Source organism: Pinus tabuliformis, chromosome 9, assembly GCF_031772625.1.
Source record: "Pinus tabuliformis cultivar Carrire ecotype Pingquan chromosome 9, CPIR1, whole genome shotgun sequence".
Classification (NCBI taxonomy): Eukaryota; Viridiplantae; Streptophyta; class Pinopsida; order Pinales; family Pinaceae; genus Pinus; species Pinus tabuliformis.
The window spans coordinates 1,788,417,632-1,788,489,720 of record NC_142307.1 but is presented as its reverse complement, the minus strand read 5'-3'; the positions used below and the strand labels follow the sequence as shown (position 1 = coordinate 1,788,489,720).

The window sequence follows — 72,089 nt, the reverse complement described above, 5'->3', positions numbered from 1 at the left end:
ATTATTTGGTCTAGATTGTGGGATGATATGTGATATGTGCCCATATTCAATGTCTTATGGTCAACGTTTCGAACCTTCCCATCTGAGGTTCATCATCCCGATAATGAATGCTTGTCCTGATGATGTACAGGTGGAAGGGTTTGTAACGTTAACTATAAACATGGCAAATATTGTAGATCATCCCAAAACTCGGCATAATGATTGTCACTGTGAGACTGACTAATAATATGTCTGTCAAATGATTTATCTGTTTTTATGCCCTATAATAGTGTCCACAATCATTTTAATTTATATGCTTCAACCGACATATATGTAAAGAAGTCAGAGTTCTGATAGCATATGATTGTTGTTCAAAGGGTGTTTATTTTGCCTGAAGTTCAGATTAGTGTTGTTGAGATTTAATGTAAATTTAATTTTAATTTTGTTTATCTTGTGACCAAAATAGCTTGTTTGCTGGTCAATTTTTGTTGTTTTATAAACTTAAGGACGGAGCTTGAACTCAAGCCAGCTAGCCTTCGAACTGCATTTGCTATGCAAGTGCAAAGTAGATCAACGTTGCTTCAGTCAATCTCGGGTTAAGTTTATAAATTGAACAATCAATTTGTAGTCATTTTCGGTAATGCTGACTGCTTTAACCTTAATTTTGATTTTGCTGGAAAAATATTACAGTTATATGGAGTTTATTAAAATGTCATTTTGACTTACTCTTTTCAGTAAACATTATTTTTCTCTCTAGTTAAGTTTTGTTTATGGAGCAAAATAATGTCTAGTGATCCATATAATTTTAATTAATTAGAGAATAGCCACAGCATCTTTAATTAAATAAAATTATATATTTTGTTTGATAAGATCACATAAAGATTATTTAGACATTAAATTGTAATTAATTACACTGAATATAATAAATTTTATCCCACAGGAATCTTTATTATATTTATGTAATTAATTAGGATAAAATTTCATAACCTACCCACAGGAGTTATGAATTAATAAGTTTTATCATAAAGTTTTATTGAATCTGTTTGAATTAAAAATTTAGCCCACAAGCAATTTTTATGTCATTTGATTCAATTCTTTTTTAGCATGATTTACACTGAATATAATGAATTTTATCCCACAGAAATCTTTATTATATTTATGTAATTAATTAGGATAAAATTTCATAACCTATCCACAGGAGCTATGAATTAATAAGTTTTATCATAAAGTTTTATTGAATCTGTTTGAATTAAAAAATTTAGCCCACATGCAATTTTTATGTCATTTGATTCAATTCTTTTTAGCATGATTTACATTGGTAAAACATGAAAGTTTATTAAGCCTCAATTTTAACATAAGCATGTGATTCTTTATTTTGATGCAGTAGTACAACCTGCAAATTTCTCTGAAATTCATTGTGACATTCCCAAACTTAAGGGAGATAACTACAAGATTTGGAAGGAGAGGATTCTCCTTCATCTAGGGTGGATGGACATAGATTATGCTATCAGGAAAGATGAACCATCGGCACTCACTAATACCAGCACTGCAGCGGACATCACGCTTTATGAACAATGGGAACGATCAAATCGTCTAAGCATGATGTTCATTAAGACCAAAATTTCAGCTGGTATTCGAGGTTCCGTTGATCAGCATGATAAGGTCCGAGACTTGTTGAAGGCCATTGATGAACAATTCGTCTCTTCAGACAAAGCACTAACAAGCACCATAATCATGAAGTTCTCATACCTAAGGCTCACCAGTGTGAAAGGTGTGCGCGAGCACATCATGCAGATGAGGGACACTGTGGCTCAATTGAAGAAACTCGAGGTTGAAATATCGGAGTCCTTCTTAGTGCACTACATCCTGAACACCCTTCCACACCAATATGGACCTCTCAAAATCTCATACAACACACATAAGGATAAATGGTAAATTAATGAACTCATGACCATGTGTGTTCAAGAGGAAGAGAGACTGGTGATGGAACTGGGAGAGAGTGCAATGCTGGCAACGCGTGGAAAGGGCAAATCTCAAGCCAATCGGAAAGGGAAAGGTAAAGTACCTCCCCAAGCCGATATCAAGAAGGTTTCCAATTTTTTTTTCTGTAAGAAGAAGGGACACATGAAGAAGGAATGCGCCAAATTTCAGAAATGGCTTGCAGACAAAGGGTTTGCAAAACCTAAGGAAGCCAGTGGGAAGTGAGCAAAGCATCTTATCAGGAAACAAGAGGGGCTCGCATGTGGAAGCTATAGGAACATGTTATTTAACTTTAAGTAGTGGCTTTGTTTTGGAGTTAGAAAAGACTTTTTATGTTTCAAGTTTTTCTAGAAACTTGATCTCAGTTTCAAGGCTTGTACCTTTTTGGATATTCCTTAAACTTTTCAGAAAAATCTTTCAGTCCATTCTATAAATCTGATTATGTTGGGAATGGTATTTCGTCTAATGGTCTTTACTGCATTAATTTACAAAACAATGTCACATATGATTCAATGCATGTTCACATTGGCACTAAAAGATGATGGTTATTAACACTTCTTCATTAATAACACATCTTCATTGATTCCCCTCTAGTGATGGTGAGCAATTGGTTTGCAAGCTCAAGAAGTCATTATATGGTTTAAAACAAGCATCCCGCCAATGGTATTTGAAATTCCATAATGTAATTTCTTCTTTTGGTTTTGTAGAAAACATTATGGATCAATGTATATACCTGAAGGTTAGTGGGAGTAAAATTTGTTTTCTTGTTTTATATGTGGATGATCTTTTGCTAGCAACCAATGATAAGGGTTTGCTACATGAGGTGAAACAATTCCTCTCTAAAATTTTTGATATGAAGGATATGGGTGAGGCATCTTATGTCATTGGCATTAAGATCCATAGAGACAGATTTCGAGGCATCTTGGGTCTGTCCCAGGAAACCTATATTAATAAAATTTTAGAGAGATTTCGGATGAAGGATTGTTCACCAAGTGTAGCTCCCATTGTGAAGGGTGATAGGTTCAATTTGAACCAATGCCCGAAGAACAACCTTGAAAGGGAACAAATGAAGAACATTCCATATGCTTCTGCTGTCGGAAGCCTAATGTATGCTCAAGTCTGCACAAGACCTGAGATTGCATTTGTGTAGGAATGTTGGGACGATATCATAGTGATCCAAGTTAAGACCACTGGAGAGCTGCAAAGAAAGCAATGAGGTACCTTCAAGGAACCAAAGACTACATGCTTATGTATAGACGGACGGACAACTTGGAAGTAATTGGCTACTCAGATTCTGACTTTGCTGGATGTGTTGGTTCACGTAAATCAACATCAGGTTACATATTTATGTTGGCCGGTGGAGCTGTATCATGGAGTGCCAAGCAGACCTTGATTGCCACTTCCACTATGGAAGCCGAGTTCGTCTCCTGTTTTGAGGCTAATTTACATGATTATGGCTTAGGAATTTCATTTCTGGGCTTAGAATTATGGATTCTATATCTAAGCCATTGAGAATATATTGTGATAATTTAGCTGCTGTTTTTATGGCTAAAAACAATAAAAGTGGGAGTCGAAATAAACACATCGACATTAAGTATTTAGCTATAAGGGAACGTGTTAAAGAAAAGAAAGTGGTCATTAAGCACGTCAGCACTGAGTTAATGATCGCTGATCCTTTGACTAAAGGCATGCCACCGTTTAAATTCAAGGATCATGTATTGAATATGGGACTTGGTTCCATTATGTAGTTTTTCATTGTATGGACAATGTTATTTTAATGAAATTCTTAATTATTGTGATGTTTTTTCTCATATTTATGTGCACCTTAAGTTGATTTGAGAAAATTCATTTAAGAAGGACCAAGAATAAACATAAGGTTTATTCATTAAGAAATTGTTGCCACATAAATTATAATAAGAATAAATGCATAGTAATACATGGAAGATAATACTCGTCATTAGAGGACTTATCGCCATGATTCATGTATCTATTACTTAATACAGATTATCAATGGTTTTTAAGTTGAGACATTAAGTTTGGAAGTATGGACCAAGTGGGAGAATGTTAGCTCCATTAATTTTGCACAAATTGCTGCCTACAATTATGGAGTTGCAGTCTTTCCTTAATTTATGGAAACCAACTGCAGTAGTTTCCTTAAGTTAAGAAAAGGCAACTGCAATTACTAATTTTGTAATTAGGAGCTACTAAAGTGGTCCATCACTTTGATTCGAGTTCTCTGCTTTGATTTGTGGACATCTAACACATAGCTATGAGAAGCTTGATGGAAGCTTAGCTATATGTTCATCTGTTTGGTCCCCAAGCTCATCTCTCAACCCCCTTCAGTTTTACACCATCTAGCTGAGATAGAAGAGCTTGAAAGTGCCTTCAGAGTTATTGTGTTCTTTTTCTTTTGCTTGGATTGTAGCTGGAGTGCTGAAGAAGAAGCAAGTAAGTGGACTGTGGCCTTCATCAAAACATCACCAATGGCTGGAGGTAACTCGTATCCCTGGGTATTAAGATTTAATAATTCTTTGAGTTTATTCCGCATGCAGAATCGTTGATGAAACTGTAGAAAATTCTAACAAGACAATCGAAGAAAAACGTGAGGTTAAAAAAATCCCAAAGTGCACTACTTACGACTTGTCATTGAGGTGCAAAGCATTTAAGGATGTGAACCTTTTCTGCCGGCCATGCAACCAGAGAGGGAATCCACTACAATATGATTCCCAGTTACGAGAGAATATTTCACCCATTTCAGAAATATACAATAAGAATTTGACTATAATAAGAGTAGCCGAAATTTAGACTGGCAAGAGGTTGCCTAGCAAATGGACGACAAGGATTGACAGCCTCACAGTGTCCCCTATAAATTAAATTAATAACCAATGAGAAAAGATTTGTTTATTTCATTGACAGCTGAGCAGAGCAATGCTATTCAACGGATAGAGGCAACGAGGAAAGATTTTTCATTACATTGACAGCTGAGCAGGATAGTGGTATTCGTTAGATAGTTGTCTTTAGCAGATATAGACAATAGTTCTTCATTTTTATTTTTTTGAATATGATCATTTTAATTAATTGTTTTCAGAGACCCTTTTTAATTCAATATAATAGAGAGATGGTAAATAATTTAATATAATGGAAATATTTTATATAATCAAAATAAAAATAAATATAATAAAATAACAATAAAAATCAAAATAAAATTGATTCATGATATTAATTTATCTTAAATATAATTTACTTAAAAAAAATTAAACTAACAAAAATTTATTAAACTAGAAAAAAGCAAATATTATCATGCTAAAATATTTTTTAAGAATGAAAAGAAATTTAATCTCTCTCAAAAATAGAACCAAAATTAAAATGAATTTAAATTATTATATTAATATAAAGTATATTTAAATATTATTTAAAAAAATTTATAATGTAAAAATATTAATTTTTATTATTAATTTAATTTTTCTATTTAATATACATATATATTTCAACATCAACTAAATTTAAAAATAAAAAATTTAACCATCTTTGAAAAATAAATAAATCATATTCTATTATTTTATTATCGAAATACCATATACCCAGTAGATTTTCATCTCGCGGCTGTTAGTTCATAGCTAAAATAATTAGCTTTTGTTTTCATTAAGTTGAAGTAAATGTATACATTTCTATTTTTAATAAGTTGATGTGGAATTATACAATTTTAAAATGTATGTGACTGTTTAACTTTATTATTTAAAAACTGATATGGTGATAGAATAATACAAAGAAAGAGTATATATATAATATTATTTTAAAATTAGTTTTTGCAATTTTAATTTTAATTTTCTAAACTATTTTATATAAAATTGATGTTTAACTTTATTATTTAAAAACTAAAATGGTGATAGAATAATACAAAAAAAGAATATATATATATATATATATATATATATATATAATTTGTTTTTTTGTACTTTTAATTATAATCTTTTAAATTATTTTATATAAAATTGATAAATATATTAAAGATATATAATGTATTTTTAACATTTTAAATTTTTTAACAAGTTTTATGTTTATAACATTAATATTTATGTTTGTATTTAATATATATTTAAAATATTTAGTGTTTTTCTTAAATTTGGAAAAAGGATATCTGCCTACTCCTAGATAATAAATAATATTTTATATAATATTTATTAATAATATTTTATATAATGGTGTCTTTAATTCGATCATTGTAGGTCCTCAATCCTCGGACCTATGGGTTATGGTCCCATGATCCTTGACTCTTACCTGCATCAAATGAGACTCTTCATTTATAGTGGGTGTCTTTAATTCGATCACTGTAGGTCCTCAATCCTCGGACCTATGGGTTATGGTCTCATGATCCTTGACTCTTACCTGCATTAAATGAGACTCTTCATTTATGGTGGCAGTTATGAGGTTTGATCCTTGGTCTCCCATAGATTAGGCCTCACAGTTACCGATTCACCATGTGGTTAAAAAAAAAAATGAGACTCTTCATCATTTAACCCCAACTCAATTTTTTTTCTCTACTCATCACCACTTACAAGTTCTCTTTCACAACAACTCACCACAGGACGTCGGGGTCTGGTTTCGCCTTTCTTCATGACTGGTCCCAATTTGAGTAGGGCCCGACATAGTGCGAGGCTCAACTGTCTACTACGTCCCAAAGTCAGAGGTCGAGCTGGCCAGAGCTCTCTTCCTACACTTGCAGTGTATTGTGGCCCAAGCACACATACTTCGACTCCCTTTTTCTACGCTAATCAACACTTAGGCTCAACTCCGGCGCTGTCTTCTGCGCTTTTAACCACCAATGTTTTCTCTCTCGTGCAGATTAGGGTTGTTACATTGACCACCAAATAGAACAAAAACATATAAACCAAAATTTGTACTCGAATATAAACAAGGAAAAAAAACGTACGTAGGTTACACAAACACACGATATGTATTCCAAATTTAGGTTTGATGCATACAACAACCCCTTGGGGCTTGATGACCTCGACTTGATTTCACATTGGATTGGCCACCCCAGCTGAGATTTCGCAAAAGGCTTATAACATGAAATAAAGAAAGAAACCCTAATCAGGAAGAAGAGTATTGTCCCCGCGAGCTCACACATTCTAGAGGTTTACAAGATTTATTTAAAAATACAGTAAAAATGAGGAAATCATGTCCTATGTCCTCATCTACCATTGTTTCTTTTTGGAAGCATCCAAAATCAATTTCAGTTTTGGAGTTGGGACAATGCTCCTGCATCAAACTCAAACTCATGTTGAAAAATCAGGGGCAACTAGAGTAGACGATTTCTCTTTTTTTAATATTGCCTGTGATGTTTTTTTTTTCTTAACTTGTTTAGTTTCTTCTTTCACTTGATTATTACTAGTATTCTTTTCATCAGAAAACCACCAAATCATAATAACTAATAAGAAAAAAGAAATAAGATATAGGTGATCAACGAAAGCCAAAACCTCTCCAACTGAGAGAAAAACCACAAGAATTATTCTCTTCTTATATATCTTCAATTGGTTAATTCCAAGACCTATAACCCTTGACCAACACCCTCCAAGACCATCTCAAACCCCTATTCCAACCCCTCTTGCAATAACTTTTGCAATTTTGGCTTCCAGCAACTTCTTCTACAATTTAGACCTTCCCAGTAGATTCTTCTGGATCTTTGACTTGTCCAACAAATTCTTCTACAGAAACCCAACCCTTCCCCTTGTGAGAGATAGTGCTATATTCTTGCTCCTTTCTTCTTTGCTTGGGTATGTTTTTTCTCCTAGGGAGATCGACCTGCAAAAATGCTCTTTTTGGTGACCCAATTTGACTTCTGCAACTCATCTTTTACTACACCAATAGGAGCCCTAATTCCTTCGCACGTGTGGAGAGAAGTAGCCCAAAAAGAATCCAAAAATATCCTCCTTTTCTTCCTTCATCCTCCTCTACTTAACACTTTTTCTCTTCCCTGTGATAAAACTTCACTGAGTGAAGCGTGTATTCAAAATGAAGTCAAAGTCTTCTTTATATAAGCTCCTTTTCCATGTTTTTAAGCAACTAGTAACTATCTTTAGGCGGACTTATTGATTGTGTAGGCTGACTTTTTCATTGCAATATGATGAGGTCTTGGACGGTATTTTGAATCTAGTATTGACTCAAATAATTTTCTTTTCAATATGTAGCATGCCCAATAAGGGTCCTTCATACATGGCAATGACTCAATTGACTTGTCGACTCAATAACAGGCCCTAGACGCATTCAATGGGTGCTTGACCTAAATATAAATTTCACTTGAGCATGAAACCCATGCCTCAAGAACAAAAATAATAAATTTATTTTTCTCATTACATCAAATATATAAAATCGTGATCACATATGTCATTATGAAGACCGAACCTAGTTACATATTTCAACACTCCCTCCTAACTAGGGAGGCATTCATAATCCATACAACGTACTTGGACATTCTCAATTTGAAGAATTCTCATAAGAAGAGTCAGATTGGTAACCCATCTATTTAGCATCATATCATCCAACATTGTCACATAGCAAGGCCTTGGCTAATAACTCTCTCTCTCCACAATGCACAGTATTGGTGAGACCAATGCTAGGGAGACCACTGACTTATATACACCATCATCATTGTATCTCAAGCTACATACCCCACTCAAGTGTTCACAGAGTATGTCCTTCCAGGACTATTCTTATCTTGGATTCCTAGTCCTTAAATAATATCAATCCTTTTTTACTACTCTTGTCTTGTATTCCCTACCTCATCCTCAAAGATTATTAGGTGCCAAATGCTTACCCAATCCTCCACTCTTTATTCCTAAAGTGAAGACAAGATGACTTGTCTATCTCTCCCTTTCAAATAGGGAGGATATACCCATTTTCACAAAGGAATGTGCCCATTCCTATAAAAGGAATGGACCCAAGCTCCCTCTTAATCATGGATAGTCCAAGCTCCCCCTTAACAAGGGACTTGTGTTGAACAACATTATGATCTAGTTCGAGATCATGGGACTATCAATTGCTTGTGGGGTTCATTCTTTCGATGTCATGAAGTTCATCTTGAACATTATGGAGCCTTTATCATTTGTAGGGAATCGAACATCCATCACTTTCCACATCGGTCATGTCATCCTTCTCTTAGTTGTAAAGTGATCCTCTAGTCCCCATCTAGCTTTTTCCTTATACAACTACCTCATTCAAATCATGTTTCCTTTCGTATCTTTCATTCAACCACATGAATGCTAGTTGAATGTGAAATCTAAAACCCTCTTTCGGTTGCCCTTTATCAAAACATCTAGATGTTATTCAAAAATAAACTAATGAATATCAAATCGTAGTTACATTTTGTGATGGCCCTTCATCATGACATATTGCTTGCCTACAACATCCTGCACATTCATAAACATATCTCCAAGGCTTCATATGTCAAGAGTCTCCTTTCTTTGTAGACCTCATCATGTTATTTCTTCTCTATGGAAATGTCATGATCAATTTTTCTAGTCACCGGATGTTGATTGCCTTTTCTTGCATGACCATAATTGCATCTTTCATGGTATCTTCTTTCTTTATTTCATATTTATTTTGGGGAACATTTCATCTATGGTTCCTTCATTTTGATTGTCAAAAACCTCATATTAGGGAAACTTTTAAGGATGGAAAGTTATCTTGAAGTTTAAAAACAATGGAAAATCTCACGAGTCCCTAATATGCAAAATATAAAATATTTTTTGATATGTTTATAAAATTATTCAAATTTATAATGATTTTATATATAGTTTCAATATAATGTTGGCAATTTTTAAGGTAAAATAATTTTATATTGTAAAATTTGGGCAAATCATCTTTATAAAAAATGGAAATTGGTGAATCATTTTTGTGGGAAAATCATATAAAAATAGCCCACCTACGAATATTAGCCCCTAAAATTTTCCATGCCTCATATTCCATATGAGAACATATTATGTTGATTTCATCTTGTTAATATGTGAACCATGTTTTCATGTATCTTTCCAACAAAATAGATCATTGATCATGCTCTCAAGGTAGAGAATTTACCCATGCTATCTACAACTACATGATGACATGACTTAAGCTATCAAATATATACATACATACCTCTTTTCTCCTTTTAGTCATCTAGACTTCCTTTGCCAGGTTCCTTTCCTTGATTGTGAGTACTTCAATCATCTTATGCTGTTGCAATCCTTTGTGACCATACTGTCATCCTTCTAAACAATGTATGCCATATAAGGTGGAATGATCAACGATAGATTTTCTTCTTCCAAGTAGAGGTGAACCTTCTAAAGAATATTCGAACAAAGTATCTAGATTATCCTGATTCTGTAGAAGCTTCTTTCTCATGGTGATGACGTGTGATAAATTTCTTATATTATGCTAGAGGACATTATTTCAACCATATGTAAAACACATGATTTCAATGAGGTTACCATGAGCTACTTCCTTTCTATCATAATGAATACTACAACCATGTAGACTTCAACTATCTTTAAAGCTTCTACAATGATTCCATGAGCTCTTTTCTCCTTCAATTGTATGCTTCTAATATGATGTCATCTTCTAATATGATGCATCCTACCATACTTACAATGTTTCTTAACCTGACAGAAATATTTAGCCATGGTATAGGTCTTGTCGCCTCCTATTTTTCCTTGTTATGGACCTGAGAGACCTTAGTAGTGAAGATCTATCCCTTGCTTCTTGGATGTATTCTCATTAGGTTCCTCTACTTCTTCGGTGATATGGACTTCTTCCCTTCCTCTTTTATTGTTGTTCTTCTTGATTTTTAGGACAATCTCTCTTGTAGTGCCCACACTCATGACAACCATAGCATTGAATCTTCAACATATTCTTCTTGTTCCTTTTCTGGAGACCAAACTTTCCAAACTTTCCTTTCTTTTTTTGCATGGTAGGAAATGATTGGACTTTCTTATTTGATCCTTTATCATTTTGTCCTTCAATCTAGTTTCTTCAATTTTACACAATGACCAATTGTCACTGAATGGGGTGGATTCCTTCTTTCGAAATATACTAGATGTGATATTTCCCCATTGTTCTAGAAGTTCATTGAGTACTATGGTGGTCACTTCTTTGTTGGAAATTATGAGGCTATTCCATCTTCCTTTGATATGTTCATTTTGTATAGCTCATTCCTTAAATATATTTCTTCTCCTTTAGTACTTACGAAGAACACTTATATTAACTTGTCATATATTTATTTTAGTGTCTCCAACTTTGATACATAAGGTATGATGGGATCCTTGATGGATTCTATGAGAATCCTTTGAGCCCTTAGTTCCCCTTTCACATACTTTGCAAGAGCTTGATCTTCTTCCTTTGGAGGTGTTAGGGTCCTATAAGTTATAGCATCAAATGATGATTGAATGTTTTCTTTTAGTATTTCAAATTGTAAATAATATTGCATATTGCAAATGATTTCCAAAACAAAGATATATAAATAAAAAAATAAACGAAAATAGGGTATATATATATACAAAATAGAAAAAGAAAAAGAAAGAGAAATGATAAATGAACCCCACAAAAAAGAAAAAATGTGAAAAATGATGCCAGTTGAAATAACACTGATAGTACAATTTTTTGAAGAATAAATTCATGAAATTGTGTGCAACTTATTCAAAATGCCACAATACTTCCTTTTATTTGAAACATACTATTTTATCATGTTCAAGCAATTTTCAATTTCTGTCAATTAGATTAGAATGAATAAATTAGCCAAACAATGTAATCTTGGCTAAGATTAGATTAGGTTGATCAGATGAATGGATTAATCCAACTGTGTAATCTGGATTAATGTAATGGTTAGATTAGTTTTCAATAGGTGGTTAGTCCTTTAAATGGCTAAGTAAATGGGGGTTTGCACTCCTAAATTCACCGCAATTTCTTCTAATTTAGTGAGTTTAGGGGGAAATTAAACTTATTATAAAAATGGTTAACACTTGGTGTTGTTTGTCCAAAGTTTGGACCTTATTGTAAAAATATGCGCTCAATGCGACATTGAGTTGCTGGCATTAAACCTCGCATTATTCCCTGCTCCCGATCACACAACCTTTTTCATCTGATGGCTCTGAGGCCATTTCATCCCCCATAACCATGTTTCCCTTTATCAGTGAGAGGAGGTCCAAAAAACAGTTTCCTCCCTGTTGGTCTCACCCCGACGTGTCATCACCGCAAAATTTTGCACTCCCCCTTCAGAAACTGCTTACCAGTTCAACCTCCCTCTGAAAGTGAATTTTCTTCTTCCTGCCATAACCCACATTCCCGGTTATGTCACCGTCCAGTTTTGTTCCACCTCCAATCCCCTACTACCACGTATATCCTTCCTACCAACAGTCCCGTGCCCTCGTCCACCTATCACATGCCACCACGTCAACCGATAATTACCCTTTTCTATTGTTGTTTTCCTCCCGTTGCGATTCGTCTTGTTCCTACGTAAATGTCCATCCCAAATTTACCATTTAAGCCAACAGTCCCACTCTTCTGCGAAACTATAAATCCTCATTCCCACCCTCAATTATACTATTTCCTCACTCTCCTACTCCCACAGTGTTATCAATCCTCTGTTTCTGCTTGCCCATCCATTGCTGACAGAACAATTGTCTGCAAATATTTTTCCAGCAAAATTAACTGTCATCCCCTGCACAATCCATAGTTATCCTATGAAATTCAGTCCTATTGTCACGATGGCCCCAAAAGCTAAAACTGATGCCACTGTGATAAATCCCATGATCTCTCCCTCTATGGATTTAGAACACATTCCCTTAGCCGATAGAGATTATAAAATCTCCAAAGGACAGTTTGAATTCGACCTCCTCAAAATACACTATTGGTTTCGTGATACCTATCTAGACCAGCCTAATGAGATTGGCGTTTGCCAATCTAGACTACCCTTGTTCGTCTATCCCCAATACTACTATTTCCCTGAATTCTTCCTCAAGTGCCATGCCTCTTATCTCTCAAGTAAGAGAGCTATCATCTTCCCTAATGGTGAAATCCTTTTCAACATTACCCTTGAAAATATAAATAAATTGTTTTAGGTCTCACAGAGTGAAGCCTTGACTCCCCTTTCCATTAAGGCTATTAAAAAATCTTATGAAAAACTCATTTCTCCCCAAAGAGCCATGATTTTCAAGGTCTTCTTGCCAGAATATTCTCAACTTCGCAAGAAGAACCCCCCTTATCCCTCTTCTATTTTCCCTCAAAGAACTAGACAGATCATTTCTGCCTTGTCCTGCATACTTGGATACTTATTAGATGAATGGGTAGATGAACCTATTTTAGGATTTCTATCCACCCTTTCCACAAAAGAAGGATTGTCAACCATCTTTGACTATGGTCACTTTCTTGCAGATGTAATACATGAACGATTCCTTCATTTTTTAACTGAAGGAATGTTTAGGTACTCTTGCATTCTTATGCAAATGTTTATTTTATTCCATACAGATAGGTTTCCATTTACAATTCAGAAACTCAATCATTAGGGTGAACCTCAGTCCATAATCTGCTGGACTTGAATTATCAGAAAGAAATCACAAGAGTACATGCTCAAAGATTTTATTGATCATTTTGTGTATCCAACAACTTGTTTACTGAGTGGCCAATAGATTCCAAGGATTAGTGAGGACTTTTAAAATGTGTTTCATCTTAGCGAGTAGGTGAAGACAAGAGATTGGTATTTATACCGGTCATTTAAAAAGATCAAGATTTACAGCTCCAAGCTACCACCCTACAAACTACCAAACTACCTTCCAATGAAGTTTTTCCCTTGATTTAGGAAAATAATCCAATCAAACAACATTCACTTTGTGTCAACTAAGAAGAAGTCCCAATTCAGAATCAAAACACAGATAAGGCCATTCATCTGTAATAGCAGGGCAGCAAGGGAGGAAGCAAACCTCCTACTGAAACAAATAAATTTTCCCCTTAGCTTCACATGGCCCTATTACCACTTTGGGGTAATTTCTAAGCGAAGGTTGGAATAGAAGACAATCCCCTATGTGCATACCTAGAGGCTAGAGATTGAGAAGTACATGAATCAATAAGATTGGGTAGAGAACACATTACAGGAGGCTGAAGAGTAGGTATTGTCCAGAACTACCTTAGAGACTCATATCCCTAGAGAAAAGTCTAAGAAAAGACCAAGAGAGGTGGACTCCCCTTCAATTACAGAACTCTTAGCCAAGGAATTCAAGATCCATTCAATGAAAACAACGAAAAGCTCCAAGGTAGATTTCCCACCATTGGAGGAAACACAAGGTACTATTATACTCTCTGACCTACATACTTTGAAGTTTGGCAGCATCACTGATTCTCCATCATCCTCAACCACCAAAGAGAATCCAGCTACAACACCTCGTAAACCAGAGTAATCTACATAACAGAGGTAGATGAGCATATTCTAGAGGTATGAAGAAATTAAACATAGGAATGAAGCCCTCCATGATAACATTTATGCTAAATTCAGGAAAAAATCTCCATCGATTCAACATAGGCTCATTTTGGCCTATCACACAGAAAAAGGGAGAATGCATATGGAATTCTTATAGGAATGAGTTCGTCAACCTAAATAATTAGTTGATTTTAAGAATACTATATTTGAGTTTGAGGAAAAGGATGTCCATCCTTTGGATCAGAAAGACATGCACAGGTGAATAGGAGAAATGGTTCATTCAACCTTCACATAGATTTCCCTTACTTCTTCTGAACTGCAACTGTCTTTGAACAATTTTCAATCACAACTCAAACTTGAGAAAGTTTCCTCTTTGGCCAAAGAAAACATAATTAAATATTTATAGGAAATGGTGATCAAAGCAGGTTTTGATCAAGCTAATCCAAAGGCTATGAAGGAGATTTTTAATAAGAAGAATGATGACATAGAATCCCCGAAGAAGAAATTGAAACTACTTGCCACTGAAGATCCCTAGGCAAAGGAATTAGGAGAAACAGAAATACAGAAAGAAGAAATGTTGAGGCTCTTGGTGGAACATAGTGCACAGATAAAGGAAATGGAAGCAAATATGGACAAGTTGATCAAAGATAAAGAATAAATTTCTCAACTTTCGATGGTTCCTCTTGACGTAGTCCATATTGCATCACTACTTCAAACATGAATTCCTACAACACCTCTTTCTTCTTCAACTGCAGATGATTCAATTAAATTGGTTCAATCAATGGAAAATATGTCGGTACAGGGAGAAGAAATTAAAAAACTGAGAGAAGATGTAAAATTCCTACAGGAGTAGAGCAATAGATATGAGAATTATCTCATGACGAAGATGCAGAAATCCTAGACTCTTTCCCATAAATTGCAGCAGATGGAAAAGGAGACTGCCATGGGTAATACCCTAGCCAAGGTTAAGGAGAAAATTTGGAAAAGGATAGAGGAAGCCATGGTAGAAATTTGGCCATCTATACAAATTATTTTTGAGCAGAAGAAATTGATTGAGAGATCTAGTGAAGCTATTGAACAAATTAAGGTGCAGTTGGGTGATAAACCCAATGAAGCTAGAAAGCTCATCAAGTTCCTCAATTCCAAAAACAAGCAAGAACTGGAGGAACTAGAGATTGAGGAAAGAACTGAAACCATACTAGAGGTCAAAAAGGCGTTGACCAAGAGAAATTTTATCAGGAAGCTGGAAGAAAAGTGTCAAGTTATGGACATTGATGTATAGAGTTTCTTCAACATTATGGAAGCACAAGGTCAGATTACAGTAAAAAATTGCTAGCCAAGCCTAAAGACGGTTCTAAACATGCAGGAGAAAGAATCAACATGATAGGCAAAGAATTTTTAGAAGCCTTAGAATATGATTCAGACATCCAGTATGAAATCAAGCATATCTTTATTTCCAAACCAGATTTTTCCAAATACACAGTAGTGGATAAGGTCTACAGGAAGTTACATAAGACATTTATCCCCATTGAATAACATTGGGATGAATTATGTGAGTTACTGGAGTAAGAATATGACTTGGTTTTACAACTCAGCATCAACATCGTAGCAGGATTCGTAAGGCGACATATGCAGCCATTCCACATATCAAGTTCCAACACTTCAGACAGTTCCAATTTTCCTAAATTTTTGTGACAGTTAGATAGATTCAGTTTAGGAATTCCTAAATACATCCTAGTCAATTTTGACAGGATATTTTGTAAATAACTTATAAATACTTCTCTTTTTGAAGTATCAAGGGCTAATTTTTGCATTCCAGAAAGCTATTGTACTATTTTCATTTGATGGATTGATCAGTAATAAAAAGGACATTCTTCACAGGATACATGTGTTGGACGATTTGGTGAAGTGTTTCTCTCACTGTTTCTGTGTTAATTCTTTGTTTCCATGCTTATGTTTTCTTAAATCTCAATTATTTTACATAAAGTTGATGAACATAATTCATTGAAAAATAACTCTGATTCTGGTTGTGGATAATTTAAATGTTTTCTTCTGATATCATGTTAAATAATTCTTAATTTCTCTTTAACTTCAATTGAACCTATATCTTTTCTTTTATTTCACCTCATTTAAACATAAATGATCTAGTTGGTTCAACTACCTTGCCTTGTGAAACTCCTTTGAAAATCTGAGATAGATCCACGTTAAGTTGTAGACTCCATAGCCCAATGGAAGTTTTCGAAATTTAATCCACCAATATATTTTTAAATAAAACTCCAAAATCTCATAACTAGCCTAAGCACAATAAAGTTAAATTTCATAGGGAGATCCCTCTCTGCAGCTAGTAGGGCTAGATCTGAGCTTCCAAAGTGGTTTTGTGGTTACCTTTATTATTTCATTTTGCAACCTTGGAAAATTACAGAGTTCTAATAGGAGGCTTAGTGATTGTACCCTTAACATGTTCAACGACTTTTCTTTCTATGAGAATCAAATATGTCCTCTTCTTCCATGCAAGAAATTTTGATGACCCAACCAATTTGTTGTTTCCTTGCAAAATGAAGTCATTATGATGGTAGCTTTATTCATAAATAGAAAGGTACTCACTTTTCAAGTGAATATGGTCCTTGATGACAATGTATTCAACTTGATTCATTCTTTTATTTAGATGATGATGTTGATAATAGAAGATGTCTTCCTTCAAAAGTGATTCTTCAAAGGGAGGGAGATCACCTTGATTCTTTGATGATGATCACTATGCTTCTTCTTGTTTCCCCGAATGTATAGACTTCAAGTTGCTTCAATGAGTTTAATTTGAGGTAGGGTTCTCTAGATATTTTGTTTGCGATGATGATGTGATCTTTTCAAGATTACTTCAAGTATATAACCCTTCTTTGGATGAGCTAGGGTTTCGAGGCCTTCTTCCTTTGAGATGTGATGATCCTTTAAATGATTGATCCTTATTGATGTTTGATTATCTTTATGATATTCTAGTGCTTCGGCCCTTGACTTTCCTTCTTTAAATTTCCTTTCCTTGTCTTGTCACCTTATCTCTGATACCAAGTTGAGAAATCTAGGGGAAACCAGAGTAGATGATTTCTCTTCTTTTGATAATTACTTGTGATGTAATTTTTTCTTAATTTTATTAGTTTCCTCTTTCATTGGATTATTATTAATATTCTCTTCTTCAAACAGCTACCAAAACATAAATATAAATAAGAGAAAGGACCCAAGATAGAAGTGATCAGTTAGTGCCAAAACCTCTCCAACTAAGAGGACAACCCATAAGGATTATTCTCTTCTTATATACTTTCAATTGATGAATTCCAAGACCTATAACTCTGGACGAATACCCTCCAATAACAAGTCAAACCTTTCTTCCAACATCTTCTACAATTTTGACTTCAAACAACCTCTTCTGCAATTTTGACCTTCCCAATAGATTCTTCTGGATCTTCGACCTATCCAACAAATTATTCTGCAGAAACCATAACCCTTAAAATTGTTAGAGATAATGGTATATTATTTCTCCTTTATTCTTTTCTTTTGTAGATTCTCTCTCCTAGAGAACTCAGCTTGCAAAAATTCTCTTCTTGGTGACCTAATTTGACTTCTGCAACTCAAATTTTACTGCATCAAGTGGATCTCTAATTCCTTCACATTTGTGGAGATAATTAGCCCAAAAATAATCCAGAAATATCATCCTTCCTTTCTATCCTCATCCTCCTCTACTTCACACTTTTTCTCTTCCTTGTGATCGAACTTGAGTGAGTGAAGTGTGTCTTCGAAGTGAGGTTAAAGTATTCTTTATATAGGTTTCTTGTCCATTTTTTAGGTCGACTTGTAGCTGTCTCTAGGAAGACTTTTTGCTTGTATTTATCTTTAGGCCAATAGGTAGCTATCTGTCAATTCTGACCAGCCGACTGGCTCCCACCTGAGTCGAAGGTCGGGCTGATTAAAGCTCTCTTCCTACACTTGCTTTTATTGTGGCCCAACCACATATATCCTGACTCCCTTCTTCTACACTAACCAAAACATCAATTCAGTTCCAATGCTATCTTCTATGCATTCAACCACAAACATTCTCTCTCCCTCGCTGATTGGGATCATTCCATTGACTACAAAACACATCCACAACATAAAAACCAAAATTCATACCAAAACGTAAACAAAGAAAAATAACATGTGAATGTTACACAAACACATGAGATGTATTCAAAACTTAGGCCTGAAACATATAATGCCTCCTTGGCGATTGATGGCCTCTCGGCTTGATTTCACATTAGATTGTCCTCCCCTACCTGAAAATTCACATGAGGCTTATAATAGGAAAAAGAATAAAATTGTAATCACTAAGAATAGTATTGTCCCCACCAACTCATTCCTTCTATAGCCTTACAAAATTTATTAAAAATTACAATAAAAAAGGAAATTGTGTCATCTATCCTTAGCTACCACGATGCCCTTCTAGAAGAATCCATATTCAATTTCAGTTTTGGGGGTGGATTCGATGCTCCTACATCAATATTTTTTATTCATATTCACATAATTAGGTAAACATGGATAACCATGATTAATGTTGAAGCATAGTTAACCATTATAAAACATGATCAATCACAACTAAAGATAACATACCATAGATAACCATGATTTAACTTATTGTGATACATGCAATAAATATTAACTATACATAAGAGTGTTATTTGTCTTCAAATACCAAGTCAACCAACATGACGTATCACCATTAGTACCATTGCTATAGTGTTATGGATTGATTACGAAACCTTCCATCTTATTGTTTGGTGTCTATGGTAATGTATTGCTTGACATTAGTATAATTATGATATAGTTTTATATGTTTTATTTATAATATAATACATAAACTTTTATAATTTATTCCTATATAAATATAATGATATATTGTCAATTTGAGTAAATCATGGTCTTCCAGAACTAGCAATAGTTTAATGTATGAAAGCAAGGTTAATGTTAATTAATTTGTTTGAATTTGATGAACTATAAAACTTTATGAAATGTTGTCAATCATAGTGAAGCATAGTAATTTATTATCAATTATATACAATCTTCATGACCTTAGCATAACAACCCTTTCAAAAATTACAATAATATTCTATAGTTTTAAAACATTCATATAACCATAGTGTCATGATGGTATGACGTAGACAGCCATTTTTAACCATTCAAAGAGGAGATAATAATAAAGAACATTTGATAGACTACATGAGTATAAATTTGTCTAGGAAACCCTTCTATTATGATCAATATGAAAAACTTTCTCTTTCCTTAGCAAATATAGTGGAAAAACTATGTCACTATATTCTTATACACACTAGAAAATCTGTTGCAACTGCAAACTAGATGTGCTAATTGCTAAGTCATTGTATGATGAATGGTAAGTTGCTAGATGAACTATATTACTTCAAGAATTTAATGTTTATTTATCATTCCCATGGATGAATAGGTCCCTTATACTTGCATATTTCATCTTAGAATTACTGCTAAAAACCAAGGACCAGCCACTTGACAATAGTTTCCTAGATGAACATCTTTCCATTATCTCATCTTATGATCCTTGGTATGGTGACATTCAAGTCTATCTTCAAACTCAAAAAAAAAAATATTCTCATCTCGCATGTGATGACTCTCAATAAATTCACTACCATTCCCATTAGTGTCTCCTCATCAAGGATGTGCTATATAGGTTAAATGTTAATACAATTTTACATTGATGCATCATATTGCAAGAGGATAAACAAGATGTAAATTATAACCATAACGAATCACGTGGGAGGCATATATCAATATAAAAACAATCCAAATGGTCCTCTGCATCAATTATTTTTGGCCCACACCCTTCCATGACTGCATTCAAGTAGTTAAGTGATGTACAAAATGATATATGTACATCAAAATCTCTCCTACTCCTTTGCATTTTTTCAATGCAAAACACACCTTTTGTATGTGGTGAATTGAATCCGTGAATTCATATATATCTTCTAGTAATGATCATAAGAACATAATGGTAACTATCGACTACGCTACTATTCGCCAATGTCATGCCCATTTTCACCAACATTATCAACATTGTGGTATGTTATTTCCCGAAGAATATCATCACATGATTTAGTGTCCCCAAGGAACTTGTGTTCATCCATAATAAACACTTTAAAACAAATTCAAGAGATATCGACACCACTCAATTTTACTCATGTGTTTGCATCATCATAATACCGTCAATCCAACACACAAGTTGAACCTATCAACGAAGTCCTTAAGACAATATTTTATTTTATGGTGAGCAAACACAAAAATAGTTCACACCACATGCTTTTATTAGCCTTATGGGCATATATAATGCTATCCAAAACCTCAATTATGTTTAGACACTTTCAATTTGTGCATAGGGTTGAATTCATCCTCCTTATAGCTTCTTCCTATTAATATTTCCCTCAGGAAAATGCCTTGTGACATTAGAAAACATCAATGAAGAATGGCATGCCTCTCTCAAGCAAAATGAGGCCATCAAAATGTGACCCAAGGTCACTTTTAGCTGCAACATAAATTCTCATTCATTCAATGAAAGTTACCTCATCCTTTGATATGATTTCATCAACGAGGGTTTGGGTCTCGAGAATTTGTAAACCTTGAGGAAGGGTCCTTACATTTCAAACATTGTCTCATGAAAGATGGATACAATTTTAGTAGGTCTTGATGGAATGTGTCTCAAATACATTGTCAAGAAGAGGCAATTAAAAACTAATCAACCATGAGGTGTTGTGTCACCACCAAATGATTTCTATTCCACATGTTTTTCTTGCACTTGTTGATAAATTTCGTTGTATCATCTTTCCGATCTCCACCCTTTCTTTGCTTGACAGATGGATCAACCATTAATATGCTTGACTAGTTTTGTTTATGGAACTGGTTGATGGCATCAAAATATGACCTTCATGGCTTCGGCCATTTGTTCTCTCGATCAATCCATGATACCTATAAAAAAAATCTACATTGGGTAAACCATGAATAACAAACCCAAACTTTATGTTGTTGTAATAAGATTATTGGTTGATTCCCTCCACTTAGGCATTCAACACCTCAATTTATTCCTCGATTCTCAATTACTCATGGACAAATCAATCATTCCTTTTAGGTTTGTGACCATTACCAAATAAAAAATTTTAGGTTTAGATAGCCACCTCTTGAGAAAATACTTGTGATTAAGGTTGTTATCATGTAATTTATATAAAGTAGCATTTATAGATATCCCAAAAAATCAAAACTATGTCATCAACCATATTGAATACAATATTATAAATTGGCAAGAAGCATAATAATATCATTAAGCCAAGATCCATCCATATGCATGCGGAATTATAAATGATAAAACATGCAAAACATCATCATGCATCAAATTACATGCATCATCCTCATCATAGGTAGCTAAGAAAATCACATAGACATATATAGAGATCATAATCACATCATAGGGGCGACTGATGGAGAAAGTATATTTTTTTATAGGTCATGATATATATAGGTTACAAAACTACAACAAAATTTCATCCATCGCTTAGGTCCTATTACAAGTGCACACTGTACATCCTCATACTTTACTCTTATCGGATACAAAAAATACATACATCATGTAAAATAGAACCCTATACATGAAAGTGGTAATTCACGATCCCCATAATGAACCCCTCACCATCGTCAAAGAATCCAAATGACCTACACACTCCCACACCAAAATTAGGATCATTTCCATTGCTTCTAATATTTCCTTCCTTATTGGGGGCCTCCACTGCTAATGTGGGTCAACACATCATACATTATATCCCCCCCCACATTTCCCAATCAATGTCTAGGAATTCCTATAGTACATTAACCATCTATTGTTACATATTCATGCCATTCCTCCATGGCATTATATTCCCCCAAATATGTCGAACCTCCTCATCTATGGTGTCCTCACCATCCTCTTCTTTATGGACCTGGGTAGGTCCCTCCCCTAGATCCTAGTGGCCTATATACCATGGGAGCAGTGCTCTCTTTAGTTTTCCCTTAGAAAGGTCCACTTGATTGAAATATGTATCTACTTTATCCCATTCCCATTAGCATGACCTACCTAGCACAACTATCCCTTCACGACCATGCATCCCCATTCCTATAATCACAAATCACACAATATGTTAGATATTCATCACATGTGTATACTCAATTCAGTAAAAAAACACTAATAAAAATAAATAAATATCACATAACATTCCTTAACATCCATAGAATTCTCCTAGTGTTGAAATCATCTCTTGGTCATGCCAGGAATCCATATTGACATAGGGTAACTCCAATATGATATGAGACATTGATTTCCACTAACGCTCTATTTTAGCTATTCAGAAGTCCTTAACCTCATTGCCACCCTCTCTAATAAAATTCCTCAATACTACCTAACCCTCAGCTAGGTGGGACATGTCACATCAACCTAAATCTGTGGTCAAATTAGAACCATTCACTCCAAGAAAATATACATAATACAGTCCCAAATTTCAACTCACATAGTCATCTCTCAGCACAATGTGTCATCTAGCTCACCAATGATACATGGACTAGGTGCACTCAATCATAAAAATTTCCCCTCAACCATATTCTCCAAGGCATCCATCTCATGCCCTTTACTTTGGTGGGTAGTTTTCAAACCATACACTCACATGATTAGTGTGATTGTAGGATATATGACGATGTCTTTGATGTGATTTATAGAAATGGTGTTCCCCCTATAATTCTCTCATAACAATAATTATATGGCTAATTCTTCCACGATGAAGCTTTAGTGAATTAGATCAATAAGGTGCTCCTTCCCCATGGCTGCAATAATATTAGAAACTATATATTGACCTCAACCAACATCTCAAGGTGCTTAGTAAACACCTCAAATGCACATTCGTGGGGCCTATAACACCCAAAAAAAAATAGTAATAGTTCCGCTTAAGAAATATTTAGGGGATGCATCATGTATTTTAGTAGCCCCCAACATGCCATCTCCCAATGTGCTCATGGAAAAGTATCCACTGTATCATGTCCCATGGCATGATTCCACTCCCATCAATGTAAAGCAATGACTTCGTATAGTATAATTTGGTGTCATCTTTCATCCCTACACCCCTCCAAAAAAAATTCATTAGTCTATCCACTTGATTATACCCCATGTAGATATGAGAACCCATGTGAGATTTTCAAATGTAGCCACATGGAGGTCTATTCAACTATGTCATGTATAGTGGTGCATATCATTGCTAATACATATGTTATAGGTGCACATTCACCTATGCAATCATGCCTTGTATACTTACCTACATCAACATGATTGTTACAATTGTGGCCCTATAGATGCATGCAAATATTAACCCCGCAGTCATGTGCATAACAATGTGTTTATGCCATGGAGAATTGATCCCATTAGCATAAATATTATGCCCACACTAGTGTGGATCATCATGGTTGTTACCTAGTCACCCACATGGTTGTGGACCCTTTATCAAAAAGAGGGAAATATGGACCCCATAGAATAGTACATTTCCTAATCTACTATACAAATCACAAAGGGTTTGGCTTCCACAGTAACATGTATTGTTCTTTCTTAAATTTGGTTGTTGGATATCCTTATAATTTTCAAAGTTGCTTAATGGGGTCCACTAGATCACTAAAACTACCAACTCGCCAATACAAATGAGGTGCCATTGGGGGCCATACCACCCTTTTATATTCTTTGTATTCTATTTCCCAACTAACTATATAGGAACCTAAAAGTTCCATTTCTTGCATGGTTGGTGCCATTGATATCAAAAAATCCCATATTATAGATTTGTAGTTCCCTTTCCTCCACTTTAAAATTTTCGTTTGGGGTTCCTTATCTTGCCTATGCCTCTACTCATGTGCGATAAACATTCTATTATAATTTTCAATGATATTTTTTATTTTTTTTATTTATCATGAGTAATTTCACTTGGGGTAGTTGTTTCATGTTTGCAAGAATCCATTTAGTGTCCATTCTAATCCCCAAGGTGCATGGCATAGGTCAACACACTTATGCTAGAGGTATTATAATCTTATATTAACATGTCATGACCTCCCTATGCGATACTTACATGTAATAATTTCATTCCCCTCAATAAACTGTTGGGGCCCTTCGTCTTGACCATGCTTTCTTCCACCACCTCCTTCTCAATCACTCGGTTGCACATGATCACTATTTCCCTCAAACACGTAGACACATGTCATGATTATAACACTCTCACAATATTAGTATCCATGCTACAAAATCCTCTTTTCTAGGATTTTATTTTACTTTCATTTCTTGAGAATTAAACTCATGTTTTTTTCTCATCAGATTGTTGACTTTCCCTCAAGCTTCTTTGTACTAGCCACTTTGATCATTATTAATGAGCCACCTAATTTTCACTTGGCCTCTAACACTTCCACTATTAGTAGACCATTTTTGTGATCACCTTGTATCCATTCACCTATATAGAGAGAACCCAATGTGAACCCTATTATTTTCATTTCCATATTTGTAGCATTACACAAGGCACCATGTTCACCAGGGCACCCACCTTTGTATTTTCTACATTTGAATAATTATTCATAAATTATTTTGGAAACTGAAGAAACATTTTTTGAAAGAAATGATTCTATCATCATCACCCCATATTATTTATCCATGGGCAGTTGTCCAAGCCACCCTTTGGTAGAAAAATCACATTTCACATTATCCCCTTTTTCTTAGTACCTCATTATGGCCATCATCAATGTCTCCCAGCGGTCTAATTGAGAGTAACTATTGCCTATATCATATAGACATACCAAATTCGATGATCAAAACATTTACTCATTGAATGTTCCCCATGGAAGTCCTCCTAACTTGAGGGATTTGTTATTCTTAAGTTTGTTTTAACTATTATCACTATCATGTATGCTCCAACTAGGGTTTGTCTCCCATCTCTTTTGATTTTGTTTGACATCATGAAATCATTTCATCCATTCATATTTTAGTAGCCAAATAAAGAATCAATGGCTTTGTAAAGGAGCACTCCCTTGTGCTACCATGTCTTCCCTCCAATTAACATTAGTTCTCATAATTAACATTAGTTCTCATATTTAAGGAATGAAGAAGTATCTTGGTTTTCATTCTAATATCTAATAATAAACCTTAGACACAACACTAAAAGTCATTATTTCTCACTGATTTCATTTTCTCCTCTAACAATAGACTTCAACAATATTTCGCATATATATGGCTCTTACCTTATGCCAATTATGATTTCTAGCTTTTTCCAATGACCCATTAGCTTGAATGGCATTCATCAACTAGTTAAACATTATTGGTTTTATCAAGCCCATGTGAAAATTGTCATAATTGACACCCATAATGGAAAGGTATTTTTCTACTTCAACATATGTCAAACATTATGCCACTTGGCATGATACTTAACAAAACCTCTCTTATTAGTCCCTGCCATCTGGCATCCGGCAGGGACTATAGTAATCGCAGGGACCCCGACTTAGCATTAGTTGACCCCTTTGCTTCTCTGTTATACGGCGGTTAGAGCGTGGATGTCCTAAGTTTCTAAAGCTGTTAACTGTTAGCCATCCTTCGCCATCTTATTTGGCCTCTTCCCGAGGCGGAAGAGGCCCGAACTTAGGTTAATTTGCAAGTTATCGCTAATTTCAGTGTGCCTGACCGTTAACTGTTAGCCTTAATGCTAGCATTACTTCCTTACAGGTTTCGTTATTTCCTAAACTATATCCCGATTTCGTAAACTATATCCTAAGGTCGCAGGGTTAACAGGTGTTGTGCTGCATCGCATCGGTGTGCTGGTATTGACGGGTGGGTAATGAGGTTCTCGCCATATGCTTCTGCAAATCTTTTTCAACCACTCGACTTCGCTCACAAAGGTCTCGAGTTTCACTCACATCGGGAAGGAGGAACGAGGATGGCTTGTGGAGCTAGGGTTCATCAGAGCTTTGAAGCTGAGTTGGGTGCCGACACACTAGTCGATCTTGATAGAGTAACCCACGAAAACCTTGCATGTAACCAGAGCCTGGTCTTGTACATTATGGTGGCTGGAATAAGAGCATACATTTGGACCTCTTCTAGGAAATGCATGAAAGGCCACATTCAACTCCCGAAAGAACTCAGGAAAGGCGGAAGGAATGGATTAGCAAATGATGGATTGTTTTGGGCGTGCTCTGAACCAGAGAAAACCCTTCCAGTCACCTACGGGCTTCATTTCGAGGGTTTAAGGGTTTGGTTTTCCTCAGTAGAGACGGCAGAAAAGGCACACGACGACTACACAAAGCAAGGAATTTGCAGGTTGCACCGTCAGCCAGATCATGAACCCTCAGAGGCGAACAGAGTCCCATGCTAAACGGAGAGAAGAGAGAGCACCTGCAGAGGCGATAGATCTTCTCTGAAGAATTCTCCAGTACTCACCGAGTCTTCGCTGCACTGCTGTAAGTTAGATACATTTGTACATAGGTTGGTCTAGAGCTAAATTGCTAATTGATACATGTATCATGAGCACTTCCATATGTGCAACCCTCAAAAATTGAGTTCTTGTAGAGAATTTAATACTACCAAATTATTTATCAATTGCTACGAAATTGGAAAATAATCCATCCTCAATACTCTTGAATATTGAATCTTTGAAAATCCTTTTAGAAACTGCTTCCAATTTAAAGAACGATGCATTTTCAATACCTATAGAGATTGAAGTTTTGAAATCCACATGAAAAAAATTCTAAAACATCATAATACGATTTTTCATGATACTCTGTACTCTGAGATTTGAGGAAGCCAGAGTTCTTCCAAACTCTTTAATTAATTACGCAACTCTTTGGGTAGTTTTCTGAACTTAACAACATTTTACTCTACAGTAATTCATGTTTATATCCATGAGCAATTTATATGCCTTGCGCTCCTCCTCTGCGAAGCTCCTTTGTTTTTCCAATAGCCTATTCATTTTAACATGCTCTTCCTCAAACTAATGCCCCAATTCTGCCATAGAGGAACTATGGTACTCCATGCTTCGTAACTACCTCTGAAATGGCCTTGAAAGCCCTTCCACAGATATGACGAAAAAGACATAGAAGAATACAAGATAGAAAGAGAGTTCTCTGAGCAATTTATATGCCTTTCGCTCCTCCTCTGCGAAGCTCCTTTGTTTTTCCAATAGCCTATTCATTTTAACATGCTCTTCCTCAAACTAATGCCCCAATTCTGCCATAGAGGAACTATGGTACTCCATGCTTCGTAACTGCCTCTGAAATGGCCTTGAAAGCCCTTCCACAGATATGACGAAAAAGACATAGAAGAATACAAGATAGAAAGAGAGTTCTCTGGTCCGAGCATCTGACCTTCCGGTAACCTAGCCCTCCTTAAGACAACGATTTGCTAAAGGGATACAAGCCATTATTACAATAAACTAGAGTTCTGATGCGATAAATGAAGGGCTCCTTCTCTATGGCCTTCTTCACATTCGAATTGAAATCGCAGAGCCATTTCTTTCTGATGGCAAAGAAATCATCCTCCAATGGAAAAGGATTCCACTCTAGGTCTAGGTCTGCAACCATCGATTTTTCAAATATGCGTTTGTGGGTTTCTTCAATCCAGGAAGAGGATGGACTTGAGTAGTAGTATTCCACCAGCTACAGTGCCCGGGTTTCAGGGTTCAATCTCCCTGATCACAGCTGTTAACCTGATGCGACCTTAGGTGGCCTGCTGTATAGCTTGCATGTGTTATGCTAGGGAGATAGGTGTTAGGCACATGGCTGTCATGTAGGGCCCACAAGGTGGATAAAAGTTTCGACTTTCATTTTTATTTTTATTGACATCGGTTGATTTTCTTATTTTTATTTAAATTTGAAATTTGATGTTGCATTGTCGTTTCTTAGTTGAGAGCTGGTACAGTTGAGAGCTTACTTTTGTTGGCATGTTATGAATCTGTGAAGGGGCGGACAAGCGGAGGAGGATCCGGCCATAATATTTAGATACATGTAAGTATATTTTCAGGGTTTGCTAAGGGGGATTGTAAGAGGGATGATGCCTTCGTGCTGGTGCTCTAATGGCAGTGCTATCTTATCTGGAATTTTTCTCCAGCGGTGTTCACGTACAGTCGCAAAAGTTGTATTTCATTAGCTTTTGTTTATATAGGAAAATTTAATCTTATGTTTGAGTCTGCTCTTGGAATGCACTAGAGGGTAGCATTGTCCACTGCTGCAAACATTTGCAAGAAGATTCCATCTGATGCAGCGGAATTTGTAATGGATGCTGTGCCAATATTGACAAATCTTCTTCAATTTCATGACTCAAAGGTAATCTATTTTTTGCATATTCTCCTTTCATATTTAACGTAGGAGTGCGTTTATAAAGATGGCATAGCGTTAAATTTATATTTGTTTGTGTTCTGTGTTCAATTTTTATTGATCCTTTGAATGTTTACCTTGAAGTACATTTCCTCCTCTGGCCAATGATAAATATTTGTTACGCAGGTGGTCGAAGATGCATGTATTTGTTTGACTCGGGTTGTAGAATCTTTTGCCTCTTCTTCTGAGAAATTAGATGAACTCTGTAATCATGGCTTGGTTACACAAGCAGCAAGACTTATATCTGTCGGTACTTCTGGAAGTGGCCAGTCATCTCTTAGTACATCCACATATACGGTATCAACATAAGTGACTTATTTGTTAAAAAAATTGGAAGGTTCTGTTATAACTTATTGCATGGTCTCATATTATCAATTGGCTTGTAGGGTTTGATTAGGATTCTATCTAAATTTGCTGGTGGATCTGCTTTAGCTGCCAAGGCACTTCTTGATCTCAATATAAGTGGCATTGTTAGAGATATTCTCACTGGCACTAGAGGGTAGCATTGTCCACTGCTGCAAACATTTGCAAGAAGATTCCATCTGATGCAGCGGAATTTGTAATGGATGCTGTGCCAATATTGACAAATCTTCTTCAATTTCATGACTCAAAGGTAATCTATTTTTTGCATATTCTCCTTTCATATTTAACGTAGGAGTGCGTTTATAAAGATATTTGTTTGTGTTCTGTGTTCAATTTTTATTGATCCTTTGAATGTTTACCTTGAAGTACATTTCCTCCTCTGGCCAATGATAAATATTTGTTACGCAGGTGGTCGAAGATGCATGTATTTGTTTGACTCGGATTGTAGAATCTTTTGCCTCTTCTTCTGAGAAATTAGATGAACTCTGTAATCATGGCTTGGTTACACAAGCAGCAAGACTTATATCTGTCGGTACTTCTGGAAGTGGCCAGTCATCTCTTAGTACATCCACATATACGGTATCAACATAAGTGACTTATTTGTTAAAAAAATTGGAAGGTTCTGTTATAACTTATTGCATGGTCTCATATTATCAATTGGCTTGCAGGGTTTGATTAGGATTCTATCTAAATTTGCTGGTGGATCTGCTTTAGCTGCCAAGGCACTTCTTGATCTCAATATAAGCGGCATTGTTAGAGATATTCTCACTGGTTCTAGCCTGGTGCCAGGCATGTCAGGTTCCCTTGCTCTGGACAGACCCACTGATTAGGTACTTAAAATATTATCGTTCATCTGACTGTTATTCGTGCTGTGTTAAAAAGTTGAGACACATATTGACTATCCGATCTGAAACCACACGTGAATAGATTTTGCTTGAATGGTACTAGACAAATAAAATAAAATAGACATTTATCTGTATTGGAGAGTCAGGGAGTTTCATTTAGAATATTCCCATTATTGTTTTTCAAATTCTATGTTATTTCGACTTCTTAACTTCATGTGCTAGACAAATTATAAAGAAAATGCATATGCCATTGCTGTGGAACTCTAGTTTTTCTGTAGCAAAACTGAAGTAGTTATATCTTTCTATATGAACATGCATGCACCTGCCCCTCTGTCCAATAGCCTTCTTCTTTGTAGGAGAGTTCTATTGATTGCAAATCTCGTGTAGTGTCTTATTTCCAGGCATTTTGCTTTTGGTCTTTGTTAGTAGCTATGTAGTTACAAGAATGGCTGAGGCTGGAGTTTACCGGAAAATCTTTTGTTGGCAGAGAGTTCTAGGGATTGCAAATCTCTTGCAGTGACTTGTGTCCAAGTCCAAGCCTTTTGCATGTTTTGCATTTTGTGTTTTTTCATCTGTTGTCCAGGGTAGTGACAAATGCCCAAAAAATTGTTTCTTGTGGCTTGGATTGTAGGTGTGTGTTACCTGGCATTAGCGAAGCTGTTGCAATTTTTAGTTCGAATGTCAGTCTATGCATGTTTTGCATTTTGTGTTTTTTCATCTGCTGTCCAGGGTAGTGACAAAACTGTAGCATTCCTATTGACCGAAATCAATCCAGAGCTATCCTTTAAACCTGATCTGAAGGTGTACAGTAGGGTTGCAAAGGGTTAGCTTCATTTCAACTGCCAGGTCCAACATACCTCAAATGGTGCACAACTGTCAATGGTGGCTTGTGGATCAAAGACTTTTAACATTTGCAGATGCTTGTGCTATGTATCTAGACTTGTCTATCAATCAACAACTACAACATTTCCCAAAATTTATTATTGATGAAATACATACTGTTAGGATTTTTATGCCACATATCCCACAATGGGGTGCAGGTGCAACCAAAATTCTCTTTTCCCATACATCATTTGAGCATAACTCATAAGCAGTGATGTGACTGTACAATAGGGATATGTTGTTTTATTACAAGTTACTAATGCTACACCTCTGCCCAAACCCTAATAAGGTTACAACGAACTTGTGAGGGTACAAGAATTCCTCCTATGGCCAAAGTTGGTCCTAGCAAACAGAAATAAATGCCATTGCCTTACAGTAGGGTTGCAAAGGGTTAGCTTCATTTCAACATTTCATAGATTGTTGTGGTAATGCCAGAATTGTTCATGTGACACATATACACATGTTCTGTCTCTTACTGATGGCCATACTCTTGTCTATCAATCAACAACTACAACATTTCCCAAAATTTATTATTGATGAAATACATACTGTTAGGATTTTTATGCCACATATCCCACAATGGGGTGCAGGTGCAACCAAAATTCTCTTTTCCCATACATCATTTGAGCATAACTCATAAGCAGTGATGTGACTGTACAATAGGGATCTGTTGTTTTATTACAAGTTACTAATGCTACACCCCTGCCCAAACCCTAATAAGGTTACAACGAACTTGTGAGGGTACAAGAATTCCTCCTATGGCCAAACTTGGTCCTAGCAAACAGAAATAAATGCCATGGCCTTACAGTATGGTTGCAAAGGGTTAGCTTCGTTTCAACATTTCATAGATTATTGTGGTAATGCCAGAATTGTTCATGTGACACATATACACATGTTCTGTATCTTACTGATGGCCATACTCCGTTTTAAAAGCAGAGATCATTCTTCATAATACAGAAACCCACGAACTACTTTGAGTTTTGATAATGAAGTTAATAGTCACCCAACATTTATCCCTCAACACTACTAGTGAAAGATAAACTTGGAATTAGCCTAAAATTTGCTTCTATTTCATGGAATCTTTATGGTAACTTCAATATGGCTAATGTTAAAGAAGAGCTTGGCAATCTTCCTACAGGATGGCATATTCATTACAAATCAACTTGGCAAGCTAGAATTGTATGAATCAAATAGTGTTGGAAGGTTAATTATCGTTAAGGCCAGTATACCTTACCCAACTTCAGGCTTAACAAAGATACAACCCTTAATTCGATATTGTCATGCCTGTAGGAGAGTGCTTTCGAATGGTAGGCTAATAAAGCTAGTCAACATCAAATAATGTACAACAAAGGTTTTGCTCTTTATTAACAGGCTTTCGAATGGTAGGCTAATAAAGCTAGTCAACATCAAATAATGTACAACAAAGGTTTTTCTCTTTATTAACAGGTTTCCGACTTGAAGTTCCAACTACACTTTATGAATGAAATCACCAAATATGGTTATAAAATAGAAGAGCTTTAGTTCACAGAGAAAACAAAATGGGAAAACATCCATTTTTATCTCAAAGCAAAAACAAAAACAACACAGAGCCCTTCCCTCAACAGAATTTGTGACAACAACAAATGGTTCCAAAACGTAAATAAGGTGACCCGTCATACTTTGACCTCACAATCCACGATTCCACACTAGCATGAATGAAGATGACTAATTCCGAGGTGTCAACTCTGTGATTGCACCTTAACTGCTCACTGAGCATAAATAGTGCAATTAGCATCATTGTGAATAGATGAAATGAATGTATCTTTTATTTAACACCCAATAGTTTCACGGCAGTGTTCAATCAATTGGTTATACGCTTAATCCATTCCTCCAGTATTGGAATTGCAACAATTAAATCCAATTTCATGTTCGTGAGCCTCTTCTTGGCATCGAAGGGCAGTTATGGTCACACATTGTTACAGGGAAGAAACTGAGTTTAAAAATGTCACAATTCAGAATCTGAAAGCACAAAAATACTTTCATCACTATTTCTTACAGTCAATCAGATTTTAACTCCACCTTATCAGATGTCATCTCTCAATGAACTAGACATGTAGAAACTGCTTTTCAGAATTACCCTGTGTCTGCGGTGCCTAATCTCAACACTTGTATTTAAATTTTGTGGACTGGTTTTCTGTTTAGGTACAGGAGACAATAACTGTACACTGTGGTTTCTATAGTGAACGTGGAGGCTTTGATATTGATCTTGAAGATAAAAGATTTATGAACAATTTTAAAGCTGTTGTGTCAACATTTATAACTCTCAAGTTATTCTGATTTGCTATTAAATCAGAGTAGTTCTGATTTAAGTGGATGAAATTCAGGTGTGCTATGTAGCATTTTGGGATGAAATCACATTGTTGGAACAAGAAGCAGAAGGAAAGAAACTTGGTGAGAGACTGAATGGTAAAATTCCAAAGGTCAGTCACAAGGTTTGCTGTTAAAATTTTTGTATTTATTCCATATTCGGGGTTTAATCTTGTTGAGATCATAAGAGGACAATGGATCTATTTTGATCTCTTCAACAAACGCTAATCCAGTTATCAAACAAGCAGATTTATAACACCACTTAATATAGATGAGAATAAGGATGTTCATATACCATTTCTCCATCCAACATAAGATAATTTTATTCATGTCCAACAAATGGCCGCTAAAGTAAGTCAATGGGACTACCGTGTCATTGTTGTTCGCAATCTGCCTTTCAGTGATCAGAGACTGAATGGTAAAATTATTGTATTTCTTCTATATTCTGGTTTTATTTTTTTTGATATTATAGGAGGACAATGGATCTATAGTGATCTCTTCAACAAAACCCATGACCAAGGGAGCAATCCAGGCTTTGATGCTTACGAAGCCAATATCCCCTGCCAACTCTATGGCTTCCAGATCAAACCCCATGAACAAGGGAGCAATCCAGGCCCATAGCTGCTACAGCACCAACACTTCCATTAACCAAGGGAAACATTCTCAATTACTCCAAGCTTGTTCAAGAAGTACACCAAATTCATCCAGGGACAGAGAGAATGTCAACAGCTCAACCATAGAAATACGTAGGAGTCTCACTGCTCTGTTTCCACACACATTTATTATCATGATTGTACTTGATTAAATAATCCTGAAGCTACCCTGCTTCTCAACTTGCTATTATTGTATCGTGCACATGGCAATTTGTTTGGTAAGAACAGGCCAGTGATAGTCCTGTTAGAAGTGTGCTCTATGCTGTTCCAAGAGAGACAAGAAAGTTTCAAGGTTATAAGCTGCCTCCAGATACCAGATATTTCTGAGATTTTTGTGGGGGCCCAAATGTTTGAACTTTGGCCAAATATTGCTTTTGATTCAACAGTATGTTACGTGAACAGTTTGTTCCGTATGCTTGGCTGGATGCATGACACTTTAACTGATTGTGAGTCTGATGTTCTAAACTGTTACATGGTTTGTCATATGCATAACTAAATACACTTACAATTTTTTTGCGGTGCCTAATCTCAACACTTGTATTTAAATTTTGTGGACTGGTTTTCTGTTTAGGTACAGGAGACAACAACTGTACACTGTGGTTTCTATAGTGAACGTGGAGGCTTTGATATTGATCTTGAAGATAAAAGATTTATGAACAATTGTAAAGCTGTTGTGTCAACCTGCACATTTGGTGGAGGAGATGATCTTTACCAACCTATTGGCATGTTACAAACATCATTAAAAAAGGTTTGTATTAAGCCGTGTTGTGAATTAATCTGAAAAACAAAGAAAAGCAACTCGATGCAGCAAAAATCAATGTCAGTTTGCTATCACTGAAACAATATATTCATTTGTGAGTTAGAATCTCTTTTGCATTATCTTACGCATTGTCTTATTTCCCCGCTTCCTTCTCTGTTACAGGTGTACAACGCAGGCTTCAAATATGCATTTCGGTCCGCCATGGCGCTGCACCTCGCATTTTTTATGCGTCTATCGTCTCTGCTCGACTGCAATGTGAAATAGTTTTGTCATTAAGGCTTTGCCTACCTTTTGCTCTTAGCTATTTTTATTAAGCCCTGTTGTGAATTAATCTGAAAAACAAAGAAAAGCAACTCGATGCAGCAAAAATCAATGTCAGTTTGCTATCACTGAAACAATATATTCATTTGTCATGGCTTTGGGTTATGATCTAATTGTCAAATGTTAGCAAGTTTAAATTTGCTCTTAGCTCTTACTACCACTTCTTAAAAACTGAAGCCTACGACATCCCATGTCCAAAGAATGCTTACCATGTATGATTTATATCTCTGATACAGGTGTACAACGGATGCTTCAAATATGCATTTGGGTACGCCATCACCGGCTCTGCTCAACTGCAGACAGCATGTATCTCTCGGCCTACAGTCAATGTCCGTGTCCTAATAACTTCATAAGTTAGATAAGAACTTGAATCAGATCGACTGCAGTGTGTAATAGTTTTGTCATTAAGGCTTTTGCCTACCTTTTGCTCTTAGGAAAGCAACTCGATGCAGCAAAAATCAATGTCAATTTGCTATCTCTGATTTCAACGATGCTTTTGTTAATGGGTGACACTTCTGGTATACAAAAGCTGCATTTTGATTCTTAAAAACTCAGTTCCTTCCAATACTCTAAAAGTTTCACTTTCGGATGCACAGTATAAAATTTCTTAGCAGTAGCATCACTTGGTGCAAGTGTGGCATAACTGAACTTATAAATTTGCTATCTCTGATTTCAATGATGCTGTATACAGAAGCTGCATTTTGCTTCTTAAAAACTCAGTTCATTGTTTTATGCCATTGACTATATATTGATATGTGTTTTCCTCTGCGTAATAGACAGGCTCAACTTCACGCAGGGACTCGCTGCGTCGCAGCTCCCCTTGTTCATTATTGTACTTATCATTATCAAAGTCATGACTGTAAGGATGAGACATGCCTACCTCATTTCGACATTGTAAATTTTTCTTTTAACACGATGTATCTTCCACATAGGTGGACCTTTCCACCTCCCATGATCCTTTTTTGTCCCTCCAATGTTGATCTCACTCTTTGCAACAAGGACGCATTCAAACAATATATAGACAAAAAAAAAAAAAGAATGATGTATTATGGGAAACTATTATTAGATAAACGTTACTCAGGCAAGTATGCAAATCAGCACTTGAAGACATCATTAATGAAGCAAAATTAAGGTTTTCTAAGGGTAATTATGACAACCGAAAAGTAGTTGATGAAACATCACCAACTGTGTTTTTATTCCTTTGAAAAAATTATCACTATTTGCATAGATCCACTTGCCTATTTCTTCGATAACCACGTAGATCTATCGAAATCAATGGTTCACTAACAAAGTGTGAGGATTAATGGAAATCATTCTAAATTCAAACTACAAAAGCTTCCTAGTCCCCCTCCGCCTCCCACGGAGACTCTTCATGTCACCCCATGTATGAGGAGCACACAAGGGCATGCAAACTCATTCATTCTTTTATTTGACATTGAAACTAACCTCACCCTATACTGAACTTAGCTTAAAAATATATACCAAAATCTTAGTAACAATGCCTTACGATTGTAGAGATCATTTGTCAACCAATATTCAGACTGACCGCACTCCCAATCTAGAAATACTGTGGAAAAAAACTACCAAATTCGTTGAAATTGGTTGAGTGGATTAGCGATATCCATATTCCATGCATAATATTAGTATAACGAAACAACGTAACAAGACCATGTAAAGGTAAACAGATATGTTTACCTTTTAGCGTGGAAATTATGTATCAGAGACTTATACGTTTCTTAAAGCATTCTATTTGAATATATGTATAGTTAATTCCCACTAGTTACAACCTGGTTGTTAAAAACTGCGACACAATGTTATGCCACCGGTAAAGGCTACAGCACAGCAAATTTCGATTTGAAACAGGAGGCGATTATAGATTATGCAGGGACGATCGAACACAGTTCATAGTGTATAACAAATTTAGTTTGCGTGTATACAACGAAGAAAATGGAAATATAGAAGGAAATATATATATGGAATTTGAGAAACATAAACGCAGTATTACAACGTAGCTCCATCATATATATCTTTCTATTCTTATTGTTACAGAGCAACAATTTACTGTAGCTTAAAAAATCTCCATAGCAAGGCGGAAGAAGTGATCGACATAGGAATATTTAAGTGGCTCCTTCGAGTTAGCCATAGTATTGAGGATCAGACAGCGTCCTCTGCAATTCCAAATCCTTGTGGAACGAGTTGATGAAATTTTCTGCAGCCTTGTCAACATCTTCTTCAGAAATATTCTCCGTTTTTTTCTTAACAGATGTTACTGCTGGAATCGGCCGATTTTTCGCTTGGTTCACCGTGGACATGGATTGCTTCTGACGTCCTTTCTGCTCTTCTGATCTGCCTCTACGCATGAATAACCACTTTCGGCACATCTTACAGCACACTACAAATCTCAAAAACTTCCAATCCGACTCACTGATGATAAGAAACAATTACTTGATTGAGAAGAAGGCCCAGAAAAAGAGCAGAGAGTTAATGGAAAAAGATATCCCGCAGATTTAGAACGAAAAATGATGAAGGGAAATGGAGGATTCAGCTTAATGAAAAATGCTGCCCTCTTCAGCCTTATTATATATTAAAGTATAGTGGCCCCAATTCTGTCTCCTGGAGGTATTCGATTCCTTGACCGAAAAACCGCAGACTACAATTATCTCACTTCATAATTATTTTTTTGCTAAAGGCGATTCCCCGCATTTTGAGTCATTGACCATCGGCGTATAATAATTTTGGTTTTCATTTAGTCCGAGTAATAAAATGCCGGCGTCTAGAATGGCCAAGCGGAATGCCCTAATTCAATTTTCTCCCTTCGTATTATTCTGTCAAAGACAATCGAAGAAGAACGTGAGGTTACAAAACTCCCAAAGTGCACGACTTACGACTTGTCATTCAGGTGCAAAGCATTTAACGATGTGAACCTTTTATGCGAGCCATTCAATAAGAAAGGGAATCCATGACCATATGATTCCCATTGGATGATTCATGAGCTGGATCAGATTTCCGAGAGAATTTTTCGCGGATTGTCACAAATATACAATACAAATTTGACTCTCATAGGAGTAGTCGAAGTCTAGATTGAAAATACTCTGAGGTTGCCCACCAAATGGACGACAACGATTGACAACCTCACGAATGTGCCCTATAAATTAAATTAATAACCAATGAGAAAATATTTTTTTATTTCATTGACAGCTGAGCAGAGCAAGGCTATTCAACGGAAGAGAGGCAACGATGAAAGATTTTTTAATACATGGACAGCTGAGCAGAATATGGTATTCATTAGATAGTGGTCTTTAGCAGATACAGACGAGGATTCTTCTTTAAAAATGATATGCAGCTATTAAATACAAAATATTTTTATGGAATGAAATTTGTGTATTACTTATCAAGAGATACCTCGCATCTGCAAACATAAAGATGGTGAAGAACTGCAGAAAACACAAATAAAATAAATCTTTTGTAAGTGGCATGTCTAAACCACAAGGTTTCTGTAGTAATCTGGGAGTGGGTTTCTATAGTTGGGGTTTTCACCAGTGGAATCCATTGTGCTTAAGTCGGTGGGATTCATTTTACATTTATAACCTTTATTGTACTCTTCTAGTAAATTCGTATCATACATACCATTTTATTCCAGATTTTTCAATATATAATTTTTTTAATATTTATTATGTCAGAATGTGTAAATATACCATGAGAATTTGATGCTCAGAAGAGGAACCCGATATGTAAAGGAGATACAAACACTCAGAAGTTGCTAAATGGACAACCATCGTTGTCTTCATCATCCTCGTCTCCTTAATTACTTTTTTTAGTTTAAAAATGTATTGAATCAAATGGTGACAGTCAAGGGCATTTGAAAACGTTTGTGACAGTCACCGTATAAACATGTGCTAGCCTGCTGAAGTGGGAGTTGACAGAGACTTCAGGGAGGTTTGTTACACGTGTTGGTTGATGTGCTGCATGATGGTCACTGACGTTGAACAACGCTTTAAGGATGTCAGTTACAAAACAGTTAACTACCATATAGATTAAGAGCATGGGATGTTGTGGCATCCTCACAAAATGACCGTGTTTTTAGTTACAATGATGGCTGAGGAGAGAAATGGTCTTCCATGGATAGAGACCGAGGAATATTTTTTATTACACCAAGGATGAACAGAGCAGTGATCTTCAGTGGACAGAGAAGACAGTCTAAAAACGGTATGTTCCAGTTAAATACAAAATGTCTTTATCGAATGAAATCTACGTTTTTACATTCTTAGAGATACTTTCAATTATAAAGATGTGGAATAACTGTGAAAAAAAACAAAAAGAACAAAAACTTGATAGTTTTCGAGGAATAATTTATGTAGGTCTCCTCAGTTTTAAATATATTATATTTAACCTGAATAATATGGAAATTGGTCATAATTTGATTGGGTCAAATTTAATTCGCCTCATTAACATCCAATAATAGATTAAAATAATAATTATGATAATAATATAGCAGCAGCAGCTGCTTTTTAGCCTAATACTAATATGATAAAGATATTGTAAATAACTTAATGTAAATATTTGTAAAAATAAAAATAAAATAAAATAATTTAAAACCTAAAAAAAATTCCAGTGTGCTTCAGTTGTTGGAGATTCATTTAACCTAAAAACCTTTAGTAGGAGTAGTAATTAATTGCGTTTAGAGACACTTTTTTAGTCTAATATGATAAAGATACATTAAATAACTTAATGCGAATATTTTATTTGTAAAAATAAAAATAAAATAAAATAATTTAAAAAACTAAAATAAATTTGATAATTTTAATTATATATGGTAAATAATTTAATGTAAATATTTTATTTATAAAAATAAAAATAAAATAAAATAATTTTAAAAACTAAAATAAAGTTGATAATTTTAATTAATTGTGTTTACAGACACTTTTTAGCCTAATATGATAAAGATATTGTAAACAATTTAATATAAATCTATTATTTGTAAAAATAAAAATAAAATAAAATAATTTTAAAAACTAAAATAAAATAACAATAAAAATAAAATTGACTCGTTGTATTGATTCATAGCATTTATGTGAAATATAGTTTATTTAAAAGAGGAAATTAAACCAACAACGAACTACTAAGCCACAAAAAGAATAAAAATCTTAACATACAAACCTCTTTACATTGAAAAGATATTTGATTCCTCCCTATGATAAATCTAAAATTAAAATAAATCTAAACTATTATACTAATATATAATACATTTAAGTATAATATTCAAAAAAAAATTATAATATACAAATATTAATTTTTATTCTTAATTTAATCATTTTATTTTATATACTATAATATAATATATATATATATATATATATATATATATATATATATATATATATATATATATATAACATTAATCAAATCTAAAAAATAAACAATAAAATCATCTTTATTATATCTATATATTATCGAAATAGCATATACCCTTCAGCTTTTGTTTTTAGTACGGTGAATTAAATGTATACATTTTTATTTTTATTTTTAATTAGTTAAATGTAAAATTAATGTGATTGTTTAAGTATATTATTTTAATAATAAAATGGTGATAGCATCTAATTCTATAGTTTAGTATAAGAGATGTGTAGACTTTAGGTGTAGGTTAATGAAAAAGAAGTGTATGTCAATTTTTTTTAAATATTTAAGTTTAATTTAATTTTATAATATTTTTAAAACTAAATTTAAAAGAAAAAGGTATGGAGGAGATGAATTGGTTTAAAAATTGATTTGGTAGACATATTTAATTTAAAGTAATAAATACATAAAAATTTAAATTTTAGGATAAACTTACAATATAATAAGATTATGAACTATGTATATTCACCCTTAATATTTTTAATCTAATGCCGACCCTATTTGTAAATCAATCTAATTATTATTGTTTATAAACACAATATAAATTTAAAATATAAAGAGGTTTACAAATAGTAAAAAAAGAGGTATGGTAAATAAATAAAACTTTGTTTATATTTACTCCAGAGCTATGGTAAATAAATAAAATCTTTTCTTATATTTACTCCATAAACCTCTTTATATTTACTAAAACTCAAAAAAAGGGTTTTAATTAGGTGAAGCCTATTGACCAAATACCATGGGACAAATAATTATCAATACCATGGGAAAATACCATATTTATAAAATAGGTATGGTAAATAAATAAATATAAAAGAGGTATAAAGAGGTGCGGTAAATAAATAAAAATATATCAAATAGGATTAGAAATCAAGATCTAATTATATACCAAGCCTATGGCCAAATACAATGGTAAATAGGTCAACGATTTTCACATTTCAAGGAGATTACTATGAACAGACATCTTGGGTGGCAATGGGATCACCCCTTTCTCCAATTGTGGCCAACTTATATATGGAATACTTTGAAAAGAAAGACCTTGAAACATACTCTTTGAAGCCATCTTGGTCGAAACAATAAGTCAATGATACCAACCTAAAATGGACTCATGGTGTTCTTTATGCACCTTAACTCTATCTCTCCCGAAATAAAATTTACTATGGAGGTGGAGGAAGACAATAGGATCCCATTATTAGACGTTCTTATCATTAGAAAGGAGGATGGCTAGTTAGGACATAAAGTTTTTAGAAAATCAACTCACACAGAAAGCTACCTCCACACCATACCATCACTCATCCCAGAAGCTTGGTGTTCTTAACACTCTTTCCATTAGAGCCCTTTGAATCTCTGACTCTGAGCATCTCGAGGAAGAGAAGAAGCATTTATTTTTGGTATTTAAAGGTATAGGATATAGAGAAAAAGATATTAAGAGAGCTATAGAAAGAGCGGAAAGAAGAGTGTTTTCAGAGGAACCTAAGACCCAAAACCTTCCTCAGTGTGGTAGAGTTTTCCTACCATATATTCAAGGGGTGACAGATAAGATTGCCAAAATCTTAAAAATAAAAGACATAGTCACTTATTTCTCAACAACTGGAACAATTATACGAGGTATGAGGTCTATCAAGGATGATATTGATAGACATCAACTCAAAGGAGTTTATAAAATTGATTGTTCTTGTGGCAAGTGTTACATTGGTGAAACAGGGCGCTCTCTACAGAAAAGACTAAAAGAACATGGGGCAGATATTAAGAATGGAAGTTCTCGTATGCCGGCCCCTGTGGAGCATTCCTCAAAAACATAAAACACTAAAATAACATGGGACAGATATTAAGAATGGAAGGTCTCGTACGTCGGCCCTTGTGGAGCATTCCTCAAAAACGAAACACCAAGTTTGTTTGGAGAGCACCTCAATTATTGCAAGAGAGGAACAATATCATAGATGGAAGATTAGGGAGGCTCTTGAAATCATAAAACATCCACAAAATCTCAACAGAGACATCGAGATTAGTGGAGATTAGTGGAAGTTGGCTTCCTTTAATCAAAGGGATTAGGAACACCAGTACATTTCACGTAGTCAGATAACTCCTCTCTTGTCTTATTAAAATTCTCTGATCTCATACTAAAGATAAAATTAAAAATTAAAAATAAATAAAATAATTATTATTGTGATTCTTATTCTTCTTCTTATTATTATTATTATTATTATTATTATTATTATTATTAAGTATCTATAATAATAACCATTAATGATTAGTTATAACTATAATAATAATTATTTAATAATAATAATAAGAATATTTCATTTATAATAATAATGATTATTAAAGCTTCTGTATCAAGTTATAATAATATAACTAATTTTATTAGAATTAATCAATTAATTAGTTAATATTTATTATAATTAAAAGAATAATAATTATTTAAAGATTAGTTATAACAATAATAAGGATATTTGATTTATAATAATTAGTATTAGTATCATTAAATATTTATAACAAAAATTAATTATTATAATAGCATGTAGCTTACTATACAAGTAATTAGTATCTATCTACACTTAGGAGGATGGAGCAGTGATGCCTAGCTTGCATTTACCCTAGCCGCAACACCGACCATGGTTAATTGCTGATAGCTCCCATAGCGGTTCTCTCCCTTCAGCCTATAGCTCGCCGATCCTCGCCTGCACAACCAACACAACTGCTGTTTTCAATGGTTAGCATGGAGAGCATGAAGCTCGATGTTGTGGACTATTAGCCAGATCCCTTCTCGGAACAGGGAAAACAATGAATATGCTAACAAGGTTGCTACTTCCCCGAGGCTTGTGGATAATCGTTGAACAACAAGATTCAGAGATCTATCAGTATCATCATAGACCATACATAGATCAGGAATACCATAGGGTGGAAAGGCCCTAAGTATATTAGTTTATTTTGAGTAAATGCATAGCCACAAACAATATGTATATATTTATATTTTTTGCTGTTAAAGAGACAAAGTTTCTACGGAAAATGGCAAGGCCATAATTTTGTTACAGCTATTATTGTACAAAGGTCTATATGATCTTCAGATACTGCATATGCCAACAGGCATCTACTACATGTAATTTTTCCACATAATGAAAGATTACGATTTTTCCTTTGGAAGAAAAAAAGTAATTAGTATGTAATTATAATATTTAGTAATTAATTAATTAATTGATAAAATCTAATAAAATTAGTTATATTATTAAATTAAAATTAAATTGATTAAATAAAAATTTAATTATTATAATAATTATGAATCAATTAATTAATTTATTAGAATTAAAATATAATAATAATAATAAAATCTATCTAACTAATTAATCTAATAGAACATTACAAAATTGTCACATTATAAAAACATAACATTATACATAATCTAATAATAATAATAAACTATTTATTAAAATATCTTTGATAACAAAAATGAAAATAATAAAATACAATTTATTACAAAATTATAATAAAACTTTAAACATAGTTAATAATTATTTAAAATAATAAAATAATATAAAAATTAAAAATTAAAAATTAAAAATAAAAATAAAAATAAAAATTTCAAGCCAATCTCATCTCCTTGAAATCAAATTATCTTAAAAATATCTTAATACTATTTATACTCTCACTTAGCTCTTCTTATACCCTCATTCAATAATTGTCCTCATGATGGATCCCTATTGGGATTTGAAACATTGACAAGCATGATTATTACTATGGGTGCTCCGAAATTCAACTGAAATAATGAACCGCAGATGCCTAAAATCCAAAATTATATCCCTGTACGGAGGGGATACATGGAATGAGACCATTTTGCTAGAAAATTTCAAAATAAAGATAGCAAGAAGAGCGACACATGTTAAATTTCTTAAAAGTTTCCAAGACAATAACCTAATTCCATCTTTTGTGCAGATTAATCATAAATTACATAATAGATATAATGATAGGGAATTTTTTAAACTAAGCAGGTCTTTGGTGCATGTAGAAATTAGAAAAGTTAGGGCTTCTCTGGATAGTCTTGGACGGTTAGCTTTTTCTTCACATCTTAAACTAGCCAGTAGTATTAACAAAGATCTCTAGTCCGTAGTTGATGCCAAAGTGGCTCTAAAAGCTCAGAACGAAGGCCAGATTGCTCAAACTAGACAACACAAGAAGCTATCTAAATTATCGAATAGAATGCTGACTAAAAATAATAGTTGGAGAATAGGAGGCGACAGATCGATTCCATTCAGCAACGCAGCAGCAGGTTTGAGAAATTCTGGTTCAAGGAGGTCTGAAGACTCCATATAAGCTGTAGTTACCAGGTACGTCTATGGCAGTAAGCCAAGTTTCCATAGCAGAGAAGACCATTCAATGTTTTCAGATCCCTCGAACAGAAACAACAGTGCGAAGAACTAAGGTTCTGTTGGCATCATAGAGAAGGTAGGAACCACAGAGGTAAATAAGAAATCTAACGGCAAATGGATAGGGCCTAGATTGAAGAAACTAAAATTGATTAATGTTTTCGGAGAAGAAGACAACCAGGTTAGCAACATAGTAGACAGGATCGAGAAGGCACGAAGGGCCAATGACATCGACAGTAAAATTATAGAAACTATATTTATAGATAGCAGCTTGGATATGAACATCAGTTCTGAATGGACCGAGATTACTGCTCCCAACACTACGAAGGAAGTTAGAAACTTAGCTAGGTCATATAGTGAGATGGGATTGGGAACAAAGACAAAAATTGACTTCAAAAGTGTCCCCAACGTCACGGAGGGATTAAGAAATTATGATATTAATCATTTCCCCTCAGACAACGGCATTTCGGTCGATACGAATAATAATAATGGTGAACCACATTTAGTAGAAATAGGGGAGAATATGCTTGCAATTCGATTGAAAAAAATGACACCAACATTAATCTAAATAACAACAAACCGAGTAGGAACCAACCAGCAAAAAGGACTAGTGATAGCAGTGCAGTTACTCGGAACAGCGCTTGTGAATCCGCTAAGAGGAGTTCTTTAGGTAAAACTAGCGACTTCTCGAATTTTGTGAGCCCACGAGGATTCAATAAACGAGGTTCCAGTTTATCCTCCAAAATAATTCCTAGAAGAAACGTGGTTATTTGTCGTCTCAGGAATTAGACCCAGAAGTTGTTCGTGTTCTCAACAAGGGTCTAGGGTTTCCAGTTGCTCCTAGAAACATCCCTGTTAAAAGTATCATCTGTGGCATAGCGGATGCGATGGCTAACCTTCCCTTAGAAGACAAGGAGGCATTAAGACAAGAATTTTCCCTCATAATGAGAAAGGGTAAAGTTCTCAAGAATAATTTGAGTAGTGGACAGCAAAGTGCCTTTAGATCCCTTCGAAATAATAACAATATTGTGGTTCTAAAAGCTCATATGAGTGGGGAAGTCGTGATCCTCGATAAAGAAGATTACATTTGTAAAATGAATGAAAACCTTAGTTGTGGCTGTTATAAGAAACTTAAAACTAACCCCATTCCTAAGATTATGAGAGAAGTCAAGAAGGTAATCTCAAATGCCAAGATTGATGAAAAATCAAAGAAGATATTAAATCCTTCCTATGAAACTTTCCCAAGAATTTATGGGTTGCCCAAAATCCACAATGAAGGAGTTCCTCTTAGACCAATAGTTAATACCATTGGTTCCCCAACCTACCAGCTCGCTAAATATGTTACGAAGATCCTAAGGCCTCTCGTAGGGAATACTGATTCTTATATCAAGGACTCCCATGATTTTGTGAAACTTAGAAGAAATGAGATGGTAGACCAGGATGACATCCTGGTAAGTTTTGATGTGGTGTCGTTATTCACCAAGATCCCCTTAGATGAAGCTATTCAGGTTATAAATGAAGTTACTGACCCAAAAACTGCAAAACTTGCTGAGATTTATTTACGGTCAACAATTTTCACATTTCAAGGAGATTACTGTGAGAAGACATCTCAGATGGAAATGGGATCACCCCTTTCTCCAATTGTGGCCAACTTATATATGGAATTCTTTGAAAAGAAAGCCCTTGAAACATACCCTTTGAAGCCATCTTGGTGAAAATGATTCGTTGATGATACCAACCTAAAATGGACTCATGGTAGGACAAAACTTGATAAGTTCTTTATGGACCTTAACTCTATGTCTCCCGAAATAAAATTTACTATGGAGGTGGAGGAGGACAATAGGATCCCATTCTTAGATGTTCTTATCATCAGAAAGGAGGATGGCTTTTTAGGACATAAAGTTTATAGAAAATTGTCTCACACAGAAAGCTACCTCCATGCTGAGTCATACCATCATCGGTACCAGAAGCTTGGTGTCCTTAACACTCTTGCCATTAGAGCCCTTCGAATCTCTGACTCTAAGCATCTCGAGGAAGAGAAGAAGAATTTATTTTCGGTATTTAAAGGTACAGGATATAGAGAAAAAGATATTAAGAGAGCCATAGAAGAGTGTTTTCAAAGGAACCTAAGACCAAAAACCTTCCTCAATGTGGTACAATTTTCCTACCATATATTCAAGGGGTTACAAATAAGATTGCCAAAATCTTAAAAAGAAAAGACATAGTCACTCAGTTCTAAGCAACTGGAACAATTAAAGAAGGTATGAGGTTTGTCAAGGATGATATTGATAGACATCAACTCAAAGGAGTTTATAAAATTCATTGTTATTGTGGCAAGTGTTACATTGGTGAAACAGGGCGTTCTCTACAGAAAAGACGAAAGAACATGGGGCAGATATTAAGAATGGAAAGTATCGTTCATCGGCCCTTGCAGAGCATTCCTCGAAAACGAAAGACCAAGTGGGTTTGGAGAGCACCTCAATTATCACTAAAGAGGAACAATATTATAGACAAAAGATTACGGAGGCTCTTGAAATCATAAAACATCCACAGAATCTCAACAGAGACAACGGTATCGAGATTAGTGGAAGTTGGCTTCCTTTAATCAAAGGGAATAGGACCACGAGTACATTTCAGGTAGGCAGGTAACTCCTCTCCTCTCTTATTATAATTCTCTGATCTCATACTAAAGATAAAATTAAAAATTAAAAATAAATAAAAATAATAATTATTGTGATTCTTAATAATAGTAATTAATTATTATTATTATTAAGTATCTATAATAATAACCATTAATGATTAGTTATAACTATAATAATAATTATTTAATAATAATAATAGAAATATTTCATTTATAATGATTATTATTATTAAAGCTTCTGTATTAAGTTATAATAATATAACTAATTTTATTAGAATTAATCAATTAATTAGTTAATATTTATTATAATTAAAAATAATAATTATTTAAAGATTAGTTATAATAATAATAGGAATATTTCATTTATAATAATTAATATTAGTATCATTAAATATTTATAACAAAAATTAACTATTATCATAGCATCTAGCTTACTATACAAGTAACTGGTATCTAACTATAATATCTAGTAACTAATTAATTAGTTAATCTTTTTTTTTTTGCTAGTGCAAGATACGGTCCTTCAATGTCATTAAATCAAAACCTAATTACATATGTTACACAAACCAAAGAGCAGCCAACCAATGATGCGGGGAACAACATCCACGACCAAAGGACTACCTTCTTGGGAAAAGTGCAACTCAAAATGCGCATTAAAAACTAATTGAACAGTTGTTCATAATTGAACTTTATAAACCTAAAAAATAAATCAAACCAACGCGCCCCACAAACATGCTTGAAGAAAATCGACCTTTTTTCCAATCAACCAAACCAACGGTGGAAAAGAACATCGCTGAACCCAACATGCTGCCATTTAACCAGCGATCACAGCAGTTTCTCGAACTGACCCTCTGCCACTTGTCAATCTTTAAATGTGATCACTGCGAAAGAGAAGAAACCGCTTCCCACTCAAGGGGCAAGCGAAAACCGCTCAGGAAACCCCAAGACCCGTATCTGCCATTGATCTCCGTTGACTATATCCAACGGACGATATTGATATCGCTCCGGGCAAGAAGGGCCGACGTTATTGAGCGGGGAAGAGCGGTATTCAGAACCCTCTCCCTGCCACGTGTTAAAGGGTGAGTGGCATCACTGCGGAGTCTCCAATACCGCTTCCCAAGAGAAAGCGGTGTGATCAACCAGAAACCGCCTGGGGGGTAGTATTCCATGCCGAGACTCTGAATACTTAAAAGACCGGGCTCCGGGAAAACCAGGGCACTTCCAGCGCATGTGGAACTCCCTCGCCTAAACCTGGAACCCTGAATAGAAGAGGGGCTGGTCACTGAATGAAGATCTTCATACCTTTGCCAAGGAACCTCTGAGATCTCCATAACTCTGACACTCTGAGTCTGAGTATCCAAACAAGGGTCACTATCTGTCGCAAACATAGCCCAAAAGGAAGGCTCAACTAGGGTAAAAACCATTCGATCTATTTCCCAAGGTATTGAGTCTAAAAACTTCCCTGTCATCTTCCACTTGCTTGTCGCATTGAGCTTTCAGTCTGTTAGGCCTCATCTCCTGCAACTTTGTCGGCCCATTTTCCCTTGTATAGTTTACCCCCTCATTAGCTAGAAGATCCGCTAGCTTGTTTGCCTTCCTGCGAATGTGGTGGAAATTGATAGTGCACAGGCCTTGAAGATGGCTTTCAATCCTTTGGAAAACTTGAATTAGTTTCCAATGTTTAGAGACTTTATCCGGTGTGGTTACATTGTGAATTTTTTGCACAGAGTTGATAACTAACTCCGAATCTACCTCTATCATGACATTTTGGCAGTTGTCATGCTTCAGCAAATCCAGGCATTGCTCCATTTCCATAAGCTCGGTCATGCTGTTGGTGGTTGTACCTAGGTGGTAATGAAAGATATTAAGTATACTTCCTTTTGAATTTTTTAGAACACCTCCATACCCTGTTGTTCATGGGTTCCCCTTAGAAGCCCCATCGATGTTGTAGTTTAGATAGCCTGCCGGAGGGGGATGCCAAAAATCCTTTTCCGAGTCCGACAAAAGGATCCTTCTATCAATGCCTAGAGGGGAGAGCCCCTGCATCCCCAGCTGCCTGAGAATCTTTGAATCTGAATCTGAGGGGGGTTTTTTGGGGGGGTTACGAACAATGATTCCCACAGTTTCTTTGATCTATTTCAAGATTATCTCCAGCAGGTGTTGAGGGGGCTTTTTTTCTCCCTTAAAAATTCTTTTATTCCTCTCCTTCCACACATTCCATATGATGAAGCTTGGTACAAGAGCCCATGCTGAGTTAAGAATTTCATTGTCTAAAATTTTTTTCCTCCAATTGATGAGGGTATTGATGATGCTTCTTCTGTCCCTATCAGATTGTTGGAAGATTGCAGCAAATGAATCCCACATCCAGGTTGTAAAAATGCAATTGTTGAGTAAATGTTCCAAGGTTTCTTCCTGATCTTCACATAGCAGGCATCTTGAAGGCCCCTACACACCCCTTTTCCTTATGTTGTCCCAAGTCAGAATTTTCCTGTGATAAACAACCCACATGAAGATTTTGATTTTCATCCACCCTGGATGTTTCCAAAGGTTTTGCTAGATTCTATCTAGAACTAGGTGATCTAGCCCAAGGAGAATGTTTTTAGCCTCCTTGAGATTAAAGGTGCCCTCTTTGTTCTCTCCCCATCTCAGTTGATCTTGTCCCTCAACCACTAAGATTTTCCTTTGTTCTATAATTTTCCTGAGTTCTTCAGCTTTAGTTTTCAGGAGATTGTTATTACTGCAATCAATCTTTTTCCATACTCTCCACTTTTCCGTGAGATGAGAGTGTGTCCAGTAATCCTTAACCTTTATTAAACCTTGGGACTCTGACTCTTGTTTAAGATCTAGAAACTCCCCTTTTACAAGAATTGATTCTTGCTACCATTTATCTTCCCAAAAAAGAGCAAGATTACCGTCTCTGATTTCCCAGAAGCTATTCTCTTGTACTAGTCTTCTGTTTTCCCAGACTTTGTGCCAAATATAAGAACCATTTATATTTCCAGACATTCTTATAAGATCACTGTTTTGCCAGGAATTAGCATATTTTTCTTTCCAAATCTTAGCCCATTAGGTTTCTGGTTGCTGGACCCAGCGCCACCAAAGTTTGGCTCCTAGAGCCTTACTGAGAATCTGTTGATCATCCAATCCAAGCCCTCCATGGTTTTTGGGCTTACAAATTTTATCCCAAGACACTAAGGGTCATTTTCTCTTGGTTTCCTCCCTACCCCAAAGGAAATTTCTTTGAATGTCTCTGAATTGCTGAAGGACCCCTTTTGGAGCTGGGAGGGCTGATAACATGAAGATGGGGATTGCTTGGAGCACTGTTTTGGTAAGAACAAGTCTACCAGCAAGGTTTAAAGATCTGATAGTCCATTTACTGACTTTATCCTACAACTTGTTGATCAAAGGTTCCCATATGCTTTTATGCATTGGCTTAGCCGTTAGAGGAACTCCTAAATATTTTGAAGGAAGAGAATCTCTTTGGAAGCCTAGAATTCTGGAGATGTTTTTCTGAATAGCAATATTGGTATTGAAGAAAAATATTTTAGATTTGGAAAGATTTATTTCCATACCTGAAGCCAAGGCAAAGAGATTCAGAATTCTTTTGTAGTTTGAGGTTTCTTGGACTGTGGGGAGTCCCTGAAGCATGGTATCATCAACAAATTGTTGGTGAGTCAGAGCTTGCCCATTATCCGTTAGCTGCAGGCCTTTAATATTTCTAGTAGATCACGCCTGTTTTATAGCTCTCCCCAGTGCTTCCATCATGATAATAAAAAGGAAGGGAGAGAGCGGGTCACCCTGTCTAAGGCCTCTAGAAGGGTTGAAAATCTGTGAGGGGGAGCCATTAACCAATATAGAAAAATTGGAGGAGGTCACCAGTGCCATTACCCATCTGACCTAGAGATGATCAAAACCAAATGCAATTAGAATTTTCTTTAGGTAGACCCAATGAACTTTGTCATACGCCTTGGCAATATCTAATTGCATGATCATGCCTGCATGCTTCTTGCTAGTTAAAGAGTGCACCACTTCTTGCGCTTGAATGATATTATCAAGAATTTGTTTGCCTTCCACATACCCTGATTGCTCCCCAAAAACCAAGACTGGAAGCAAAGGTTTGAGTCTATTAGCCACCACCTTGGATATAATCTTGTAGATTACGTTACAAAGGGCTATGGGTCTATATTTATCCTGAGTAAGAGCAATCTCCCGCTTGGGGATCAGGGTGATGAAAGAAGTATTGAGTGCTTTCAAGATGGTTTTATTTGATCTGGAATCCTCCACAACATTCAATATGTCATGCTTAACAATGTTCCAACAAGCTTTGAAAAAGTCCAAATTGAAACCATACGGGCCTGGTGCTTTGCCATTTTGCATGTCTTTGATTACATCTCTTAGCTCCCCTTCCATTACTGGTCTATTAAGGTTGAGGTTGTCCTCCCTGGGTACCAGTTTTGGTATGTTTCTGGTAATTTCCCTGATGGCATGCTCTCTATCTAAAGTGTTATCCTGTGCTATACCTTGGAAGTGGTGGACTAACACCGTTTTAATAGCTTTATGGGAAATCTGAAGTTCCCCTGCTTCATTCTTGATTGAAGAGATATTTTTGTGAACTCTATTGGCCATGGTGGTTCTATGAAAGAAATGTGTGTTTATCTCTTCAATCAAGAAAGGCTTTCGATATTGTTTATCTGCTTGTGCACTGATCTCTTTATCAAAGCCTTCCTTGATAAGAGCTTGGTTGAAACCCTGCATTTTGTTTTCAACTGTTCTCTTTTCTTCGAAAATATTACCAAAATCCTTCTTATTCCATTCCTTAAGCCGACATTTTATTTTCTTTAATCTCTTGTGAAGAAGATACATTCTGGTTCCCTGAATCTGCAATTCCTCTGATGACCAAGCAGATATCTGCTTGTGCACTGATCTCTTTATCAAAGCCTTCCTTGATAAGAGCTTGGTTGAAACCCTGCATTTTGTTTTCAACTGTTCTCTTTTCTTCGAAAATATTACCAAAATCCTTCTTATTCCATTCCTTAAGCCGACATTTTATTTTCTTTAATCTCTTGTGAAGAAGATACATTCTGGTTCCCTGAATCTGCAATTCCTCTGATGACCATTTCTCAATGTTGTCTGTGAAGTCTGGGTGAGATAGCCAGATATTTTCAAATCTGAAGGGTTTGTTCCTCAGAGTCCCTATGCCTTTCATTTCCAACTGAATTGGCCAATGATCTGAGCCTCCAAAGGGAAGAACTTGTGTTGTTACCTCTTTCCCGTCTAACATAAGATTCTCAGAGATGAAGAGTCTGTCTAGCTTTGAGGCGACTAGGGCTTCTCCTCCTTGCCTGTTATTCCAAGTGAAAAGGCTTGTATCCCAATTAATGTCCACTATATTAATGTTGTCAGAGAAAGTTTGGAAAGTTGTGGCATCTCTACTCAGAGATCTTGTTCCTCCTTTCTTCTCTAAGAGGGATTTAATCATGTTGAAATCCCCTCCCATGATCCAGGGTATGTCTTCATGTCTACCCCGAAGATCCACCAAGGTATCCAGAAACTTAAGTTTGTCATCTATTCTCTGAGGGCCATAAACATTTGTGACCAGAAAGGTATCTCTTTCTCCTACTGGTTGAATGATAATCGATAAGTAATTTCTAGATGCCTCACCATCCAGAATGCCAATTTTGTGGGGATTCCATAGAGTGAGTAAACCCGCTGCTGTATTCTCTGCTTTTACATCAAGAAACTCATAGTTGCTGAGCCATTTACTTTGGATTTGTCTTAACTTCTGAATGGACCATTTTGTTTCTTGGATAAAAATTATATCCAACATTTCTTGTTTCATTTTGTTGCTAAGCATTCTTTGCTTTCTCTTACTCACTAGACCTCTAATATTCCAAGATGTTAACTTCCTTAAAAAAGATTTGTAAAGGAGTAACTGGCTAGATCTTTCATCTTACCTGAATCAATCATCAATTTTCCACACTCCGTCAGGAGTTCATTTTTCTTTTTCTTGCCTCTTTTCTTGCCTGGGTTTCTGTTAACTAGTCCCAATGTAGTTTTCATCGTTTTCACTCCTCTACTGTCTTGTTTGTCTATGTTGTTACATCATTCTGGTTCCCCAGTTTGCGATCTCCATAGAAACAGTTGTTGTATTCTGTTGAGTTCCTTTTATGGTAGTGAATCCACTCCCCCCATGGTGCCTTGCCTCAAGAAGCCTTCTAGGTCTAGGTTTTATTTATCTAGAAATTCTAGTAGTTCATGGTCCTTTGGGTCTGTGTCATTCTGGGTCATCTCCTGATCCATTTCTTGTTTCACATCACTCATAGTGGCTTCTTTCTGGTACTCATCATTTTGTATTTGCTCTGGGTTTTTCCTTTCCTTGTTATTTGCTGAACTCCCTTCCATTGCTTGTTCTTCTTTAGTATTCTCTTCCTCTTCCTGAAGCACCTGGAAACTATTTTGCCTAAACTGTTGCTCTTCTCGCTGCTAATTCTTCGGACCTCTCTTACTTCCTTTACTACGGTTCACCACTTTCTGAAAGCTGTCTAATTCTTTCACTGTATTACTTATGCTTCTATTTATTTCCTTGTTGAGCGTACAGTCTCTAAAAAGATGTCCATGTTCATGGCATTTGTGGCATCTGAATGGAATGTGCTCATAATATACTGTTTGTACCCATTCTTCATCAAAAACTTCCAATATTATCTCCTCGGGTAGGGCTCCTGATAGGTCCATTTCCACACAAATTCTGGCAAAGGAGGTATATTTTCCCCTTCTACTGGCTTCAGAGGCTTTAACATAGCATCGTAATTTATTGACTATGGCCGCTAACGATTCATTTTTCTAGTAATCAAGAGGTAGAGAGTAGAGCCTTACCCAAACTGGAACTGAAGTAAAAGTCTCCTTTTCTGGGACAAAGTTCATAACCCAAGGTCTCATATAGAGTCCTGCAGTAGCATAGAAGTAGGACCCTCCTTCAAATATTCTGTCCTTGTCTTCATTATTTGTGAACACCACCGTAAAGAAACCCTTAGACCCAAGGTGAAGATGTATGCTTCCTTTAGGTTTCCATTGATATATGATCCATGATTGTAGAGATTTTTCAGTGGGCCATAGTCCCATAAACTTACAGATGATGGCGTATGTCCCCATGTGTTCGATGTACACCTGCAGCTCTGGATTATTTAGAATCACCCTGGGCGTTGTATCTGTTTTGGGTTTGCAGGGTCCCTTGTGTTTCTTGTCTTTAGTTTCATGTTTCCTATCTTCTACCTCCTTGTCTTTTGTGCGATTTTGGTCCTTTTCTGTGGGTTCCTCTGTTCCTGCTTCCGTGCTCTTTTCTCCTTCCACCTCTGTTTCCCTGACATCTTCCAGAGGCTTTTTCCCCTTGCTGGCCAGGGCCTCCTTGTAGGAGGGAGTGGAGCCCCCTCCTCGTCCACCCTTCATGGGTAAACTAACAACCCCTGCACGCGTTGAACCCTGCTCGTTCTTCCTTGCTCCCGCGCGCTCCGCCCAAATTCACCCAATTAATTAATTAATCAAATCTAATAAAATTAGTTATATTATTAAAGTTAAATTAAATTAAATTAATTAAATAAAAATTTAATTATTATAATAATTATGAATCAATTAATTAATTTATTAAAATTAAAATATAATAATAATTAAAAAAATTTAAAAAATCTATCTAACTAAATAATCTAATAAAACATTACAAAATTGTCACATTATAATAACATAACATTATACATAATCTATTAATAATAATAATAAACTATTTATTAAAATATCTTTAATAACAAAAATGAAAATAATAAAATACAATTTATTACAAAATTATAATAAAACTTTAAACATGGTTAATAATTATTTTAAATAATAAAATAATATAAATAAAAATTAAAAATAAAAATAAAAATTTCAAGCCAACCTCATCTCATTGAAATCAAATTATATTAAAAATATCTCAATAGAATTTATACTCTCACTGAGCTCTTCTTATATCATCATTCCATAATTATCGTGATGATGGATCCCTGTTGGGATTTGAACCATTGATAAACATGATTATTACTGTGGGTACTCCAAGATTCAACTGAGAAAATATTAATATTATTAAATTTAATATCTTTTGATTAATACAATATTAAATTTGTTATATTTTAATATATCATGGTATGTATTAACTCTAGATATATATGGGAGGGAAGAACAAATACATAGAGTGATAGAGGTGGAGAGATAGGGGGAGTGACAAGGGAGAGATGAAAATAAACTAAATGAGAGGGGGGAGGAGGAATGAAGAGATAGAGAGGGAGAGGAGTGAGGGAGGTAAAGAAGGGTGATAGAGGGAGAGGGAGACACAAAAATGGAGGGGGAGGGGAGAGAGAGAGAGGGAAGAGAGAGGAAGGTAGGAGAGAAAGGTTTAAGGGAGATAGAGGAAGGATGAGAGAGGGGACTTGTGAGTGAGGATGAGAGAGGGAGGGATAGAGAGATGCAGTTAGAGGTGGAGAGAGGGAGGGAAGAAGAAATACATAGAGAGTGAGAAGTGGAGAGAGAGAGGGAGTGACAAGGGAGAGATTGAGAGAGATTGAGGGAAAGAGTTTATGTTTAGGAGTGAGATAAAGAGACAAAGAAGGAGAGATACAGAGAAGGGGGAGATAAGGATAGAGAAGGAAAGAGGGAGGGATATATATATATATATATATATATATATATATATATATATATATATATAGAGAGAGAGAGAGAGAGAGAGAGATATAGATATATATATAGATATAGATATAGATATATATATATATATATATATATACATATATATATATATATATATATATATATATATATATATATATATATATATATATATATATATATATATATATATATATATATATATATACACAGAGAGAGAGAGAGAGAGAGAGATGGGGGAATAGAAAGGGAGGTATGGGAGAAAGGGAGAGCGAGGAAGTATGAGTAAGTGGACTTGAGAGAGAGGAGGAGAGAGGGAATGATAGGGAGATGGAGCTGGAGGGGGAGAGAGGGAGGGAAGAAGAAACACATAGAGAGTGAGAAGTGTAGGGAGAGAGGCAGTGACAAGGAAGATATGGAGGGAGAGTGTGTATGTTTGTGGGTGAGATAAAGAGACAAAGAAGGATATATGGAGAGAATGGGGGAGAGAGAGAGAGGAGAGGGGGAGGGATATAATAACAGAGTTGGAGAGGAAGAGAGTTTGGAGAGAAAGGAAGGAAGAGAGAGACGATGTGAGAGAGTGGAGAGAGGGAGGGAGGGACAAAGAGATTGATAGATATGGAGTGAGAACGTGTGTTTGTTTAGGGGGTCAATATAGGTATAGGGAGGTAAAAAGAAATAAATATAGAGAGAATGGTGGAGAGAGAGAGAGGGAGTGATAAGGAAGATGGAGAGAGAGGGAGAGAGGATAGTAGGAGGGAAAAGAGATAAAAGTGGGGGACAAGGGGAGAGAGAGAGAGAGAGAGGATGAGGAGGAGGTAGGGATAGATAAATAGGTTGGAGAACGAGAGTGTATGTTTTGGGGGTGATATAGAGAGACAAAGGGAGATAGAGATATAGATGGAAAGTGAAGAAAGGGAAGAAGAGAGAGATGGGGAGAGGGGGGAGGGACAAAGGGAGGGATAGAGAGATTGATAGATATGGAGTGAGAGAGATTGTGTGTTTGGGGGGTTAATATAGAGAGACAAAAAAGGAGAGATTGAAGGAGATATAGATATAGTAGGAGGGGGGAGAGAGGGAAGAACATTTCTTGAACTAGATGCATTGATTTCAGTGTACATGGTGATTTCTAATCCTAATTGATTGCTTTCTCTAGATGCATTTTAGTGTAGATATGGATTTCTAATGATATTTGATTGCTTGGACTAGATGCATTGATTTTAATGTAGATGATTTATAATCCTATTTGATTTCCTACACTAAATGCATTAATTTCATTGTAAATGGCGATTTCTAATCCTATTTGATTTCTTTCACTAGATGCATTGATTTCAGTGTAGATGTTTATTTCTAATAATATTTGCTTGCTTGCAATGGATGCATTGATTTCAAAGTAGATGATTTTTAATCCTATTTGATCACTTTCATTGAATGCATTCATTTCAATGTATATGTGATTTCTAATCCTATTTGGTTACTTGTGCTAGATGCGTTGATTTCAATGTAGATATTGGTTTATAATCCTATTTGCTTACTTGGACTATATGCATTGATTTCAGTGTAGATGTTGGTTTATAATCATATTTTCTTACTTGCAGTAGATGCATTGATTCGAGAGTAAATGTTGATTGCTAATCCCATTTGATTTCTTGCATTAGATGCATTCATTTCAGTGTAAATGTTGTTTTCTAATCTTATTTGATTGCTTGCATTAGATGCATTGATATCAATTTATATGTTGATTTCTGATTTGATGTAATTGGATGCATGATGGTACATTGATTTTAAAGTGATTGGATTATCATTGTGCATTGATTTCAGTGTATGCACAAACAATTATTGACAATGTACATTGATTTTTGTGTTATAGTAATTAAACCTATTAATATTGGAGAGAAAGAAAGACAATGTATGAAGTTTACTACAATAGCTCGAGCTAAAGATTTAAATGGTTTATGAGTTAACATGGCCTTTTCATATAATCGATATGAAAAGATGACAAAAGTAACTAGGTCACAATAAGAATAGTAGAAGAAAATAGTTTGAGATTAATCACAATGAATACTATTTCTAATTTACTATATTCTTATTATTCACATTTTCTATCATTCAACACTATTACATTTTCACTTTACATTCAAAATTTTTATTTCATCATTAAAGTTATTAAGAATATTTATCATCTCAACAAACTGAAGTAACTAAGAAAATTTAAAATTAAAATGACCAAATTAATTTGAGACATATTTAACATATTTAAAATGATTATATTAATATTGGATGAATTTACATATTATAGATAAAATTAACCATATGTTCATTAGATTTTATTTGGCCACACATGACTGAAACCAACCTAGATCCATGTTAACTCCGGATCTATCAAGCGCAGAGAGGGATCAAACATCTCGAGGTGCAAACTTTTCCTTAAGTTTTGCACTCAAAAATGCAGTTTGCACCTCGAGAGCATGAAGAGGGATCAAATCTTCAGAGGTGCAAACATTCCCTCAAGTTTTTCAATAAAAAAAAGATATTTGCACCTCGAGAGATTTGATCCCTCTGGGCACTTCATAGATCAGGAGTTAAGATGGATCTAGGCTGGTCTTATATCTTCCTAATAAAAAATGAAATCAAACATGTATGGGGGAGATGTTAGAATGCCTGTAAACATTTTGACTAGTGGAAATAAAATAAATTTAAATTAAATTAAAAATAAAATAAAATAAAAAAATTAATAATTATAATTAACATTACAACATTTTGGCTTGGTCAAATTGCACAAAACTAAAAATAAAATAAAATAAAAATGATTAACCAATATGAACAAGATGTTGCAATGTAATGTTTAACATTTTGACTAAGTAAAATTACATAAAAATAAAAATAGAATTAAATAAATAAAATAAAATAAAAATTGCCCCATGGTATTCATGGGGAATACAGTGTTTTTAAAGGGAAAGATTAAACCATCCTAGATCCATTTTAACTCGAATCTACTGAGCACTTAGAGGGATCAAATATCTTGATATACAAACCTCTTTTAGAGTGAAAAGAGATTTGACCGCTCTCTACCCTTGGTATATTCGTAGTGAAGATGGACAAGGCTGGTAGAATAATAAAAGAAAGAATATATATTCTCTTATATATATAATTATAATTTAAAAACTATTTTTTTCAATTTCAATTTTAATTTTCTAAATTATTTTATATAAAACTGATGAATATATTAAACATGTATAATGTATTTCTTATATTTTAAAGTTTTTAATAGAATTTTGTTTATAAAATTAATATGTATGTCCGTATTTAATATGTGTTTAAAATATTCAATGTTTTTCTTAATATTGGAAGTCAAAGCACATGTGTCGACCCCTACATAATAACTAACATTCTATATAATATTTATGAACATTGATGAATGGTTGATTCCAGGCGTCTTCAATTCAACCCTTATAGGTCTTCGATCCTGGGACCTATGGGTTATGGGCCCACAATTCTTGACACTTGCATGCAACAAATGATACTCTTTGTCATTTAAACCCAACTCATATTTTCACCTCTAGTCAACACCATGCATGGGCCGTCTTCCACAAATTCTCACAACAAGATGTTGGGGTGGTGTTTCATCTTTCTTTGCAATTGGTCCTTATTTAAGTCTAGACCGACTTAGTGTGAGGCCCAACCATCCGAATAGGTCCCACCCAAATCAAAGGTCAGGTTGATCATAGCTCTGTTCCTACACTTGCATGTATTGTGGCCTGGCCACACATACCCAAACTCCCTTTTTCTAAATCGACCAACACTTGGACTCAACTTTGACACTGTCCTCTATGCATTCAACCACTAACGTTCTCTCTCTCTTGCGCATTAGGGTCGTTCCATTTACAACCAAACACAACCACAACATATAAACTAGAATTCATTCTATAATATAAAAAAAAAAAAACCTTTGCAAATTATAAAAACACATGAGATGTATTCAAAATTTAGGCTCGATACATGCAACAAACCCTCAGAGCTTAGTGGCCTCTCGACTTGATTTCGCAATGGATTGGATGCCCCTGCCTGACATTTCGCAAGAGGCTTATAGTAAGAAATAAAGAAAACTACCATAATTAAGACGAGAAAATTTGTCCCCGCGATCTCACGCCTTCTAGAGGCTTACAGGATTTATTAAAAATTACAATAAAGAAAGGAAATCATGTCATATGTCTTCAATTGCCACGATTCCCTTTTGGAAGCATCCAAAATCAATTTAAATTTTTTGGGTGGGTTGGTGCTCTTGCATCACACTCCCATGCTTGAAAAATTCCATGGTCTCCTGATTGTGTATCTTCACTGCTATATCTCATCCATCTTCACGTCAATATTCTTTCACACATGTATCTCTGAGTGAGGTTCAACTATGAATCCTTCACTGACACCTCATCGACTCTCCACCTATGACTCATACTTTTGGCATCTCAGTTCACCTCATATGAAACCACTCGATCTTCCCTCACTCACTTAGTTGTTGCAAACTTCCTCACCTCGTTTTTGACAATTCTACCCGCAACAAAAACCATGGAATTTACCTCTTGTAGGGAATACCCTCTTCTACTTATGCTCTAGTACAACTTGATGAATGATTGATTCCAAGGTGTCTTGAACTCGACCCTTGTAGTTCCTTGATCCTAGAATGTATGGGTTATGCGCCCACAATTCTTGACTCTTATGTGTAGCAAATGCTACCCTTTGTCCTTCAACCCCCAAATCATATTTTTTCCTCTACTGAACACCACGTATATGCCCTCTTCCAGAATAGCTCACCAAAGGACGTTGGGACCAAGTCTCTTCTTTCATCATAATTGGTTCCGATTTGAGTAGGGCCCGACTTAATTTTGCTCTAATTCTAATATCTAATGATAAACCTTATATAGAACACTAAAACTCGTTATTTCTCATTGATTTCATTTTCTCCCCTAACATTTTACTTCAACAATATTTCCCATATATATGCCTCTTATCTTATGAGGATTATTGTTTCTAGTTTTTTCCAATGACCCATTACCTTAAATGGCATTCATCAACCACTGGGTTAAACATTATTTGGTTTTGTCAAGCCCATGTGAAAATTAGCATGGGAACTCTATTCTATAATTGACACCCATAAGGGAGATGCATATTTCTTCTTCAGCATATGTCAAACACTATGATACTTGACATACTCAACAAAAGATCTCTTATTCATTATTTTAATTATTATTATAAAGGTCACAATCACAAGCATGGGACATGCCTTTCTGATTTTGATATTGGAAAGTTTTATTTTAGCAGGATGTATATTTCATAGGTGGATGTTTCAAACATCTCCTCTCGGAAACTTTTTTATCTCCACGATGTTGATCTCACTCTCTGAAACAAGAAAGTTTTGAGAAAACATACAAACAAGAAAATAAGGATGTATTTTGGCTAAAAATACTCTTTTCACCTCATATGTCATGGGGAAACTATTATTAGATAAACGTTGCTCATGTAGCTCTTCAAATCACTACTTAAAGACATTATTAGTGAAGAAAAATCAAGGTTTCCTAAGGGTGATTATCACAACCCAAAAGTAGTTGATGAAACATTACAAAATATTTTTATATTCATTTGCACCAAATTACCACTACTTGTATAGATCCACTTGGCTATTTCTTTGACAACCACATGAATCTATCAAAAAATATTGTTCACTAAGAAATGGTGTGAGGATTGATGAGAATCGTTTTAAATTTTAACTACCAAAGGTTTCATAATCACCCTCTACCTCCCACACACTTGAGGGAGGTTTCTTGGAGACCCCAACAAATTCTTCATGTCACCACATGTATGAGTAGCACACAATGGAATGCAAACTCATTCATTCCTTTATCTAACATTGAAACTAACTCGACCATATACTAAATTTAAAGTAAGAGAAAAATACCAAAATCTTAGTAACAATGCGTTACAATTGTAGAAATCATTTTGTCAACCAATTTTTGGACCCACCCCCAACCTAGAAATACTTCAAGAAAAAGGTACCAGATGCCTTCTAATTGGTTGAGTGGATTTGTCATATCCATGTTCCACGTATAATTACGCAGAAGGCATGGTCTAATTGGGGTTGACAAATTTATAATTTTTAAATTATGATTGGCCAAGATTTGATAATTAGGGAATATTTTTTATCTAATAAATGATCCAATGGATAAGATAGAAGTTATGTGAAGAGTTTTTCAGTTTCTTTGGTGTGTTGCTATCTTTAATTTATTAAAAAATCATTCTTTATTTGGCCACTTGTTAAGACAATATGTAAGCCTCACATTGATGATTTAAACTTGCACTCTCACCACGAATTATGATTGCATTATCATGATTGCAATTTTATACTTATATTTAGAGGGTGATTATGAATTTGCGAGTTACAGAAGTCAGGCAGAAAGTTGTCTATTCAATACTTCAAGGAAGTTCATATTCTTCCATTTCTAGGACTCCCACTGAGTTTAATTGAATGTGGAAGATAATTTTAATTGTCCAACTCAATAGAGTGTAGAAGATAATTTTATACCTTTTACTAGAAAAATGCAAGATCTCGAACCTTAAAAATATTACAGATTTAGCACACTATAGTGTTCTAGTTAACATAATCTTTCAACAAAAACAAGAACACATAAGGGATTAAGAACCGAAACCACTTTATTTAATTAATTACTCTAAATAACACATGCCAGAACAATTAACACAAGAAACCCTGGCCAACGGCATGCAAGGTCGCTCAACAAATAAGAAATCAGAACACTGAAGCGCAATGGTAGACCGTCGATGGGTCTACCAGACAAGCTACTCCCACGGGGTTTTCACCCTTGAGATCAAACTAGAATTAGCCTTGCGAAGTTCTAAACAAAGAAAAAATAAATGGATAACTCACAATGATCACACTATTAGGCTCCTGTCCCATTTTATAAGGTTTTTGCTCTCTCTATAGGCTTTATTTTATTGTTTTCCCTCGAAAAGCGAAGGCAAATACCAACAGCAGATTTGGCCACTTTGACCATATTGAAAAAAGGGAATATTACAAATACTCATCCCCAAAGCTTGCTTTCCCTCAACCAATCCACTTCTATCCACAACAAAATCATTTGTATATTGATACCAGGATCCCGTACAACCTAGTGTGTTATTCCATGCCTCCATGCTAAATGATCCTGAATGGGCGATTCGATACCTGGATCCCAAACAACCCTTCGGGAAATCCTTCTCCCAATGGATTCTCCTGGATGCCAATGCAACCTAAGTCCTCGGACCTGTCGGTTATGACAGCATCTTATCCTTCGATCATTGCTCATGTTTAAGGGACCAAGCTGCAATATGCCCTTTGCTAAGAGTATCCCATCAATAGAGTTACAACTCACAATCTCTTTCCAATCCATCTCGTGGGAAGGATATAATGCATGAATACCTACACATGGAATAAGTCTACCATGTTGATGTTGTTTGATGCTCAACTCATGTTGCTCCATCCGATCACCCAACATGATCCATTTGTAGAAATCGACCCTATTATCCCCAATGTATAAAGGTAGGTTGGTAGTGCTACAATCCTTACCTATGTGCTCCTATATAGGGTTGTGCTGCAGCTCCCAAATTTACTCCTCTTGTTTCCTTGTGAGGTACATAAGTCGTTCATCAACACTAGACCACTTGGCCATTGATTTGGCACATACCCCTATCATCTCCTCAATTTTTCTATTCTCCTATAAGAAAGTGTCTCACCCTATCTAGAATATTTGCTTCAACATCATAAGATCTGTCTTGAAATGCATGATCTTTTCTGAAAAGTGCTCTACTAGAAATTTTGGTGCCCTGCGGAATTCTTTTGTATCTGTATGAACTAGATGCTCAACTATCATAGCCCTAGCTTGAACCTTTGACCAACTCTCCATAAATGGCTCATCTTGCATACTATCTTTTTCATTCTACTCCTTATGATCATGTTCATCATACTGGTTTACCATCATTGACTCCTCATTTAAGTCTCCTTGAATGTCTTCTTCCTGGCCTTCTCCACCTATGAGGACAATTTGTTGTCTATCCTCTTTGGTTGTCAAACATGGATGCACTGGTGGACTCTTATTTACACTTGGTTTCTCATATTCTTCATGGATGTCCTCCTAGAGGTAAGAGTCTACCATATTATTAGCAATAATTACCTCCTTCCTTTCCTCATGTATTTTGTCAAGCTGCCTGATTATCATTGACTTGTCTTGCAAGTCTCTCTGAACATTGTGTTGTTGCTCACGATATGTACTTGATTTCTCGGATCCTTCAGATGAATCCTAATGGTCTCAAGGAATTTCCTTTGGTTTTGTCGTTGTTGCCTTCTTCCTATCACATGGACATGAATGGTTAAGTGCCCAAGGTCCCTTGCGTACAAACCATATGTTTTTCATTCTTAGTTCCTTCTTTTTGTCCCCAAAAATCCTTGTTAGTTCCTCCTTTGTCAACTTCATTTTAAGTAGTTTGATGTTCTATTTGACCAACCCCTCAACTAGTTCATAGGCAACTTGTGATACAATTAACTCCTTCCTCCAAATGGCCACCAATTTGGACCTCAATTATTTGTAGATGGCCTTATCTTGTCCTATAATTAGGGACATGATCTTTTGCATGTCTGTTTTGACAAATTTTGGATGAGATGTTGTAATGCTGGTGCAAAAACATTGGAGCACCTGAAGGATTAAGTCATCACATTCTAGATCCAACATAAGTATAACAAATCTATATTTTTCCATGCATTCTAAAATTTTGCATCTCTGAAAGAAAGTGAGAAGGTCGATATTGTCCAATCCTTGGAGGGCTCTTATAATTACTCGAAAAATCCTCCTCGTGATGTCATCATTGTAGGCTGGTAGCGACACTATTAAGGCTAATATTTTGCTAAGACAAGTGGCAAATATGAGTTTAACCATTTCATATAATTCTCTAGGAATCAAGGCTATATCAAGGTAAGCATGGATGGCTTCAAGGCCCAACTTGATCCTTTCCAATTTGATTTCTTTGTGAGACATAAAGCTATGTATAATGTGTCTAATAATAGGAGGCCATCTTCTGAATTTGTTCTCTACATTTTGGATCCATGTTCAAAGAGACACTTGCTTCTTATATCTTTCTTTCGGATATCCTTTGATTGTTGAAGGATAGCATGGATCCTCCTAGAGAAAGGCCTATTGTTCTACTCTTGATTTTGTTCTACAACTTGTTTCCATTTTTTATATGTAGTAGTGTAGTTGGGATGACCATTTGATGTATTACCATGTCGATTCTTGAAGTGTTTCCAAAGTTAAAATGATGACATCTTCTCTCTATATTGTTGGAAGAAGAGGGAGTAAAAGAAAAAAAAGATATAGGAGTTCTCAATCACATAATTGATACAGCTTTTCAAAAGAAGATTAGTTTAAGAACCTATAAGGTCTCTCTTTTTTTTTCTTAAGGACTTTGTGAATTCTAGATCCAACCTCTCGAAGCAAAATTCAAAACCCCCACTTGTAAGAAATGTGAGGTCTTAATTCAACCTCTTTAAGGAAAATTCAAAGGCCCTTGCAACGCACTCCTAAATGTCCCACATTCTGGGAGAGGATCAACATTGGGAGGCAACCCATTCCAAAATTCCCCCTTATAGGGATCATGGTTTCAGTCGTTGAAATTCTTTGAAGCATTTAACTTCCCGACTCCCTCATGATTTCTTCTTACATGGCACATGTACCTCATGATTTCTTCTTACATGGAACATTTATGACTTGGTATAGGTCACAAATTAACACACTCCTTATTCCATTGTTTTTCCGGTCATATTTTAGCTAACAATCTAGCCACTGCAACCTTAGCACCTCATAACTGCAATCTCAAATGTAATCTGCAATTTTTTGGCATCTCTGCATCCAACCAAAACAATGAGAAACTGAAATTTTGCAAATTCTATAATTGCACATAGATTTCTCTCCCTCATTTCCATTTGGGAAACTAAATGCCAATTCCAGCACTAAAAAACTGCTTTTGAAAGTTTTGACACTACTATTTTTTTTCTTGGCACATTTCCATTTTAGCAACTGAATATTGCAACAGCTGCAATCTCACCCTACTATTCAAAAATTTTGAACAAATTAATAACAGAAACACCCCAAAAAATTACATTCAATTTGCTTGAAGGTGAGCCTTTCTCCTCAATCCCATCATTGTTGCCACTGAGTTTTGCAAAGAAGTTGGTAGGGCAATTGTTGGCAAGTTGTTGAGTATGCAATGCACCCTTTGGCCTTTTATCACATTTGAAGGAAAAAACACAGAAGTCAATGTCTAATATAGGCAATCCACATGACCTGCTTTTGGAAGTCCTTGGCATGTCCTTTTGCACTAGGTACGTTAGAATGCATCAATCATCCAAGCAGAGTTAGAAATTTTGGAGCACTGTGTATTATCTATCTATTTTAGCTTCCAGCGGTTGAGATAAGAGTTTGAATGTTGTAAGATCCCACAATGGGGTTACCGCAACCGTTCAGTGATATGTTCGGTGGATAGGAAGGTAACTATGTCGCAGACATGGGACATCAATGGCCTCTCGGCCCCACCTCTTGTTGGAAATAATAATCCCAACCACCGCAATAAATATCCTGATAGCAGCCATACATGTCAGACACTTTTGCATGTTGCATCTGTGCTTGAAGAAATTTTTGCAGGTTGCATCTGAGCGTGAAGATAGAAGGTCTGAAGTCAGACATGAACCATTCAGAAACTCAGGAAAGGCATCTAAAGAATTTATGTACTTAGGTAAACAGATATGGGCAAGCATTAATTCAACAACCTTGACCACACTCCAAAAACACCCGCGCGACTCTGATCACACTCAACAACAACTTCAAAATTAATTTTGCTCTGTCATGAATTAATTGTAAAATTGTATGTTGAGCTATATATGAATGTAAAAGTCATTTGGTGAGGGTTAGACTATGTAGAGAGGTTAAAGAGTAAGAAGTAAGAAAAGAGCGCAAGTCTCTGTGGAGAAAATGGTGGAGCAATTTTTGGTGGGTGCACGAAAACAACAGCTACTTTGTTTTACTGTGTGTTACTCCGCATAAGTTTAAATCTCTGTAAAATTTTATTTTATTTTGTAAATGAGCCGCAGTCTCATGTAGATGTATTTTCATGTTTAAGAAATGAATAATAAGTTTTAGTGTGTTTCTCCAAAACCTATCTTGTTATTTTTGCTGTGAGTATTCATTAAGTCTCTAGAATAGTTCCGAGGTGCGTGAAATTCATGTCTGGGAAATTAGCCTCGCGGTGCACGAAGGTAGCTCCGTGAAATCTGCTTTGCAGTGTGCGAACCTAGTTTCGAAAAAGTAGCTTTGCGAAAGTTATAACTCTCTACCTCTCCCCTCTGGGAAAACGAAAACTAAACTCGCCAAATATTTCTAACATGGTATTAGAGTAGGTTAAACTCTATTAGTGTAAAAACAAGTGTTTCTACTAATAGTGAATTTTTTTTTGTGCGTGGATTGTTTTTTAACATATTTACCAGCAGGTAGAAAGTTTGTTTTTACCCTTAGAAATGGAAATATCAAGCACAAGCTTGACTAATCCTCAAATACCTTAGTTTAATGGCAAAAATTATGATTATTGGGCTATTACAATGAAGGCCCTGTTTTCTTCTCAAGACATTTGGTATTTTGTGGAGAATGGTTTTCAAGAAGCAGCAGATGCAGTAGCATACAATGCCTTATCTCAACCAGAAAGAGATGTGTTAAGGGACAACAGGAAGAAGGATTCAAAAGCCCTACTTTATATCTTTCAAGCAGTTCATGAAAGTATTCTCCCAAGGGTTGCAGCAGCAACGAAGTCCAAGCAAGCATGGGACATCCTCTAGATATCCTACCAAGGCATGGCAAAAGTCAAGAAAACAAAGCTGCAAATGTTTAGGAAAGATTTTGAAACACTTTGTATGAAAGAGTATGATAATATAGACTCATTTTTTACACATGTAAGTGGGCTGGTTACTCAAATCAGGTCTCATGGTGAGACACTAGAGGAAAGAAGAATAGTTGAGAAAGCTTTGAGAAGTCTGCCAGAAAGGTTTGAGGCCATTGTTGTGGCCATAGAAGAGACAAAGGATCTCTCACGGTTCACATTGGATTAGCTTAATGCATCACTAATTTCTCATGAACATAGACTGAATAGAACAACAAGCTCCTCATTGGAGCATGCCTTCAAGACACAAGTATCATTTGGTCAAGGTCGAGGCAGAGGAATATCATATGCTAGAGAAAGAGGAAGAAGCTCACACAGAGGTGGAAGAAGTAGCCCTTCAAGCTCAAATGGAAAAGGCAACAATCAAAATCTAAGTCAACGCCCAAAACAAAATCAAGCACAAGGTCAAAGGTATGATAAATCTCAAGTCCAATGTCATTACTGTAAGAAGTATGGTCATTATGCAAATGAATGTAGAAAGAAGCAATATGACATTAGTAACAAACCAAGTGTAAATTTCAAAATAGAAAATCAGAACCATGATAGCATGTTTCTAGCTTGTAATGTAGCACAAGAAAAATAGAGTGATATATGGTATCTAGATTCAGGGTGTAGCAACCACATGTTAGGAAAGATAGAAATGTTTTCTCATCTAGATGAAAGTGTGCAATCTAAAGTGACAATAGGGACTAAGAGCTGTCATGGGAAAACGAAGAGTTAATATCCTAACAAAGAAGGGGAAGAGGAAATACATATCTGATGTTTACTTTGTCCCCGGTCTGAAATATAATCTCATAAGCGTTAGATAGCTCATGCAAAAAGGCTACAATGTCTTGTTTAAAAATGATGTGTGCACAGTTTTTGATAGACCTCCAAGCAGACAGTTGATTCCAAAGGTTCAGATGACAGACAATAGAATGTTTCCCCTAAAAATAATATCAGATTTGCAGAAAGAAGGTGTACAAGCACAACTATCTATGAACTCACAAGAAAATGGAAGAAAAGGGGTAGCTGTCACACAAGTAAACTTTCAAGCAGAGGTAAAAGATGAAAACTGGTTATGGCACTTGAGATTTCAAAATCTCAACTTTTGAGGTTTGAATTTGCTTCATAGAAAAGGCATGGTGAAGGGTTTACCACTCATAGAAAAACCAGACAACATATGTGAAAGATGTATCTTGGGCAAGCAACATAGAGAGACATTTCCAACAGGAAAGTCAGTGAGGGCAAAGGCACCTTTGGAGATTGTCCACTCAAATTTATGTGGACCAATGCAGACACCATCAATTGGTGGCAGTCACTATGTACTGACCTTCATAAATGACTACACAAGGAAGACATGGGTCTTTCTCCTAAAACAGAAAAGTGAAGTGTTTGCGTGCTTTCGCCAATACAAGGCTCTTGTTGAAAAGAAAAGTGGACACTTCATCAAATTCCTTAGGACAGACAGAGGTGGAGAATACAACTCAAATGGCTTCCTTCAATTTTGCAAGGAACATGGAATTCATAAGCAGTTTACAACAAGAAATACACCGCAGCAAAATGGTGTGGTAGAAAGGAAGAATAGGACCATTATGGAGATGGCAAGGAGTATGTTGAAGGCAAAGAATTTTCCAAATGACTATTGGGCTGAATTTGTCGCTTATGCTGCATATATCTTGAATAGATGTCCAACCAAAAGTGTCCAGAACATTTTTCCTAAAGAGGTATGGAGTGGAAGAAAGCATAGTGTCACTCACATGAGAGTTTTTGGATGTGTGGCTTATGCACATGTCCTGGATGAGTTGAGAAAGAAGTTGAATAGCAAGGGAGAGAAATGCATATTTTTTGGATACAATGATGAATCCAAGGCATACAAACTCTTCAATCGATTAACCAAGAAGGTCATAATCAACAGAGATGTGCAGTTCATAGAAGAGGAAGCATGGGAAGGAAGTTTAGAAAAAACAATCAATGTCAATGCATGCAAACCACATGAGGACAGAGAGGAATTAACAGCAGCAAATAATTCCTCAATAGTGACTCCCTCTACTCCTATTAAAGCACAATAAAGCAGGCAGCAAGCAACACCATCAACAAATAATAGGGCAGTTTTGCATAGCCAAGCAAGTGTTTCTCCAAGCACACTGCGAAGTGCGACACCAAGTGACATATCAAGTCCATCTTCAACAAGCACAAGAAGGCCAAAATTTAGAAATTTAAAGGAAATTTATGAGCAAGATGAAGTTGATAGTGACGCAGGTCTGAATTCCTTATTTGCATTATTTTTCCATGTAGATGACCCAATCCACTTTGAAGATGTAGTCAAATAAGAAAAATGGGTTGTGGCAATGGAGGAAGAAATAGAAGCAATAGAAAGAAATGATACATGGGAGTTAGTGGGACTTCCAAAAGGAAAACATGTCATTGGAGTGAAGTGGGTCTATAAGACCAAAAGAAACATTGATGGAAAGATTTAAAGGCACAAAGCAAGACTAGTTGTCAAAGGATACAAGCAACAACATGGAAGATATTACGCGGAGACGTTCTCTCCAGTCGCGCGGATGGAGACAGTGCGCACAGTTGTGACGATTGTCGTGCAACATAAATGGGTAGTGTATCAAATGGACGTAAAGTTGAATGGAGTGCTGAAAGAGGAAGTGTATGTCACGCAACCGTCTGGTTATGAGATTGAAGGCCAAGAATGTATCGATTGAAGAAAGCTCTTTATGGGTTGAAGCAAGCACCGCGCACATGGTACAACAAGATAGATGCTTACTTGTTGAACAATGGTTTCGAAAAATTTGACGGTGAGCCTACTTTCTACATCAAAGAGAGCGAAGGTAAGATTCTCATTGTCATCTTATATGTAGATGATTTGATCTTTACAAGTAGTGATGATTTCCTCATCGTTGATTTTAAACATGTAATGAAGAGTGAGTTTGAAATGACTGACTTGGGATTGTTAAAATATTTTTTGGGCATAGAAGTGAAGCAAACAGAAAATGGCATTTTTATCTCTCAAGAAAAGTATGTGGCAGAAATTTTGCAGAGGTTTAAAATGCAGAACAACAAGTTCACACCAACTTCAACTTTCATAGGGTTGAAGTTAAGCAAAGAATATTGCAGTAGCAATGTCAATCTGACATTATACAAAAGCATGATAGGCAGCTTGATGTATTTGACCGCCACTAGGCCAGATATAATGTATGCAGTAAGTTTGGGGTCAAGATTCATGGAGACACCCAAGGAGACACATTGGCAAGCAGCGAAAAGGATTTTGAGGTATGTTAATGGGAAAAAACAGTATGGTGTTTTGTACACACCGACCAGTGATTTCAGGCTGGGTGATGACACTGATAGTGATTGGGCAGGCAATGTCGATGACAAAAAGAGCACGTTAGGATATGTTTTCCATTTGGGTTTCGGAGCCATTTCATGGGCCTCCAAAAAGCAGCCAATAGTGTCACTGTCAACAACAGAAGCTGAATATGTCATAGCAACAACAATAGTGTGTTAGGTAGTTTGGATGAGAAGGATGTTGAGGGATCTTTGTCATGACCAAGAGGGCGCGACAACTATTTTCTGCAACAACACCTCAACAATTGCATTGTCAAAGAATTTTGTCTTCCACAAAAGGACCAAGCATATTGATGCTAAATATCATTTTATTAGAGAGATGATTAAAAATGATAAAATTGTGTTGCAGCACTGTAGGTCACAGGAACAGCTTGCTGATATTTTCATAAAGCCATTGGCAGGAGAAAATTTTGTTTATCTCAGAAACTGTTTGGGAATTGTCAATGGTGGTAGTTGTGATTAAGGGGGAGTGTTGGAAATAATAATCCCAACCACCGCAATAAACAACCTGACAGTAGCCATACATGTCAGACACTTTTGCAGGTTGCGTCTGTGCTTGAAGACATTTTTGCAGGTTGCGTCTAAGCATGAAGATAGAAGGTCTGAAGTTAGATGCGAACTATTCAGAAACA

At 35.5% G+C, this 72,089-nt stretch overlaps 2 protein-coding genes across 2 annotated transcripts; both read left to right on the top strand.

Annotated features, from left to right (window-relative positions):
- The first annotated feature begins 28,471 nt into the window (after positions 1-28,471).
- LOC149155917 (E3 ubiquitin-protein ligase UPL3-like) lies at positions 28,472-29,370 on the top strand. Its single transcript, XM_089446151.1, has 3 exons — positions 28,472-28,789; positions 28,967-29,137; positions 29,227-29,370. Exons 1-3 carry the CDS (start codon positions 28,739-28,741, stop codon positions 29,341-29,343), a joined length of 339 nt encoding a protein of 112 aa, XP_089302277.1. The 5' UTR covers positions 28,472-28,738; the 3' UTR covers positions 29,344-29,370.
- A 32-nt stretch (positions 29,371-29,402) lies between these two features.
- LOC149155916 (uncharacterized) lies at positions 29,403-35,498 on the top strand. The gene is made up of 8 exons (XM_089444569.1): positions 29,403-29,453; positions 29,612-29,782; positions 29,872-29,985; positions 33,112-33,210; positions 33,294-33,389; positions 34,501-34,677; positions 34,852-34,944; positions 35,247-35,498. Exons 1-8 carry the CDS (start codon positions 29,403-29,405, stop codon positions 35,361-35,363), a joined length of 918 nt encoding a protein of 305 aa, XP_089300695.1. The 3' UTR covers positions 35,364-35,498.
- Positions 35,499-72,089: the final 36,591 nt, after the last annotated feature.

What these genes read in the sequence shown, in the direction of transcription:
- LOC149155917 (XM_089446151.1), top strand. Translation starts at nt 28,739, where the DNA reads ATGGATGCTGTGCCAATATTGACAAATCTTCTTCAATTTCATGACTCA. An exon ending in TTCAATTTCATGACTCAAAG is followed by an intron (nt 28,790 to 28,966) that starts GTAATCTATTTT and finishes TTTGTTACGCAG; the next exon opens with GTGGTCGAAGATGCATGTAT. An exon ending in TTAGTACATCCACATATACG is followed by an intron (nt 29,138 to 29,226) that starts GTATCAACATAA and finishes ATTGGCTTGTAG; the next exon opens with GGTTTGATTAGGATTCTATC.
- LOC149155916 (XM_089444569.1), top strand. Translation starts at nt 29,403, where the DNA reads ATGGATGCTGTGCCAATATTGACAAATCTTCTTCAATTTCATGACTCA. An exon ending in TTATGAACAATTTTAAAGCT is followed by an intron (nt 33,211 to 33,293) that starts GTTGTGTCAACA and finishes GATGAAATTCAG; the next exon opens with GTGTGCTATGTAGCATTTTG. An exon ending in TACAAACATCATTAAAAAAG is followed by an intron (nt 34,678 to 34,851) that starts GTTTGTATTAAG and finishes TCTCTGTTACAG; the next exon opens with GTGTACAACGCAGGCTTCAA.